Source organism: Colletotrichum siamense (assembly GCF_013390195.1).
Source record: "Colletotrichum siamense strain Cg363 chromosome Unknown KSG_Cg363_contig09, whole genome shotgun sequence".
NCBI lineage: Eukaryota > Fungi > Ascomycota > Sordariomycetes > Glomerellales > Glomerellaceae > Colletotrichum > Colletotrichum siamense.
This window is the reverse complement of record NW_023501022.1, coordinates 651-70,744: the sequence shown is the minus strand read 5'-3', so window position 1 is coordinate 70,744 and position 70,094 is coordinate 651. Positions and strand designations below refer to the sequence as shown.

The 70,094-nt window shown below is 47.9% G+C and overlaps 13 protein-coding genes across 13 annotated transcripts; 8 read left to right on the top strand and 5 right to left on the bottom strand.

Moving 5' to 3' along the window:
• Positions 1-464: 464 nt before the first annotated feature.
• On the bottom strand, positions 465-2,145 carry BCHE-0 (Cholinesterase; the record flags this gene model as incomplete). The annotated part of the gene is made up of 4 exons (XM_036644647.1): positions 465-1,553; positions 1,599-1,655; positions 1,747-1,949; positions 2,001-2,145. 4 exons carry the CDS (start codon positions 2,143-2,145, stop codon positions 465-467), a joined length of 1,494 nt encoding a protein of 497 aa, XP_036489738.1.
• A 2,552-nt stretch (positions 2,146-4,697) lies between these two features.
• On the top strand, positions 4,698-6,672 carry CES4A (Carboxylesterase 4A; the record flags this gene model as incomplete). Its single annotated transcript, XM_036644646.1, has 3 exons — positions 4,698-4,837; positions 4,900-5,529; positions 5,595-6,672. The coding sequence occupies 3 exons, from the start codon at positions 4,698-4,700 to the stop codon at positions 6,670-6,672; spliced, it is 1,848 nt and encodes a 615-aa protein (XP_036489475.1).
• A 391-nt stretch (positions 6,673-7,063) lies between these two features.
• Positions 7,064-8,509, bottom strand: CGCS363_v012796 (uncharacterized protein; the record flags this gene model as incomplete). Its single annotated transcript, XM_036644645.1, has 1 exon — positions 7,064-8,509. The coding sequence occupies one exon, from the start codon at positions 8,507-8,509 to the stop codon at positions 7,064-7,066; it is 1,446 nt and encodes a 481-aa protein (XP_036489476.1).
• Positions 8,510-12,934: 4,425 nt separating this feature from the next.
• On the top strand, positions 12,935-13,767 carry ustYa-3 (Oxidase ustYa; the record flags this gene model as incomplete). The annotated part of the gene is made up of 3 exons (XM_036644644.1): positions 12,935-13,160; positions 13,229-13,587; positions 13,654-13,767. The coding sequence occupies 3 exons, from the start codon at positions 12,935-12,937 to the stop codon at positions 13,765-13,767; spliced, it is 699 nt and encodes a 232-aa protein (XP_036489473.1).
• Positions 13,768-14,569: 802 nt separating this feature from the next.
• CGCS363_v012794 (uncharacterized protein) lies at positions 14,570-16,159 on the bottom strand (the record flags this gene model as incomplete). Its single annotated transcript, XM_036644643.1, has 1 exon — positions 14,570-16,159. One exon carries the CDS (start codon positions 16,157-16,159, stop codon positions 14,570-14,572), a length of 1,590 nt encoding a protein of 529 aa, XP_036489474.1.
• Positions 16,160-19,832: 3,673 nt separating this feature from the next.
• Positions 19,833-20,276, top strand: CGCS363_v012793 (uncharacterized protein; the record flags this gene model as incomplete). Its single annotated transcript, XM_036644642.1, has 2 exons — positions 19,833-19,923; positions 19,981-20,276. The coding sequence occupies 2 exons, from the start codon at positions 19,833-19,835 to the stop codon at positions 20,274-20,276; spliced, it is 387 nt and encodes a 128-aa protein (XP_036489471.1).
• A 2,465-nt stretch (positions 20,277-22,741) lies between these two features.
• On the top strand, positions 22,742-25,057 carry ustP-1 (Peptidase S41 family protein ustP; the record flags this gene model as incomplete). Its single annotated transcript, XM_036644641.1, has 2 exons — positions 22,742-23,185; positions 23,243-25,057. The coding sequence occupies 2 exons, from the start codon at positions 22,742-22,744 to the stop codon at positions 25,055-25,057; spliced, it is 2,259 nt and encodes a 752-aa protein (XP_036489472.1).
• A 6,534-nt stretch (positions 25,058-31,591) lies between these two features.
• CGCS363_v012791 (uncharacterized protein) lies at positions 31,592-33,633 on the top strand (the record flags this gene model as incomplete). Its single annotated transcript, XM_036644640.1, has 3 exons — positions 31,592-31,663; positions 31,715-32,011; positions 32,065-33,633. The coding sequence occupies 3 exons, from the start codon at positions 31,592-31,594 to the stop codon at positions 33,631-33,633; spliced, it is 1,938 nt and encodes a 645-aa protein (XP_036489747.1).
• Positions 33,634-36,790: 3,157 nt separating this feature from the next.
• CGCS363_v012790 (uncharacterized protein) lies at positions 36,791-37,322 on the bottom strand (the record flags this gene model as incomplete). Its single annotated transcript, XM_036644639.1, has 2 exons — positions 36,791-36,913; positions 37,068-37,322. 2 exons carry the CDS (start codon positions 37,320-37,322, stop codon positions 36,791-36,793), a joined length of 378 nt encoding a protein of 125 aa, XP_036489748.1.
• A 1,002-nt stretch (positions 37,323-38,324) lies between these two features.
• Positions 38,325-40,595, top strand: CGCS363_v012789 (uncharacterized protein; the record flags this gene model as incomplete). Its single annotated transcript, XM_036644638.1, has 2 exons — positions 38,325-38,679; positions 38,743-40,595. 2 exons carry the CDS (start codon positions 38,325-38,327, stop codon positions 40,593-40,595), a joined length of 2,208 nt encoding a protein of 735 aa, XP_036489176.1.
• Positions 40,596-40,881: 286 nt separating this feature from the next.
• Positions 40,882-41,442, bottom strand: rmt3-0 (Ribosomal protein arginine N-methyltransferase rmt3; the record flags this gene model as incomplete). Its single annotated transcript, XM_036644637.1, has 1 exon — positions 40,882-41,442. One exon carries the CDS (start codon positions 41,440-41,442, stop codon positions 40,882-40,884), a length of 561 nt encoding a protein of 186 aa, XP_036490055.1.
• Positions 41,443-47,675: 6,233 nt separating this feature from the next.
• Positions 47,676-49,249, top strand: CGCS363_v012787 (uncharacterized protein; the record flags this gene model as incomplete). The annotated part of the gene is made up of 9 exons (XM_036644636.1): positions 47,676-47,900; positions 47,960-48,123; positions 48,186-48,292; positions 48,343-48,407; positions 48,466-48,522; positions 48,585-48,671; positions 48,731-48,914; positions 48,973-49,055; positions 49,118-49,249. 9 exons carry the CDS (start codon positions 47,676-47,678, stop codon positions 49,247-49,249), a joined length of 1,104 nt encoding a protein of 367 aa, XP_036490054.1.
• A 13,076-nt stretch (positions 49,250-62,325) lies between these two features.
• Positions 62,326-67,336, top strand: CGCS363_v012786 (Bloom syndrome protein-like protein; the record flags this gene model as incomplete). The annotated part of the gene is made up of 2 exons (XM_036644635.1): positions 62,326-67,253; positions 67,330-67,336. The coding sequence occupies 2 exons, from the start codon at positions 62,326-62,328 to the stop codon at positions 67,334-67,336; spliced, it is 4,935 nt and encodes a 1,644-aa protein (XP_036490053.1).
• Positions 67,337-70,094: the final 2,758 nt, after the last annotated feature.

Genomic DNA, 70,094 nt, shown 5'->3' with positions numbered 1-70,094 from the left:
GGTCTGCTCAGTAGTCGCCGTGAGTGCGGTGTCTCATGCGCTAATTTCGAAGTAAATACCTCATCTACGTACTGGAAATTCGTAACACAAGCTGATACTCAGATGAATTATTTGAAAGTTTTTACTGACTCAAACCTCAAACCATACCCCCATCATGTCGTTCACATAATGCTAAAGATTATCACTCGCATTGTGTGCAGACAACTCCAGCTAGACTACCCTACGAGGTGGCCTTCTGCTTCTCTGATATTTATTCAGCGCCACGCCCTCGAACGTCGGATAAGTGTCATTTACAGACATTACAAACCCAGCCCCATAAGCGAGTTCGCGAAGTGATTGAACTGACGCGGGGGACTGTGCTACAGTCTATAGCTACAGTCCTAGCACAGTTTCGTATTGTAGGGATGTTCACTTAATGAAAGAAATAGTGCTTGAGACTCAAGCGGTTGATTGATTATAGAACTTCAAGACGGCGTCATGGCGGCAGCGTACGCCTTATCGAAGAGGTTACACCGACTATCAACTGTGCGCGGATCTACCATGGCCACCCCACTTCCAACAACTCCACCCAGATTAGCCAAGTCCATGGCTCCTGGCATACCAGTGTGTGGTGTCCAAGTTTGAACACCAGGCCCGTTGGCTGGATTCTTCGCAAAGCTAGCCCATGCTGTCTGCATGAATTTGCTGAGCGCAGCTGCCTGATCGGGCGTCGCTGGGGGTGGAGGTAAGTTTCCAAACACGAAGCTAATCTCGGAGCCGTGCACCGGGCGTGATAGAATGCCTCCGGGAGTTGGAGGGAAGGAGGTGGAGTTGAACAAGTATCTCCAGGTTGGAACGCCTGCCTGCGCGGATATACGGGCCTCATGGCTAATGCTGCAAGTCCAATCCAGGTCCGTAGCTATCTGAGTTATGGCATCCTTTTCCGTTGGGAATGGAGTACCTGCCCCGATGGGGTACGCAGAGACAACCGCCTGTTGCAATGCTGTATCGCCAGGAAATGTTGCTGCAACGAAGGCATTCACTGGCTGTGGCGGCCTCATCATGGTGAAGATGTCAGCCTCTCTCAGGTTGGTGCCAAGCATCAGTGGTATCTTGGGGACCCGACCGGCGGATCTTGTAGCGTCGGGAGAGTTAGGAACGTTCGTGTCACCGTCAGCAACCGGGGGGAAGTTGAATGGTCCGTTCGAGATCACGGAGGCAACAGCATCCACAGGTGCTGCCTTCACACAAGCGAGGGCTTGGCCTCCATTGCAGTTCAAAGCCTTGGCCAGAGTTTTGAAAGAGTTTCCTGGCATGCTCGCACCCGTATTGATGCCAGCCATCAACCCAACAATATCTCCACCGGCTTGTGGCGCTGTGACAAGGTACGAGGTTCCGGATTCCGTTATCGCCGCTCGGAAAGGAGGGTTCATGCCGCTGGTCAAGAGGAGCAGATCAACGGAGGCTCCACCGGCAGATTCACCAAAGATGGTGACCTTCTTGGGATCGCCTCCGAACGCTTTGATATTTCGTTGAACCCACTGAAGAGCAAGCTTCTGGTCCATGACGTTTCTCTTAGTTAGCAAATGCATTTGAGGAAAGGAGAGAAATAGACTCACGGCCAACATTACGTGCCTGAGGAGGGATTCCTTCAACGCTTCCCGGAAACCCAAAGACTGTTTAGAGAGAAAAGTCATTAGATATTTCACTTCAGGACGGACTCCTGGATACGAAGAACTAACCACTTGTCCGATAATTGGGAGTTACAACAATCACATCCTGGTTCTGGGCGAAGCTTGAACCGTCAAACATGGGAGTATTGGCGCTACCGAATTGGAAGCCTCCGCCGTAATACCACACCATTACAGTTCTTCCTTCGGGAGGCGGAGGAGACGACGGGGCGAAGACGTTCACAAACAAGCAATCTTCGCTTTGCGGACCCATGTTGCCCATCTGGGCGGCAATGGGAGCTATTTTAGAATTAGTAAAGTGCCGTGATCCCTTCCACATGGGCACCTTACCTGGAATAGCTTGTATACAAGAAGGAGCAAATTTGGTCGCGTCCTTCGCATCGCTATGGGGCGTCATAGATGCAGGAGCTGGAGGTGCGAATCGTTCAGGAGGGGCAGCATACCGAACCCCTAGAAACTTGTTGACCCCGGCCATTGTGACTCCAGAGTAAGGGCCATCGTCCAGCATTACTTGAACCGGCTGCTGAGCAGCCACGGCAGAAAGACAGGACATGACGACAAACGCGACCCGCGCGATGTCGGCCAAGGCAGCCGACTTTGGATGAAATGCCATGATAACCGTCCTCTAGCCAATGTTGTCGATGGTATGTAATGGTTAATTTTCCAAAGAGGCGTAGATGGTGCCTCCATAATATCATATACCAGTACAAAGCCGACAGGCGTCGGCAATCCCGAAATGCTTCACGCTATCGGTCCAATAAATGTTGTGGAATGACTTCTTGTTGTCCACCTTGGTGTGCCTCAAGTTAGGGATTTCCGGTTGTTTCCCGGCCTTGCCCAGGTGGACAAAACGTATTCACGATACCATAGGCGTTGCAGCAAGACTCATTTACGCAACGAATTTCTATGTTTGACTTTATGTCGCAAAACCTTCATTGGGATTGGTGGATGGAAACAGATCCGCGGGGTAGCGCCGGCGGGATAACCATTGACCACATGGCGATACTGGTGGACAAGTCCGAACGTCAACGTTGAGCAGCGCTGTGTTTCGGCGCCCCACATTGATCCTTTTACACCCGGAACACAGCGAAAGGATAGGAGTAGTCCGTCCCGGTTGACTTCGTCTGAAGTGTTCGTCTACAGGATGATTGAAAAGCATCATGTAAGCCACTAAAGATTGCTCACCAAGCTTAAATTTAGGCTTTTCCGATGGAGTGGATGCGATTGTTTCCTGGGCAGACACACGGACTGCGTTGACACTCGCCACAATTACCGTCTTGGTAACCATGTCTTGAATCTTGAATGATCGTCAATACCTACTTAACTTCGACCCAAGCAAGCTGTCTTTCTCCGCCACGAAGCAATCAATCATGATCTTTCTCATCTCGTGGATACTCAAATAATTCACGCCAGGCTACATGATCAACAACCGGAGCCTGTTGCGGATTTCGCAATTACATTTCGTTTTCAATTCTCCGTCACCCTCAACGGCTTCAAGGAATTCAAATTGTGGTTGTCAGAGACCACGGTACTATTGAGCGGATGTCATTCTGTTCTCGTTCTTTGCAGCACATTTAGTGGTGTTATCAGGCTTATGCGCTAGCATGACACTTGCAAATTCCTGCGACGCGTGCCTGTAGATACTGAGTAGTGGAGGTGGCCTTGACATCCGATTAAAACAGCTTTCTCTGTCGGCCCGTTGGCCAGTTATCGGTCGTGAAAAGCATAGTCATAACCGTGTGAAACTCGGCTGAGAAAGTCAGCATCGTCAATGTCTAGAGCACATACAATCACCAATCATTGCTTTGGGTCCTAATAATATTTGAACTGGACATCAAATTGTAAAGACCGACTCTGATTGCATCTGCATTTCTGAACCTAGCATATGGACGCGGCTTGCAGTATCACGACGAAGAGTTTATAGACCCCGAAACACCATGTTCACTCTCGCACGGAATTTATCAGTATCACGACAATGCTCATATTCTGGATTGAGGGTGTAATTCGTTCGGCAGTCTGTATGTCCCCCTGATCCACTTGCCGACACGTTGGTTTTTATCTCAGTCAGATGTTTCCCAGCCGCCTTTCACCCGACCAACTACGGCCTTCGCAGTAGAAGATAATCGCGGAGCGATTGATACATTACACTACCAAAAATCGATGTTTATATCTTCGTGTCGCTTTCCGATCGAGCGATTGGGGATCATACATGCGCCGGCTTTGAAGAATCAGCCGCGGGCTGTCCTTGCACACGATGAACCACACTAATTCAATCAAACACTCATCCCCAAGCCCAACGTCTTTCATTCCCTCCCAGTTGCCGTGTGTTTATTTGATTTTCGTTGCTTCTGGAATGTTTCATTAAATCTTTGTGTTTAATTCCCCCGTGAACGTCCGACCGAGACGTCCACAAGGGTTATCATCATTTCTTCGGCCTCCTCAAACTAGTCTTGCCGCGATGATAGTCGCTCGTCTTGTTCCAATGGGAGAGTATCGACTTACTACAGCTTTCAGCAGCGGACCGCTGTTACATAAGTCCGAGACTTCACCCGAGCCGACCGAAAGATGTGTTCCCAGACGATTTTGACTTTCGGTGTTAGCGTTGCGGTGTTTGTCACCGACCAATTGGCGATGTAACGACTGTCGGGATTATGGACCAAACGTAATTCCGCTTGACATATGCCGCGGAAAGTCTAACGTTCATCGCGCGAGTCGTGAGAAATGCACCTTGTGTTAGTGGGGTTAGGACGAGGTGGTAATTAAACTTAATTCGGTCAATTTACGCGTCAATCATGATCTACCCCATTCGAGTCCCAAAAGGAGGACATAACTGTTGTGAGTTCCAGTACTTTCTTCAATTTCAAGTCCATTACTTATTGGTCCGTAGTAATCCATGAGCGTCGCTGGTGTCTTCTCTGTTTGTTCCGTTTGTTTCTTGACTTACGCTTAGGCATACAAGACGCCTCACGTCCAGACAAGTTTCAACCCGACCTCTTGCAATTGAATTCTCTGGATATTCAAGAAATCATGAGGCTCTTTACGGGGCTGATCGCGCTTCTGCCGTTTGTGGCCGCAGCAGAAGATTTGAGCCGACCCACGGTTGATCTTTCCTACGCCCGATACCAGGGCACGCACAACTCGACCTTGAATCTCAACATCTTCCGAGGGTAAGTGCTACAGAAACCACATGGCAATATTTGATATCTGGACAGAATCTGACGTAATGTAGCATTCGATACGCGGCTGCTCCAACAGGTGCCCTTCGATGGCAACTACCTCAGGCACCAGAAAGCAGCAACAAGTCCGGCAACAATAGTGAGATCACGCCTGCTACGTCCGATCCGCCCCGTTGCCCATGGGCACGCCGTTCTCTGCAGTATCCCAAGACCGCATCCGAGGAAGTCTCTTTGAAATCGTTCAATTTTACAGGTGACGAGGACTGTCTCTTCCTGAACGTCTTTGCCCCTGCAGATGCTAAGAACCTGCCTGTTATCGTTTGGATCCACGGCGGCGGTTACAGCCTTGACTCGGCGGCTTCGTTTGATTTCTCTACTCAGATTGCGACCAACAACAACACCTACATCGCTGTCGTGATCCAATATCGACTGGGAGCATTTGGCTTTCTATCATCGGATGAAGTTGCGGCCAACGGCACTCCTAATGCCGGCTTGCATGACATGGTGTATGCGCTTCGTTGGGTCAAGAAAAACATCTGCAAGTTCGGCGGGGACTCAAGAAAAGTGACTGTAGCTGGACAATCCGCCGGAGCTGGAGCGATCCTAAATCTGGCTACGACGCATGAGGCAGATGGTCTCTTCAGAGGTGTGATTGCAAGCAGTCCATACATGGCAACTCAGCCGTAAGTATACTTTTACCTTTCAACTTTCGAGGCGTGGGACAACCTGTCTGAAGCAAGCATTGCAGTCAATTCGATGGCGCTCGGCCCAAAAAGCAATACCAAAGTCTGGCTGAGCGTGTTGGGTGCACAACCACGAAAGACTCCACTTCTATCTTCTCCTGCCTGCAAAACGTCGACTCAGTCACTCTTCAAAATGCGAGTGACTGGGTGAGTACACAGGGTCGCTACGGCCAGTGGGCATGGGGGCCAGTGATTGATGGGAAACTCGTTAAGGACATTCCTCCGAATCAACTCGCGAAGGCCAAGGCCCACGGCGTAAATCTGCTCACCAGCAATGTTGCGGACGAGGGTCCCTATTTCACCCCGCAGAACATTACATCCCAGGCAGGCTTTGTATCGTTCTTGCAGACAACCTATCCCAAGCTGGCGACAAGCAACATTACAGATATTCTTGCAACATACACTCAGAAACACGAAGAATTCCTGGCAGTGAATTCGAAGGACGCGAACAACACTGACCCGGGATTTCAAACCAGTGGCCTTGATTCGCCTTTCGCCACAACCGTATCCAACTATGCTACGGGTTGGCAGCAAGTAGCCAACAACTTTTACGCGGAAGCCACGTTCATGTGCCCATCGCACTGGCTTGCAGACGCATACGCATCTAAGCCTGGAGGTCAGGCATGGCGATACCAGTTTAGTGTACCACCTGCATATCATGGTCTAGACGTGGGCTCTGGAAGTACCACAGATGTGCTTCTCGCGGATGTAAACACACCTAACACATCTATCACGGCGCCCCTTCGACGGGGCTTGCAGGTCGCATGGGGCGACTTTATTGTCCACGGAGCTCCAACACTGCGCGGCGCTGAATCAAATATCACGAATTGGCCTCAATGGAAGAAGGATGGAGGTGGTGTTGCCCAGATGTTGAACACGAACACAACAGGGGGTGTGCCGATTGAAAAGCAGTCCTCCTTTGACGGCATGGTCACTTTACAAATCACCAGTTATGCACCTGGCAGCGACAACGATCCACCAATGAAGACCATGTTAGATATTGTGGATGGGAACAAATGGGAGGATGGTCGGGGAGAACGATGCCGCTTGCTGGCTGCCTTGGCTGATTGGCTAACTGAATAGGGGAGGAGCAAAGCGGGGTTACCACAAGTCATCGTGTGACAAATATTCTGTATATCACATGAGTGACTCCTGAGTACATGGCATAGAAACTGATACATATTATATGATGGATAGTTGTATGAGTACTGATTGCTTCAAGGACCCTAGAGGCGTAGGCGGTAGAGCCATGGGATGTCTTCATACCAGAGTTCGACAGCTTCAATAGCTACTATCAAGCTTTAGCTTTCAGTTGACTCTTTCTAGCAACCAATCCTATAATAGTTGATAATACCGGCCAGTGTGAGGAGACTGATTTTTTCCATCTAATTCACGCACCCCTCATCACATTTGCGCTGATGTTACGCCGCCATAATGTAACTTCTGATACTTTGAGATATCTAAGTAACCAGACCTAAGCCATGGCTTGAAAGAGATCTAGGGGTACCTCAGCAAGAACAGCGTCCAGTAGGCCATCGCGGCCGTCAGACCAGGCGACGTAAGCATACGCATCGGTGAGCGAGACAAAAGAAGCTCGATCGCCTGGCTGTCCATTTTGACCAACAGGTTGTGGCTGCGCCGTAACCCTGATTGGTGCGACAAAGTTGCGTCCGCCGTCAAAGGATACCGTCAAGTAAACGTCGAGGACACCCGACGAGTTAGTGCGCCACATCACGCCAAGTAGGCCATTTGGGCTGAAGTCGAAGGCAGGACGCTGCGCGTCAGGAGTTCGAATGACAGCCGGACCAGTGAAGTTTTGACCCGCGTTATCCGTGATATAAATCTCTAGCGTGAGGTCGCGGGGGACCATGAGCGCGAAACGGCCAATTGCAGTAGGGTCGGCCGACACCCATGGCGTCGGATCACTGGGGAGACCAATGCCAGAGACAGCCAGCATCGGGCCCGTGCCGTTCGCCACAAGGTTTCCTCGGCTATCAGTCAAGGGAGACGTCGTCCATGTCACGCCCTCATCACGGCTCACGTACAACTCTGGGTGGCCATTTGAGCCCGCAGCAGCCGAAGCCAGAATCCCATCGTGTACTGCAATCGATCTGCCGGGAAATCCACAGATGGGAGGCAGGTCTGGAATTTGATAGTCTAGGCAAACGTCGACGGGACCGGGGATCTGGTTGAAGGCGGCCCAAGTCTCGCCACCGTCAGAGCTGACAGACACAGCTGCTGGATACTCCCAAGACGAGGCGCCGTTTGCGTACACCTTTCCTGTAGCCACATCAACCCGCAGCTTTGTCGCACCTTGCATATGAAGCGGCGTCACAGATGGGACGCTCCACGTCTTGCCTCCATCGACGGACTTTGACAGTTGGGGATGGGCCGCCATGTTGTCTTCTAAGCCGGAGAAAACTTGGTTGTTCAGGAGGTAGAACGTTCCATTGGCGTCGGCAAAGACCTGTGGTTCGCCGCACTTTGGTGCGGTTCCCAAAGGGTAATTCGCCGTGATGTTATTCCAGGTAATTCCGCGGTCAAGCGTGTAGGCCAGGAAGCAGCCCCCCACGGGCTCAAGTTCGGGCAGAGGATGGAAACGTGTCGAGACGAAGACAATATTGTCTGGATTTGTGGGGTTGATGGCAACGACCGGTTGGCCCTCACGCGAGGCGATGCTGCTAGTCATGTTCATCTCGCGGATCGAAGACGCTCGAGATCCGATAAGTCGCAGGGTACTGCTGCCAAACGCCTTGTTGGCACCAAGCTTGTCAAAAGCAAAGGTCTGTAAAGGCGCAGATAAACCGATCAAAGCACCCGCTAACAGCTGGAAGGCTCCAGCGAAACGGTCGATTCGCCACCTTCGCAGCGTGCTAGTGCTAGGCCGATGACTGCATTTGGGAATGGTTGTGTGAGCCATAACGATGCGTAGAAGGGGTGGAAACGATGCCGATCAAAGTTCTGGTATGCAATTCGATACTAAAGCTTGCGAGCGAGTGTTGTAAGGGAACTTCAGAATATGGTTTACGAAAGACTAAGTTACCAAGCAGGAGAGGGTATTTGTACTAGATGAGTATATCCCAGTTTGATGGACGTCAATCTGCGTGGTGCTTGATATGGGTGTGTGCCTGCTACTGGACATCTTCACCCTCGCACTTCGCATTTCGCATCTCGCACTCCGCATTTCGCATTCCGGACCCCCTGCATAGCCAAGAGCGACCTTGCCGCGTTGGCCTCCCGTACGATGTAGCATACATAGGCCTACAGAAGCGATGCAACGCTGGTCAAGTAGTTATTAAGAAACTACGAGGATGATTCTCTAGACTAACTCGAAGGTAGGATAGTTCCTTAAGATGTCGTTGGCGTTTATCTCCCGGACCATGCCCAGACTTCCCGGTCGAACCTCGGCAAGTGGCCGGCCAGCTGATAAGTGTACTCGCTCTGGAAGACCGGACTTGGCGACCAAGTAATGATCGCAAAGGACCCAGAGATATGATCCATACCGGCCGCCTAGACACATTCTTTGTCGACTACGTCAGAGCAAGATGCTTCGCGACCAACCGTTGCGAATCGGATGGAAAGGCTCTGATGTTTTGTGGCTTTGACAGTGACAGAGCCAGCGCGGTGTAGATGAAGAAGGGTTGTCCGCACTGTCTTTGGTGTACCTAGCCTTTGAAACCTCCCTTTTAGTCGCCTACAACCGCCATCAATCGGAGGCATGCTGACCTTCTTTGCAACACCACATGTTCCCAGAATCTTCTAAGATGGTCTGCGTGGATCAAGACTCCATGAGCGGAAAATGGATTTGGCATACTTAATCCACTTTTGTACAGTTGAAGAGAATCTTCTCTGAGAGACGTACAACACAGCATTCTGTCAGTATCGACCACAACAGACCTCTCAACCATGGCTTGCCGAAGATCAGCCCGTTTGTTTCATCGAGAAGGTTTGCACCTAAATAATACACCAGGCAAAACGTCGCCAAAGTGTCTCCCTCTCGAGGTCGTCCTTCTCATTGCCCAGACCATGGTAGATGATGCCGAGATCTCTGCTCAGCCATTGACGTGGAATGCGACTTATGATTCCCGGAACGACACAAGCCCAAAGCTCAACCTCAGCCTCCGTCAAAGGCGTCTCGCATCGCTACGCTTCAAGATGATTCGAGACGTGTCCCAAATCAATCAGCTTTTCAGAAAGACTGTGCTGAAAGTCTTCCTACCAGACTTCAAAGTCTTTCACCGTGGCAAACCACTCGCTCTCGCCGTAGTGCTCCCAGATGTCGATACCTTTGACTCTTGTCACGTGGTTATCAACCATCGAACAGGACCAGGAGTTGTCCCTTTCGTTGCGCAATTAGCCTATCTACAGCCTGCATTCAACAACATCCACCTGAGAATGCGACCTCAGGCCTTCGTCTATGCTCTTTCTTGTGGACGCGACACCAAATACCGCAATCCAATGGCGGCAATTCTCGCTCTCAAAGAAATTATCCTTGACGAGGACTGCAGAGGCCCGAAATTACAGCGCCGCAACCGGACCAGTAACGCATTGAACCACCACATTCCAAGCAGCGCGAAGAGACTTCAGGCCATGGAGCAATCTCTGGGAACTCGATTCCATGCACTTTGGCAGCCGTACTCGCATAGGGTGCGCATGTTCGTCAAGTTTTGCGATACATCGGAAAAACAGTTCGAGCTGGTTTCTACCGTGAGAGGCTTACGAATTCGAATACTGTAGAGATGTCGGATGGAAAACCGAACACCGGGCTTTGCGTGGGGACAGAACCGTCAACCGGCTAGAGGTCAACTGTGATTCATGTATTTGGTACTTGCTGGCTGAGGAATGGGGGCCATTCTATCAGGACAAGTTCATTTCGAAGGTGTTGGCTCAGCTTGCGTAGAGCTAGGATGGGTAAAAGTCATCTTCATTGACTTCCTAGCATTGGTTACATCACACACAAAATCTAGCGTTTCTTTTCTTCAAGTACGCAAAGTGTGCTTTAACTGCTGGGAAGCCTCACAATTAAGTCGACCTCCCACTTCCCTGCACAATACTGTATCGAGCGTTGGATCTGAATTCTCGAACTCCCTCGAAAGCATCATTCGCTGAATATCTGGTTCGTACGGTACTCGTTGATTATTCAGTGAAGAGTAATTGTGCTCTTGACATTTCGGAACCGATGATGGTGGCAGTCTGGGTCAGTATCCGCCGAAGGACCGCATAGTAGTGTTGCTTTTCATTTAACCCGTTGAAAATGACCACCTTTCGGGTACTTTACGAGGAAGGCCAGCTCCGCACTGAGTCGTTCACGGCGGCAAACATCAAGGCACCGTCAACGGGTACATGCAGATGCGACGGAAATCGAACCACAAGCGAACGAATGAAAAGGGCCAGGGATTAATTCTGCGACCATTCCATCGCAAATCTACTCAAAGTGGTTCCTTCGAAATTTTTGATTCCATGGAAATGGGTTAACTACCTGATGGAACGGTTCCACTATCGATCTATGAAACAACATCGTCTGTCCTTCAGTCTTTCAACACCTACTCAACCTAATCCATGACTTGAATGCCATTCATAGCGAACTTCGTCACTAAGTTTTCGTTCATTGTGACTGGATCCTTGGGTGTCTGATTGTCGTGGCTTAGGCCCGTGTCAAACACTCTGTCTCATCTCAGACAATGAACACCAAGACATGTGGGCATACTCCGGCAAATGTCCAACTCACCGCTCTTCTGGTGATGCGTAATGATGGTGGATCAGCAATATTCATGTTACCCCCCCAGGAAGCTCATAAACGCCTGTCTTTCTTCATTCGGTCGCCCAATCCTCATACCATCTTGGCGGCTTCACCCTCCCAAACAAATCCCGTTGCAATGCCCCAACGACCCTCGTCCCAGCAGAATCGACTCCCACAATCGCGTCTGCGAACCCGCCAAACACTCTCCTCCCCGTCGTCACGCACAAACAGACCGAACGGACGGGTCGGGGTAATTGAGCTCTCCACGGATAGTGAAGACGGATCAATCCGGCCGGGTCCCAGGCGTAGCCAGACTACCGCGGCCAATGCTCTCGTAACGACCACTTTCCGGGGCGGACCAATCCGCTTTGCATCGCCTAAGATCCAGGAGCGATCAGCACTCAGATCACCCGCGGCCACGATCTCTGGACTTACGCCTCATACACGCGTGGCACTCGGACGCTCGGCCGGATCTTCCATTGGACAGCGGGGTGCTATTGGGCTCGCAAACATGCTGCCCGTACCTCGAGCTGGGCCCCTTGCCCATACGGTTTCGTCGTTTGTGGCGTGTTATCAGCTATCGTTGTGGTTCATCACTGTGGTCGCCTATATGTGTAGACACAGAGCGGAGGAAGGTGGAGGAGAATTGTTTTCGTTCGTGGCTGGAATCATGGGTGACGTGGTTGAGAACCCCACCGTGTTTGCGATGGGAATGCTCTGGGCCAAGGTGTTGCTGTGATACGATAGAGGAACCAGGGGAACAAGAGAAAGTTGCATGAAACAAATGACCGTGACCTCGACATCATGGACAGAAGCCCTTTGCCAATCGTTTCGTCTTCCCGCCCATGGTTCCGGATAAGCGACCGCGGCCGCTGACATGGGCCATGCCCGGCTTGCCGTCAAACAAGAGATTTGCGGGAAATTGACGGCCGGGCCGAGCGATCAAATTGGAAGTTCCACATCCGGGGGCGGTCGTGACACTGGCTCAGCCCCGCTTATGTGCCCGGTCCCGCTGAAGCTTCCGAAAGGTGCGAGCGTTAGAATTGCGACGCATCACGTCCATGTGGTCATTGGAACCACACACCATGATGCGACGAACTGATCGATCCACTAAACTCTATGAACATGGAATCAATGATCCCGCGGACAACCTGACCCATCGTTTTGACATTATGGGTACGGATGATCGGCATGCTCACCTACCCCACGTTCGGAGCCCAATCCTTGCGACTGTATGATCGACAGGAAGCTTCACCACCCGAAAATGACGGAACGTGGAAAGCTTGGCTGTGTTAGCCACCGAATCCATGAGTGTGCACTTATCACTAAATTATGCCGTGGAATTTGGTGCAAATATAATAAACCGATTCCAAACATGGTCTGCATGGTCTGTTCGCATCTTCGAAGATCATGCTTCACTAGACAAATTCTCGCCTCCAACTCTACGCATTGAGTTTCCGACTACATCTCCTTCCCCTCACCTGCCACGGTGCAAGTTAAAGTCCGCAGAACTTTCGGGTAGATTGTTTTTCTGTCGTCTGTCGCAATTACCCGAAGCCTGTCTGCTTCCCTCTATCTGTTCTTGGACGTTCTGGAAGCACCACGATGGCGTCTTGGCTTGATTCTCATCAATATTCAAAGATTGCACAAGAAGAGACACAGGGCCAACACCATGAACGACATTGGGTCAAGCGGTATTGGGATCGTGGAAAGGTGCACATCATTTACACTCTGCTCCTTGTCTTTGTCGCCGTAGTCAGCAATAACGCCTCTCGGCTCAACAGCGGCAGTGCGTTATACGGCGAAGAGCCCCTACGAGGGGAGATGCGTTGTGGGTCAATGAGATACTGCTGAAAGCAATAGCAGTATGTCGACATGTTAAAACTGACAACACGGCAGTGAAAACCGCCCCTCGAACCTTCCTCCTCGATCTAAATTATGCGATGCCTCCATCGCCAAAGGTCGACAAGGCTTGGTCATCCCTCCTCCCCGAACGAGGCGGCTTCTTTATACACCCGAAGATTGCACCGAAAGAGAGCTGTCTGGCTGTATTTCATCAAATCCACTGCCTGGACATGCTTCGTCGGGCGCTCTACGAAACGCGTCCAGATATCATGAACCAAGGCGAGAACAAGTCGAGCACGGCATCATCAAACCACGGGAAACGGGATAAGACGACAGGAATCAATGAAGCACACGACATGTATCACCTGGGACACTGTTTTGATCTTTTGCGCCAGGCCATCATGTGCAAGCCGGTAGGTTTCCGTCATAGACGACAGTCCTTATCCAAATGGGAGAATTCTGGCTGACGCCTTTGATAGGATTTGACGATTGAAATTGCGAACACAACGCTCAATGGTGTCACCGGCTTTGGCACAGAGCATCAATGCATAAATTGGGAAGAGTTGATGAATTGGATGAAGGTGTTTGAGTGAGCAGCAGTCTCAGGCACGGACAAATAGGTAGTCACATGTGAATAATTAATTGAGTCTTGCGACGAATGTTGCTGGGAGCCAAGGCACCGTAAACCAATGTTGGTAGCCCCAGGTTGGCAGGCTCTGGCGTGGATCGCATGGGATGCAACAGCAGCATAGCCCAACAGCCTTTCGCAGAGCATCTTTCGAAAGAATACGCCTAACGATCTTCTAAAGAAGAGTGCGAGACTCGGGCTTCTACCTCAGTGTAGAGTTCAGAAGGAAACTTAGCAGGTGGGCAATGTCATGTCTAAAAAGCTCCGCCAGTGACGGAGGGATGTGATCGGCCGTACATTCGTCAAATATTGAGATGAACGGGGTGCCCATTCGTGAGTGGCTGACATGGGTACACGGCATCGGAAAAGGGCTTTGTTTACTGGCCAAACATCTGGAAACGTGGTGCTACTGGGAGTTGAATTAATAAACCCCAGACTCTGCACTGGTTATATTGCCTGAGCTTGGCTGCGACTGCTTTCTCCATCAAGTTTCACAATTATCTGAAGCGATCCACTAGCAAGCCAGCAAAAGCTTAATCTGTTCTCTTCACATCTTGTTGGTTATTCTTTTCAGCAGCCAATCTCTTTTTTTGTCTGTGTTGACCCCCCTTCTCCCTTCTCAACTCAAACTCACACATTGTCGGAGTTCAGAATACCTTGTAATGCTAACGAGTGAAGCCTCGACTCTGGTATTCCTTTGCGATTTAATTCGTGTCCTTCTCCGCCCCCGTAGTATTAATTCTGGGGCTCCACCAACTTCAATGCCCTCATTGAAGCTTGAAGGTTTTCTCACTCCATCCATACGTCCGATTCAACCGCCGTGCAAGGATGAGCAGTCTGTATCCCTCAATTTGCGATTGATGCGGGCGATGGATGGTCAAAGGCCTTTCGACTTTGAACTGCATCGGGGGCCGGAAGGTGTAGACGGACCCGTACCGAGGGTAGACAGAGAAGCCAAGCTCTGCCATGGCGGTCTCGAACGATATCCAAGTTGTCGATCTCCGTGCTTGAGACTTTGAGAACAAGTTGGCAAAGAAGTCAGCAGTTGACGCGCTGACCTGAATGGTATCCGATGATGCGCTAAGCCGTGGTTGCTCTGCGGCCACAGAATGTCGGGGGCTCAGCTCGTGAGTAGATGCTTGGGACGGTCGCGTCTTCAGCTTTTCCTTCCGACGAGTAATCATGGCCTCTTTGGGTTCACCGACGGCCCAATCGATGCAAGCTGCGGGTAATGTGTTCTTTGCCTTGTCGATCTTCATTTGCTCATATCGACTCTCGAGGTCAGCGAAGCACTCTGTGATGAGATCTTGGTAGAGAATACCGATCTTTGTACCGGCGTTAGCCACCACGAACTCCTCAAGGGATGCGAGAGCTCCCTCGGCCATCCCGGGTTCCAAGAGATTGCCGATGGGCACGGCGTAGTCACGCAGGTCGATTTCGGTTTTCAAAGCCGTCAGCTCTGCCTCCAACTCTCGCGATCTTTTGACGAACGCTCGTCCCTTTTTGTTTGAACAGGATGGAAGGGTAACAGCAGATGAAAGATCCTGAACGAACCCAACGATGACGGCCAGGTCGAAGAGCGCGTCAGCTTGGCGTTCCTCCAGCCTTTCACGCTCCGTTGGATGGGCCGTGTACAGATCGCCCAGCCTTTTCATCCAGTCCGTAGCATTGGAGGGTGCGGTGCTAGGCTGACAGAGGCGAAGAAGGTAGCTGAACAAGGGGTCGCTTCTCGTCAGGTCTTCGGGCTTGCCCTTCATGGCGAGACGCGCGTTGCTTGCGTTGTCGTAGGCATTGGAGATGCGTTTGAATCGTTTGGGGCCAGCGCCGGTGGCGACATGACGCCGGAACAGAGCCTGTGTGCGTTCGTACTCCAACTGACACACGTTTGAAAGCTCCTGAAGAATGAGGGCGCGGTACGTCTTGTCGCGGTCCGACACCTCGAGGGCTTCGACAAGGCGGGTAATGTAAGCCCAGATTGCCGCGGCTTGGATCTCGCCATGGACGGCTTCGAAAACGGCGCCGCTGATGTGCTTGTCGGTGTGTACAGGAAGACTGCGGCCCTTTTCATCAGGGACAAGACCTGTGCGGCTGAAGAAAGCCATGTTCGTGGCATGAGCGAGGACAACGGGCTCTGCTGACAACATCTCTACCCGTTCTAGGAGTGTTGCGCTCCGGTCGCGGGCGTCTGCGGCGATATCTGGCATTGCAACTTTGGTGGGTACATCTTGCACAGACAATTTGGCGAGGTTGCTGAGTGTTACGTCGTCACTGCTTTTCTTTGGTCGCTGGCTCTGATTCCGGGTTCGAGAGTCAACTTCTAGAACATCTTCGACCACGATGTTCAGGCACTGCATCATGTACAATTGCCTCTGCAAGATGTCACCGTTTGCTGCTCCAGCTTTCAAGCATCGTGTTCGCTGCGATTTGTCGAAAGAACGCCATGCCATCTCGAGCTTGGCGGCGTGGGTTCTGTATTTGCGCGCCAGGTCGGCATGGAGTTCCTCGACGAAGCCCGGGTCAACAGTCTCCATCATGCACTCATCCACGAGGGAAGTTTCGTTGTCGATGGATTGACGTCTCGTCGGTCGGTAGAAGTCAGGAGGTGTTGCTTGTTGAACACCTACCTACTAGGTAGGGAGGAGAGATGGAAGTGTTGAGGGAGTCACCAACGACCCGCCGCAGAGTCCCAGTGCCCCCGCGCGATGGAACGACACTGGACGCAGACCGAAATTTACCCCACATTTCACATTGCATTACTTAAATACATGTGAACAAAAACCTTCAACGCTCGGCTGGAGATACCTGCGATTTTCACACATAGAACCGACTCATTCTGCAGGTATACAATCACTTATTCCTACCTAACACGATATGTATACTTCCAGAGACACTGAAGTCTGCGAAATGCGGAATCTTGCGACTGGTAAAAGCCCCCGCCCCCTGTGCCTTCCTTTTTGGCACCTACCTACCTAGTAACACAAACTCTTCTCTACGGCAAGCAGGTGCCTTCCTCTCAGCAAGCCAGCACCTTCTTTGCCAGTCTGAAGATCAAGGTGCTCTTTCCCAGCAGCCGCAACTTCTCCCACACCGGCGATATCTCTCGCTAGATACCTACCTCACGCAATCCCCATCGTCCATGAATCCAGTTACCGAGCCTCCCTTCATTCACACCAGGCAGTCTTCGAATTCCAGCCGAAGCTCGACACAAGGGCCTGCGATGCTCTTTCGAGCATGGCTAACCACGGATCCCAGCCGCCGCACGACACCATTTTTGTCGCCGCCGACCTCAAATGCGTGCTTCGCAAGCAGTCCCTAACACCCTGGACCACTTCGCCCAAGAGCATCACGCTTGTGGTGACGCAGCATGCTTCCGGTCACGTCGACACTGTGCGCACGCTGGAAGACGCCGGGTATCATGCCGTCGATTGGAACGTCTGCCGGCAGATGCCCTCGCTCCTAGAAGGCCAAGCCGGGACTTGTGTGGTACTCTCTCCTTCAACTATACCCGACCCTTCTTTCCTTGACTTTGTTCGGAGCTGGCTTGTCAACGCCATCATCGTCGAAAACTCAGAGCTCTCCTACCCGACGTTTGACTGTCATTACGGTCAATCCGAGTATGGTCAATTCGGATTGATAGCCGCCCTTGAGTTTTACCTTGAGCGCCGCTGCCGACTGACAAGAGTCCTCATTACACGCCTTCTGCCCCCATCAGCAGTCGTTGAGTTCTGCAGACAATACGATGTCAAAGCCGACCATGACTGCATTCGTCTTCCAACAAACAACTCGAAGACGGTTTACAGCGCGGTGGAGAGCCGAAGCCTTTTTCTGATGCGACAATGCCTTTCAACCGCTCTCAATCACTTTCACGCGGCAATCGATGCTGCAGCCAAATCCTCCGCTACGAGAGAAGCTCACGGGAGGCAGCTTGCTGTCGTTCTGACCGCAAGTCATTCTCAGGCCATCGCCTTGGCTGCTGAATACGGGTGTCATTATTTTGACTCGGCAGACCCTCTAGAAGAACGACGCCGCAGACTCCATGCATGGCGCACTTCCCAAAAGCAGACCATTTTCGCTTCTTCACAACAAATGACGGCACTTGACCTTCAAGGCGTGTCGCTCGTCATCAACTACGACAATCCTGAGTGCGCGATACCCTTGACACTGCAGATTGAGCCTGATGGCCCAGCACGTATCACGAGCATCCATCTGTCAGACAGTGTGGGTAGAATGGCAACATCTCACCCAGCATTGTTCAATTTCTTTCGAGGCAGTTGCCGACGCAAGGACCTGACCAAATATCTCATTGGCATCGAAGTTCCAACTTGTCTCGAGCAATACGGACCTGCACTTTGCGACCTTTGCATGCAAAAGCACTGCCAAACTTTCAACTTGACTATCCGAAACAATCTGCCTCCCGAAAACATGGAAAACGGAGGGTCCTCGGTCACAGAATACCGAACACTCCAAGCAAGTGCTAGTGCACCGTCCCTGACACCTCAATCTTGTCGAAAGCGAGCAAGGCCTGACTCTGGTACTGACGGCAACCACACACATTCGATCTTGAATAGTGTAACGCTGGAAGACGCCTTGGATGTTTTTAACCACGCTTGTTTCCTATTCAACCCGGAGAAAGCCCGACCAAGATGTCTGTACTGCTACACATCTTCGCGAACCGATCCCAACATCCCTCTCAGCTGCGCCGAGCACCCAAAGGCGGGATGCCCACTGGCAAAAGGATCCGAGTCGGTCGAACGCTTACGTGGTCTCCTGAAAGACAGGTTCTGCTTTCCGCCACGAGTTGGTTGTTATACATGCTGGGCTCCGACAGGGCTGCCTTTCTGCTCACGCGACCTCAGCAACGGAGGGCGCATGGAACGTCTACAGGAGGGCCAGAAGCATGGATGCCAGGCCGGACGTCTTGTCACTTCTCTTGTAGCATACTTTATGCTCCATGAACCTGGGCTTTTTAACGATGCGGTGCGGAGGCTGGGCGGTCCGCGTCAATATCTGCCCCGCGTTGAGAGTGGTGACGATGTTCGGGAGGTATTTGAGGCATTTCTGTTTGGGAATGGTTGTGGTTCGGCGGTTGATTCTCTTGTCGACTGGCTCGTAAAAGAGAGGACAATATGGAGCGAAAGCGAGGGACAAATTACCACGACGAATGTATTCGCGACACTTGCTATGGCGCATAGCATGCTACAGAGAGGGCATAGGATGTAAATGTAGTTAATTCGAATGACTTCCTTCGATAACAATTTCCACTGTCTGCACCCAGTTCGAGAATTGTTGTTCGGCCACGGCGAAGCGGCTTCTTGGCCAGCACTCGTTCTTGAAAATGACTGCTGGCTCGATGGCACTGCACCTGTTATGATTCAGTGAGATCTGGAAGACCCAGAAAAGCCTTCATCCAACTGACAATGGGGTCGGGCCAGGGAAATGGCTGTGACGAAAACCAATGCAGGCTGTCCCGATGAAAGACTCTAAGAATGAGGCCACAGTCGAGCGCGACGGCGCGAAGTCACACAGGCAAGCCGTGATACGAAGGTAAATGTAATTGATGAGTGCACCAGAGGTCGCCCATGCGATGAGAACTTTCAGAAGTAATGATGGCGTTGGCAAGAGCTATCTGGGACGGACTGGCTCCTTCCCACAATGCATTTTCCCTCGAGGTACACCGAAAAAGTGCCTGCCTAACCTTCGGCTTCTTTTGCAGAAGCTGTGTCTCTCTCCAGGAGCACCTTCCCAGTGTCCTCGAACGTGATCAGCGACCGTACATCCCTCTCAACCTCGCCCATCCCAATGGAAATCCTTTTCCTTCCCAACTCCTTCTCCTCCAGTCAACCCCCCCTCACCATCTGCCACTCGAAACCGACCGTTTTTCCACCCTCGGACGCGCTCTTCTGTCCGCACGCATCCTCTCTAACGCTCCCAATTCTACTGCGAGCCTTCTCCTTCAGCTTCCAACGATCTTCCCTGGCCAGTCTAACCCATCCAAACGTCTACCAAGATCGTCCGAATCACGCCGAGATCATGGCTCCCACTCTGGATTCCGCGCCGATTGCCGCAGGCAACACGGCCGTCAATGCCTGCTCCACGCCCAAAGCTATCAAGTCCGAGATCGGTCAGTCTTGTCTCTGATTTTCCATCCCGAGCTACCCTCACTGACACCACATACCAGACGCTGAGCCCGACATCACACCCATCCGCACAAACATTGCATCTCCCGAAGACTCCGAAAGCAAGGTCCCCGCCTTTGACTCCGAACAACCCGACTCCGACAAACCAAAGATTAATGCTCAGCCTGCTTACGAACAGGAGGCATTCACTTGGCTCTCGTTTACTATCAGCTGCGACAATGGGCTTTCATTTGTAAAGGTCAAAGACTTGGAGGACAGCCTTCTTCGAACCTTTCCTGACGCACGCATCAGCTGCCAGAAAGACGATCCAGAAGGAGAACAAGAAAAGACGTCTTGATTAAGCGGCGGCTTCGGATCAATCAGACTTTGAGCGTCGTGTTTTAACCCGGAAGGCGGGTTAGGCAAGATATGTGTTTTAAAAGGGAGAAATGGGGGCGAGAACTTTGGCGCTGAGGATCTTGACGAGCCCATTTGCTCATTAACTTCAATGGCAGAAAACAAACATCTTTCTTCGTCTACTTGAATCTTCCGGCAGTGACGTCGAGGGTCCTGGACAATCCATCAGCCAAAGCATAGCATAGCATATCCAAACTGCAGGCAGTAAAATTGATAGAGACACATTCCGATTTCAGCAGATTTACCAAAAATGTTACAGCCTGGCCCAGCTCCTGACATTGAGTCGAAGTTGGCAAGTCGAGGTGTTGATAGCTAGGACTTAGCCACGTCCGATTTTCGTCTGATTCAGATTTAGAGTTTAAAGATAAAGCAGCTCATATTACAGGAATGGTTCACCTGGCGCAATTGATATCCTGGGATGAGGCCGCTAAGCTTGAGGAGCCCGTCATCTGGGTGCTATCGCGTACGAGATCTCATTTCACGCATATCATAAGAGTGAACCTAGGGTTATCTCCCGCCACATACGACCATACCCACTAGAAAACTCGGGATCCCGTCCGCTCTCCCATAGATAAGCCAGTGAGGGCTGGAGTAGTAGTCGGGTCGGTGACGACCGGCGAATGCCCGGTGTTGTATGTTTTTCTTCTTTTTGCATCCTGAAGTGTCTCACCGTCCGGGGCCCTAGCTAGGTCGGATTTCAAAGTTTATCACGTAATGTTCGTTGATATTCTAAATTGCACGTGGTACACAAACATGAGTAGCAGATGGTTCCATTTGTTAAGAACTGATCACATTGGATTTGGCTCCTTCGTAGGGAAGATTCTAAAAAATGAGGTGATCAAGCGTTCAGCCGGTCAATGTCTCATATGCCCGGAGCATATCCGTAGTTCCCGTCTGCCTGGCGCCATTTACGTCAATTGCATCTTCTTAGTCTGCAGCTTTACCGCATTAGGGGCATTCCGCGAGCCTCTCCACAGTTGCAAGGCTCAATAGCCAGCAGGCACTCAGGTACAAGAGTATTTGGGAATCGAAACGCGAAACGTAGTTCTTGGCGGGAGGCGCTGTAAGCCACCGCCACCAATGGTTGGTGAGTTGTCGCATCGGCAGCCGGCCAGTGCCAGCTCAGAATATCCGGGGCGCGAGTCGTTCGATGAAGCGATTGCGGGATGGGCCAACGCTAAATCCTAGCGTTTTAGCATCAATGGAGCCCGCCGAGGAGCTTGCCCGCTGTCACGTCGACTTTGGAGCGATGTTGGGGCTGTCTGACGTCAACGATCAGTTCAAAATAAGCGCTTTGCTGGACGACAACTCGCGAGCTACCAGGTTATCAAGGATTTTCCGAGATCCAATTAGAATTTCGAGATCACAATCTCACAGTTCCACCAACACGGAGGTGGAGGTGATATCTATGGACGGACGGTGGTAAGTAGATTGCCATACAAGGCTTTTGCGGGTGCGCCTATGGGTCAAGTAAATCCAACGCCCAGTGCAACTCCGGCCTTCTTCTACACCTCTTCATCCGTTCAACAATGTTGAGACTGGCATTTTTCCATTTTCGGGGTGCCTAGTACTGTTTCGTCGGTCTTGCGTGAATGCCATGGCCAGTGGACCGCATTCCTCAGTGCTTTGCTCCCCCTGCCAATGAAACAAGCATTTTAAGCATTCCCATGTCGTGTCAAGAGTAACCTTCGTACGCTACGTGCGGTAGGTTAAGCGAAGTCATTCCAGCGAATTTGGTTTTGAATTACTTTCCAGTTCTCCCCGACACGCACTTCCGGATATGCCTACCTCGCAACCCACAAGCCTGTCTATTTCGTGCTTTGGGCCTAGGAGAGCATTCTTCTGTCATCGCCTTCGGGCGGATTCTTACCGACATAAGCTCTTCGCCCTGAACGTGCCTACCCAAATAGCCTCCGCGCCATCCTTTGAAGGATTGAGAAAGACCCCATCGGTATTTCAAGTGCTGATGCTGTTTGCCTACTGGAGCTTATGATGTCGTGGTGGGCCCTTTCATGAACATTAACGGCAACGCCGTCTGTGTACTAAAGCCAGTAGCGAAGACTCGAGCCACGCTTACCCGAATTCAGTCCTTTGTGCGATGATACCCCGGATGCCCACCGCGCACCGGATGCCAGGCTCTCTGTGTGGGTTTTGTTCCCTAAGCGTGGTTAGGTGTGGAGTCAATCCAAGCAGAGCGCCGAATTCGTGGAGTGGGACATTTCTCGGCCGATTGACAGTCTGTATAAGAGCTGCGGGAAATCCTCTCTCAATCTGAATAATTAATACCAACAAACTCAGTTCAGAAGTCACTCGCGACCCAGCAATTACCACCGTCTTAGTTCTTTGACTTTTTGTTGATACACATCTCTCATATTGAAGCCCAGACACTGGCTTCTGACACCCACCATGCGTTCACTCATCTGGGCCTTGGGCCTTTCTGGCACCGCTGCCGCAGCAGCTGTCAGTACCACAGTTGCCAACGACCACCACGCCACAACGACGGCGCCACAGCCGCATTCCACAGAGGATACGCCTTGTGCCATTGCAAAATCACGGGCTGAGGCTTTCATGTCGGCGGAGCCCGAGGCGACAAGGGCTTTTGTGCTTCCGTCGATAGCCTACAACTGTCTCAAGTCGATTCCAGTGGACAAGGAAAACGATATGGGCCTCCTCAACTATCTGGAACCCTACGTTCAATTCCAAAGTACACTGGAGCCTCTCGCGGCCCCCCCTGACTTTTATCTCATCCCCGGTGTGGATGTTTTGTCTGGATTCGGCCAGATCCGAGCGAAGCTCACCAACGACGAATATGATAGTCAAGTGGATTTTGCACTTGAGCTGTCTTACTTGGTAAGTTCACATCACTTGCCTCTGCTGGACAGGTGAGAGGTGCTAATATTCAAGTAGTTCATCCAAGCCTCAGATGGTCATTTCGTGTACAAACCCGCTATCCTGGACGTTTTCCAGTTCGGCAGCCTTTCATCCGTTGTGTCTGTGGCCGACAACGCCACTGCTCTTCCTAGAGTCTACCTTCGGAGTGATTTTGAGCAGTATGTCGCCAATGACACTGATGTGTACGACATCGAAAGTATCGATGGCGTCCCAATCGTGGAATTCCTCGAGGCGCAGGCATGGCGCGCGCTCAGCCAAGATCCCGACGCCCAGTACAACTCATTATTCGTCAACCCCGCGCAGCTCGCAATGGGATCTGGGGATGGATTCAGCCCTAGATTTCCTGGCCAGTCCCCCGACGTCCAGGTGATCAAATTCACCAACGGCACGACCTTTAACGACACTCTTGTTGCCTCGATCTCGGTGGAGGCTGTCGACTATATCGGCTCTGCTGGGGTGATCCATGAATATTTTGAGCTGCCTGTCACAGCGACCCCTACCTCATCATCTTCGTTGAGCTCTACAGCGTCGTCTACATCATCAGCGACGCCGACAAGCACCCAGTTGAGAGGCTACCCTGTACCCGTTGTCAAGCACGCTCATGACTGGATCTCTGGATACTTCATGAACGGCAGTGAATACGAAGACATTGCCGTGCTTTCCATCCCCGCCTTTTCTCCGTGGACAATTCCCGAGACAAAGATCAACGGTACTTTCGAGACGCTTGAGGCCGAGTCAGTGGTGTCGGAGTTCTTGCAAAAGGCTAAGGACGCTGGCAAGACAAAGTTGATCATCGACATGCAAGCAAATCCCGGTGGCCTCATCTTTGCCGGATACCAGCTCTACAACCAACTGTTTCCCAAAGCTGATATCTGGGACGGAAACCGCCTTCGCGCCCACGCCGCTCTGGATGCTCTCGGTACCACAGCTGAGAAGGTTGCTCCAGAGATTCTTTCAGACGCAGTCACCTCTGTCTACAACGAGAATCATGAGGCATACGATTCTTGGGCTGACCTTTATGGACCGCAATTCATTGGAGAACAAAATGTGACCCATTTGCTGAGATACAATCTCAGTGAAGAATTCGACTTCAGCACGCAGGAGCAAGTATTCGATCCTGAAAATATTGTCGTCGTTACAGATGGCCAATGCGCGTCGACCTGCACAATCTTCACTGGCCTGCTGGTTCGCGAGCAGGGAGTCCGATCCATCACCCTTGGCGGCCGCCCCATGGAGTCGGCAATGCAGGTTATTGGTGGTGTAGAGGGCGCTCAAGTGCTCAACTTCATCAACCTGCAGCAGTTCGTTGCGCAGGTTGGACTCAACGCTTCTCAGAGTAACTTTACAGAGTACCTCGAGGCTGCTTTCGATGTGCTTCCCAGTATTGAAGAGCCACCGTTATTGCCTGCTCTCGCAGATGCCGGATCTTTCAACTACCGTAACGCGTACGCACGCGACGATTTCAACGGCTATCCGGAACAGTTCAAGTACGAGGCATCAAACTGCCGTCTGTTTTACACGGCGGAGATGATTGTCGACCCGGTTGCTATCTGGAATACTACGGCGCAAACTGCATGGGGAGGCGGCCAATGTGTGAACGGGTCGACTGCCAATGCCAACAATACTATCAGTAGTGATGTTGTTGGTTTTGACAAGAAGGTTTTGAGTACTGTTAAAGCCTACGACGGGCCTGGCAGTCTATCTTTCAAGGGTGACTACGAGGGACCTCAGCCGTACACCCAGAAGTCCAGCAAGCGGTCCATTATGGATCACTTGACGCCCGCTGAGGACTTTGTCTATGAGGTGAAGCCCAAGATGGCCTCGGGTTGAGACAATCAAGAGTGCTTGTGCAAAGTCTGAAGTTTGACATGGTTATAGTTGCATAGACAGTATATATAATAAGAAGAGCATGTGCAATACAAGTAAATGTTTAATCAGCAAGGCCATGAAATAAATAATCAACGTGTTGTTGCAATACATCACTGGCACCGCTGTGGTTAAGATGCGGGGCTACATCTAGAGGGATGAGTATCTAACGAAATCAACCTCGAGTGACTGGGCAAAGGCGAACATTGGCCTCCATCACATGGCCAATGTGATTGCAATGTCATATCATGTAATCTACCGGTAATCAATAATATGGCTTCAAAGTTGTTGCTGCCGTTTGTTCACGATTTAAGACATGTATTTATGTATCCAAGCCCCTGCCTCTTCAAGACCAACTTTGGCATAGTGCGACTCAAAGAGGCCTGGTCTCTTCTCACGCGGGTATTCGCAGTGCAAGGACGTAACTAAAAATCACTTTGGGTAGATTTATGTCCCGGGTAAGTTAAAGACACATCAAAATACGCAACACGTCAGATTTGAAAGTTGGAATACTCCGAGGCACACAATGTTAGTCAACAGGCAGAACAATGACGTCGGACTCGCCACCATGCAATACGAGATATTTGAGTTTCCGTCTCGGCGGAGGTTGAAGGTTTGTTCTTCAAATTGAAGTAATGTCCAAAGGAGTTCACTCGGCCAGTCAATTACCGCATTTGGTGATTGCGGGCCGAAGGCTCCAGACTGCGGCTTCCAGCTCACCGCTTCATCAACACAAAACCCGACCCAAATTTAATCGAGTTTACCATGAGAATTCAGTAATGCTTGCCAGGTACTTCTGGGCAAGGCTTCTGGCATGGCCCTGCTAGCAGAGGGTCCATAGCATCCCTCCGAATCCCGGGGTTTTCTTACCCAATCCGTACATTTCGCTGAGCAGCGGCCCACATTGAACGGCTGACTACCGGATCTTCCGGATGAATCAGGTCCAGATTCAAGCTCTAGTGAAGAGGATGTTCTTTGAGACTCAGTTACGGTTGAGTATTTATACCCTTTCGCCCATGCCGACAAAGATTGTGAGAATTATCAGCCACCAACTTTGCTACTTATCATTCCCCAACCTAAACGTGCGCCAAGTCAATATGAAGATTCATTCCGTAGCGTTCCTGCTCTCTAGCGTGGCTACTGTCGTTCAGAGCCAGAATGTGAAGTACTGTAACTACGGTACTAGCGATTCAGCACTTGAATGCAGCAATGTGAGCTTATATCCAAAACATCATTGAGTAACGGCTGCTGATCAGTCCACCTCGGACTAGTTTGTATACTGCGTAGGTGTTTCTTCCGACTTCTCCAATTACATGTTCTTACCACCCAATAGTGCATCCCACTTCTCAACGTACAGGAAGATTCGTCACTTAAGCAGGGCTTCCCCGTGCGCCGCTCCTGCGGCGGAGAGGGTATTCAGTGTTCTGTCAAAAACGATGCGGGAAATAACCTGTACGGCGTAAGTGCATCCCTTGCTTGTGAATGAGATTCGGTTTGGACTGTGCTAATGGTTTGAGAAGCGTGCTTCTTGTGTAGGATCCAGCAAGCATTCATTCTAGGATTCAACTAACTTCAATGTGACAGTGCTGAACATGCATCGGGTTCTGGCGATTGGATCGTCGGGATCGCGTCTGCAATTGCCTTCGAGGTTGTGATGAACGTAACGGGTAGCTGGATGCAGTTTTGGAAGAGCCTGAAAACTAGGCTAAACATGAAAATCTTTCCACAAGTCTTACGCCCGGTCACCAAGCCTAATAACAGCCTTAGCATCCGAGGCTTCAAATGTGAAGAGAACTTCCGATTGCAGTTCTCACGACGGTCATGATGCTTAACTCCGACATGCAGCGCCCGTCCATAGCTAGCAATAGGATTGACTTTAGGTTGGAATCTGTAGCAATATTAGCACGAGCGTATAGCGAACGCAGCGTTGGTTTGAGGGAAGAAAATGATTAAAATATACGTCGTTTAAACGTCTCCGTTGAAAGCGATTTTTCCTAAAGCGATTTTCCCTAAACACCCACTTTCCTTGAAAAGTATCCTAACATCGAGAAGAGGCGATTTGAGTTCGGGCTTCTCGCGCCACGTTTCCTGGGTTATGGTGCCGCATGTTGATGCAAGAGTCTTTAGCAAAGGTTCTGTTCAACTTGCTAGGCAATGCTTCGTTGCTACACACTGAATGTGTCTGGAGATTTCAGACTTTCGCAGTTACCTGTTAGAAGGCCCTGGCAAGTATGATTCAGTTCCTCTACTAGAATAACAAACTGTTCAGTGCTAGATCATGTATGATCAGCCATGACTGTGTTTCGACAGCATGAGGAAGTCACCCCTGACCCCTCATTCCCAAACTCTACAGCCCCTCACGCGCACCCACTTTCCATTGCCGCAATCTTAACAGTGACCCACATAAGCATGACATAATCCCTTATCGGCGTTATCAGCGCGTTCGCGCGTCCGCGTTTCATCGCATCGAACATCCCAACGACAACTCACACTCACTGAATTCAATCCACCAACCCACTCAGCCATTCACACCCTTCACATCCCCCCCTCAAGGATATCAGATCACAGCAAATATGGCCAAGACACCCACAAAGACCGCCGAACCTAGCCGTTTGACGCAGAGCCGGGTGGCCAACATGACGGCTGGCCGAGCCAAGAAGCAGGCCAAGAAGGAGAAGCTCAAGGCGGCGCTGCAGGCGCGTGCCGCCCACGCACGCGCCGCGAGGAAGGCGATTCGTGAGAGTGCGCTCTACCTATACTCACCACCTGCTCCTTCCCTCTTCCTCGTTTCCTCGCTTCCTCGCCGGTAACTTGCTTGCTGACTGTGTCACAGAAGCCAATTGATTTCGATAAGCATTCTGGGTTGACCCTCCAGGCAACGGGGCTTTGGTCGGGTGGGGAATGCCGGTCCGTGTGTGACGCGTGAAGGTCGATGAGAGGAGAGATATGACAAGGGATACGGGGCGTGACCGTCCAAGATGCGTTTTTTTCGGATGATTTTAGACACCTCAAGTCAATAACGAGTGAAATATTCACGGATCAACATCATACGCGTGATTGAAGACCCGGTCCGCCAGGCGCCAGGGGACCAGTGGCCACCCGACTGCCTGCAAATACAGCCGTTGCCTTCTTAAACCCTCTCCTCGGCCCCATCACGCATCAGGACAACCCCAGTTAGTTTCCTTTTTCGAGGCGCCAACCCCACCAAACGGGTATCCTGAGGCCCAGGGACCTGCTTCTTTTGGAAGATGTTTGTGGTTTCATTGGTAGCTGGTGATCGGAGATTAATATCGTCCGTGTCTCACCATACTCACTGCGCATCTTCACAAAGGATTTCAATGCACATGCATCTACATTTTGTGCGTCGTGAGTGTGCTTCCATGATTCCGATCGGTAGAAATGATTTTTCATGACCCCCCCAACCGCCACGCTAAGACCACGGCATGATTGACCGACCATTATTGCCAGGCATACTCCAAGACAGCGCATCCGATAATACCCGAAAATAATCAAAAGTCTGAATAATAGAAAGCTTCCTATGTTGCTATCCCATATTGCAGTCGACGCGGCACCGTCCACAGTCAGTTCCGTGTCAGATTCCTTTAATACATGCATGGCCTCAGAGCTTTTTCTTTGCACCTTGAACAACAATAGAGTAATAAAATATTGGGCCACGCATTATAAGGAACCCATACTTTCTCGAATTGGGGAGAAGAAGAAGAAGAAGAAGAAGAAGAGAAACATAATTGTTATTAAATCAAGATTCGATATGGTAGAAATCCGGTTGTAACGCTTACCAGTCAAGGCTGACCAGGCAGGACACAATTTCATGGACTTCGGCTTTACGTTGGTGGGAGGGTTGAACCACAGCGATCTTTACCCTTCCAGAGACTTCTATAATTCTCGGTCGACACTGCTCTGCTGTTCAAATAGCCGTGCAAGATCATTGGCAACCTCCGTGGACTTCACATCGTCATTTGCAGACTACAGCTGCTAAAGGCTTTGAGACGAGGAATGCCAAACGGCGACGTACCTTTGTTGTAGGTGTTTGTAATACTGATGAGATGTTCCAAATGATTATCGGGGTTCTATATCCGCCTCATTGTTTTATTTTGGAGTGCAAGCTTCTGTTTAGCTTGTTTGTTCAACAGTTGCTGTTTGACAATGTCAATAGTATGATGACAACTGCCTACGACCGTTCCAAACCCGTTCATTAGTTCTTCCCTGACAGTTGACATTGTGGTTCGGCTTGCAGAAACTGTAGCGTGTGATGCCATAAAAAAGTCCGGCAACTTTCCAACCCGCGTGCAACAAAGGACAACTGATACGTCACGCATTGGCCGAGATTTTGCGCCGCCCATGTGAGCAAATGCTCGTATGCTGGAATAAGATGGTTTGCTGATGAGTCAGGATCTCTTAAACGTCCCGCCGAAAATAACGCGGTCTTCGGAGTGATCGTCGACTCCGAGCCTGCAAATTCCGTGGGACCCGTGGATAATTGCGGACTTTTCTGAAAGGCTCGGCGGAGGCTCGAACATGATATTAACTGTACTAACTGCGACATCAGTCACGGATTTCCGTTTACTTCAATGACATTCTCAGGTCTATAGAAAACACTCACGCGTTGTGGCAAATGGCACGAGTCCAATGATGAAGGTGTCAACTCGATTGGTAACCTACATTACAAAACACCCGCACCTGACTTATTAGACTACGCCTTATTTTCAGTGATCCAAGAGTTGTGAATAGTTACTCTCTGATATTCGCTTTCTGAATTCCTGATGCGCTCGGGATAAGATCTTCGTAGGAGACCCGACTGTCCGGTGAAAGAGCCCCTCTTACCGAAGGCTCCACGGATTCCGCGCATGCGTTGGGGTGGTCAACTCCGGCAACCTCAAAACCTCGGAGTTTCGGGGGACGCATTGCCCAGTCCCCGCGGAACCTGGAAGGTGATCTCGGTGATGTTGTACAATTCATGACTTTTCGTTTGGCGGGGGAATGCTTGTTTCGACTATTCGCGTTAACAATCAGAAGTCTATAAATACCCTGCCTCAGTTGCGATATGAGCGTTCATCCCAATCAACTTCTCATTCCTTTCAATTAGCTTACAACCTCTTTTATCACAGTTAGAGAAACTCAAAATGAACCCCAAGACCTTTCTTGCCATCATTTTCGCCTCCACGGCGCTGGCAGTACCCGGCCGGAACCAGGCCGATGTCCAGCCCCGAGAGGCACTTCCTCAGAGAGGTGGTGGCGGAGCGCCGTCTCCAAACTGTTGCGGAATCATTCCCCGCCCTGTCGGTTGTCAATGTTAAATTGTAAGTGACGATATTCAACAATCTAGATCCCGAAAGGCGGATGGCTCTGCCTCAATCCGAATCCTAATGCTCACCTTACCTCTTGATTAGGAGCATTGTGGCATATTGTTGCTATCATACGTCAGAGAGTGCGGCACCTGTCGGCGTCTAGCTGTTACGTTGCTGGATGCTTGCCAGGGTACAAATATTAGAGCAACCGTTGAAAGGATTTGGGCGGAGGGCTTTTCAAAACATTATAGGGAGGCCATGAGAGACGTCCAAATTGACTCTCGATGTTTGTCCCGTAATCAGTCTTATCTCTGGTGATACAACAACCCTAAAGCCATCACGCAAATCCTATTTTCTTCTGTTACTCAGTGAGGACGACATTAACGCGGTACACGTCCCCTAACAAATGATCACTACAGGAGCGTGACTGCAAACCATTGGTTGACCTATGAATAATATTGCGGATGTTTGGCCTTGTGACTCTTGCTATTCATTGATTTGGACCTGAAGTAGACATGCGCGCGATCGACAACTTGGACAGGCAGCTGAAACTACCGAAGATGATGCCTATGGACAATCTCGCGAATTCGGGCGGTTTTTGGCATGCATATGCATCGACGCAAGAAAGCGCCAATGCTCATGCACTCAAAGTAGACTTCAGCATCTGGACGAGAATCGAGGAAGGATTTGCGTTGCTGTGTATTTATCAACCCGGCGCTGAATCATTATAACACTATCGACACATGCTATGCAAGAAAATCTTTACTGATTATAGCGAATTTTCAATCCATTTCACACGAAAGTGCTGTCACCCCGACTATGATGCCTAAATCAATGTCGTTGGTACGTCGAGGGATTTGACTTCGACACTAAAGGTTCAGCCCCGAACGCCAAACCGAGTCGGTCACACTAGCGCGTGTGCAGACTGCGTGAAAATATACAAAAGAACGGGGTTTCTCAGACTTTTTAACACAGATTTGCTGGGTACAGCAAGACCCCAAGGCATCTAAGGTCTGCCAAGCTCCGTAAATGCCCCACCTTGCTGCCTGTCATGAACTTGTAACACCATGGGACTTCAGCGAAAATATGAGCGGCGAGTGTGTATTTAATCTGTCTTCAGCCTCCAACAAACAACAAAACTGATAGCTTAGATCATCATCTTTTTCCATACCACGGCTCTCATTGCACTACCATGTCTCACGAACTCGTCATGCGATCCAACACCCTTGATTCCGAGGAAAACAAGGCGAAGGAAAATGAGCTAGTGAGTTATCAATAAGGTCGCTATCTCTCCCAAACTCTGACTTTGAGAAAGGACTGGATCTTACGCAAGCCCGGCTTTGGTCTGCCCCTTGGCCACATGCCCGATGCCGAAAACCGGTTCCCGTTGTTGTACATGGACGACCGGTGGGGCGGAGGATGGCGCGCCGCCACGCTGCTCATCCGCGAGTGCTGCATGATGAAGTTTATCAACGCGCTATCCGACAAGCCGGAGTGCTGGCGCAAGGTACAAGATGACGAGATTGCCGGAAAGTGGAAGAAAGAGGCCTTGAGCATGGACTGGACGCTGTATCTGAAGCACGCCGATTTCACTCCCGCGATGGCCGACGCCGTAAGTCATGCGACCGATCATTTGATGCGGACGGATTGTTGACAGCGTTCAAGTGCATCAGCGAATTGAAAAAGAAGGCAGTTTTATACGAACAGGCCGGCTTGATGCCTGTACTTGACTACTCCATCGCCGTCATCAAATCCGACGCCATCATGACACCCGATATGGCTGAGTCTCTTCGGAAATGTGTCAAACCGCTGGAAGAAGTCCCTGCAGAGGACAAAGACTGGCACCCCAACAGCAATGAACAAGTTTTGGATCTTGTACACCCTTCTCTTTGGCCACTGATGTACGGCCGCTCTAGGGTCCTCCGAGATCGCGTTATCGGCCTGGATGACGCTCTCGAGCATTGCGGCATGGGGACGGTTCTACCGAAGCGGAAGCAAAAGGAGACGGAGTTTCTCATAAAAGCGGGCAGTTTCTGCGAGGAAAGCATCACCATTCTTTCGGACCTGTTCCAGTGGCTCCCCTGTGATGTCAAAATCGATTCAACGACTGGAAAAGCCAAGATTGCAAGCTACATCAACAACCTGCACCCGAAGGAACACAGCGATCTGTATGCTGTAATTGAAAGATTTATTGAAAAGTCTCTGCCGGCGTGGGACACCATCTACAACTGGGAAAAAGACTTCTCAGTCCAACGTCTTCGCACAGACGAGGCCGGGTTCGGGGATTGTCCTTGCCCTGAACTGTGCCAGTTGGACGACATGGATTGTTCATGTGAGCCATGGAAACGTCCCGTCGGAGAGGACGAAGAGCCCAGGGACCCAGATGACGAAGAGCAGTACGACGACGAGTACAAAGACTCTGATCGGAAGAAGCTGGATGATGCTTGGTTCTTTGCGACACATGCCCTCAAACTCCCCGACGCCGATCCTCTGGCGGAAAAGTACGTCCGCATTGACAGCTCGCATGTCAAGACGCATGGCTTCTTCAACAATAAGTCCCAGGTCCAGGTTATTGTCAAGCTCGCAAACATTCACCTCACCCCCGACAAGCCCTCGTACGCGGGTGGGTCATGGCATACTGAGGGCCAGCTCAACGAGCACATCGTCAGCACCGCCTTGTTCTACTACGACTCTAAAAACATCACCGAGTGCACCCTCAACTTTCGCACGTCCGCCAATGGCGATGAACTCGACGAAGGTGCACTTTCGTACGAACAATATGACCACCGCAGCATCGAGCGCACATTCGCTGTTCAGCAGTACCAAAGCATATTCCAGGACATTGGTTCAGTGGTGACAAAGTCGGGACGGGCGCTGTTCTTCCCGAACTTGTTGCAGCATCACGTTTCGTCATTTAGGTTGGCAGATCCGACGAAGGAGGGGCATCGGAAAATCTTGGCGTTATTTCTGGTGGATCCCGCGATTGAGATTGTGAGTACCTCAAACGTGCCACCACAGCAGAAACATTGGTGGCTTGGGACGACGGGGTTGGACGGCGGGAAGGGAGTCTTACCAGCTGAGCTCGGCGAGTTGGTTGCCGATGAGGTGGAGTGGCCAATGGGGCTGGCAGAGGCAAAGGAGGTGAGGTTGAAGGTGATGAGGGAAAGGACTTGGCTTAAGGAGGAGGAGGAGAAGAGGTTGAAGGATGTGACGTGGAACTTTTGCGAGCACTGAAGCTACTCTGGGCTGGTGCATTGGACGTTTGCTGGATTTGAAAAGCAACGGGAAGATTGAAACGCTTGCGATGTTGGCGGATGAGCAATTTATTCTCAGTCCGAGTGATGCTTGCGAATAATTGAATCTTGTATGATCTCTCCAGTTCACTTTTAGTATAGGAAACACACCTTCAGATCGTTGAGATGCTGCTGTGAGTAAAGCAGAGCACTTGAATGGTGTCGCATTTTCGTTGGGACTTTTGTACCCTTGTTGGTCGTGATGCTGCAGCATTCAGCTTGGCGAGCCAAGCAGATGGCTGCCTTTGGTCATGGGGCCGGGACCCCGTCCAATCGCAGAACCCAAGCCGAAGTACTTTGGTTCAATTTTCACTCATCTTTCACAGAATTGCAGTGAAAAATCCAAGATAAGATCACGCCATTGGCGGTTATCACACATCTCGCACACTCTTCGCGCTTAGAACCCACTCTAGGCACCCGTGGCTGACCCCTGCACCGACAGGCCTTCAATCCCACAGCCTTCTGGAGCTGCGTCAATGAGCGCTCGTGATACGTCAATTTCACTCTTCCGCACCCAGAAAAGGGTCTCACTGCGTCTATCCCGGCATCGGATGACATGGACTTGGTTGACGTCGCAGCCTCGTGGAGCAGCTGAACAAAAAGTTTTACGACTGCCTACATTCAGCAGGCTGACGAAACCAACGAGCGTTTTTTTGGTGGTTGGCAGATTACGTATCCCTCATCACATATGAAAACTACAAGTAGTCATCATTCTCGCTGCTGCTGACAATTATCAACGGAAATGGTTGAAGCACCACCGGTTACATGCCAAAATGGACTCGCTTACATGGGCTAGATTCACTACCCCATTCCAGCATATACGCACATCCATCTTCCTAATCCTGACTTGGATTATAACAAGTGCATTAGCCCAGGACGACAATTATACCTCACCATGTCTCTCTGACAACTTCAAAGACCCAACAATCCAGCACCCAGGCGGCCTTTTCTCAAGCGACGTCTGGCTCCGCCGCGGCCAATGCATTCGCAACACTGATACCTATGCCGTCTGTCGGAGCAATCTCATCGCGGTCCTTGATGACCTTTCTGCCCTCCAGCAGACCGAGTATGGCGCCTCGGCGGGCGTCTTGACGCTCCTTCCCACTGCTGGCGCTCTCTTCGGGAGCCCTACGGCAGAATTGTGGGCGCTGCTGAGAATGTCTCCGATAGCTGGCTTTCTGGCACAGTGTCTGACCTTTGGCGCAACCATGGTGCCTTCTGAGACGGAGGATTATCTAAAGGTCTCTAAAGCCCAGGGATGCATGGCGATGCGTGTCCCGCGGGCGACGGAAAAGGGAGATGAAGACGAAGGAGCGACTTACGAACAAACTGCGAATGAGGTCCAGCAGCGTATCCGATATGCGATGGATCAGGAGCAGCAGGGATCGCTGGGATACGCAGGACTCTCCGCGAAATGGTTCTTCATCGTTGGATGTCTTGTCCTGGCAGTATTCGTAGGGGCTTCGCAGGCTTCCTTGGCTGTCATTGAGCAAGGTGCAGTGTATGCCAATTGGTGTACTCTCACTTCGTGGGCTCACATTTGGTACCTCGTCGGTATGTCAACCTGGACACCGTTGCCGGGCACTGCTAACGCGTTGGAATAGTAACATTCGTTGCCATCGTGGACGGATATATCAACATTCCCTTCCACGAGCACTGGAAGGTATACATCACTCGCTAAGATGTGACGCTCAACGGAAGCGACACATCGGCCCCCGAGGAGGGAAACTTTCTGCTCGACGGCTTTAAAGACAAAATGATGAAGGAGAGCATTAAGACTGCTGAACCAAAGTGGAACGTGGTAGACAGGCATAACTACGGCTCGTCTCGACCAAGTCGGCAGATGCTAGTTGTTATCTCCGTCTCTTAAGACGATAAGCGCCCACCGTACTGGTTGTCTGGTCTCCGACTCTTCTTCCGCGCCGGTGGTCTTACTTGCTATGTATTCGCCACGTCAGTATTCGCGGCGGTGACTTTGCTGGCTATGCCAATGGCATAGATGGTTCTCATGGTGATTGTGGGATTGGGATTCTTTAGTTGTGCAGTTGTGCAGAAGATGGTGAAGATGATGTACCAGGAGAAGCCCGTGATGCATCTGATCGCCGCGGATGAGCAGACAGCTGATCGCATGTTGACTGACATCATGCAAATGAAGGGGGACACGGCAAGGTCTTCGTCTTCGTATGTTTTTGAGGTCGACGGAAAGCTGTGGATCCAGCAGGTTTGCGTTGGTTTGGGGCGTCTATGGAAGAGAAGGCTATTTGGGTTGCTAGCAGAAATGCCCACGGTGCAGGTTACTGGTGCAACTGTGTGAGAGCCGAGCGTGTACTTCAGCCTATGGGAACAAGGCCTACCTAGCGCTCGCTTTCGAAGTTGCATATTCAATGTCGACTTCATATAGCAGTTTTTGCTAATTTATTTCAAACAAACTCTTTCCAGTGTTTGAACTTCTGACTGCTATGAGTTGCTATTTTTTAACTTGAAACTCGCATTTGGCCGGCTCTTCTTGTTGAGTGCTGTGGACTCTAATCTCCATGTGCCACTCTGTCAGGATGCTTAGCTATTAATTTCATTCCATGATTGATGTTATTAACAATCTCCCTGTCAACTCGGTCACCCAAAGGATGTAGTTGAAGCCTCTCGCTATGTTTTTATTGGACATTGTATCTGCTCTTATTGTATGCGAGACAAGCAAGTTGAAAATGCTCGAACTTTTTGCAGTATTCAATCAGGCAACGATGATGACCCTGCCTTACTACCCCTGTCCAACCTGTCGCGTCGTACGCGTGGAGGATAGTTGATCCTTTTGCTTCCCCGAGGATCAATTGACTCTTCCAGCTTCTGGCGAGCGGACTCCAGTCTAGCCAGCAGATTCGCCTCCTCTGTCTCGCTCCCCGTAACATCAGCCCCCGTGGTGAGAGACGATTCCATCAAACCTCTGTAACAGTCACTGAGCGTCAAAGAGGCCTCTTTGATCGTCTCGCGTATCCTCTTGCGTCTCTGCCACTGTTTCCGCCATGTCAAGATGCCTCCCGAGTCGAGTCCGTCCCCCATGGGAAAGTCATGCCTTGTGCCATCGGTCTGTCCTAAGGTATACTCTAGTTCGGCTTGTTCCGAATGGACTTGCATAACAAGACTCTCATAAAGATGCTGCAAACTTGCTTGGTCATAAGCCGTGCGCCGTTGGCTAGAAAGATTCTTGAAATTGAGGGTGATAGTTTCTAGCTGGCTTAGTCGTTCTCGGACGTAGGGGAACCACCCTTCAACACCTCCGGAATCAAAACTCAGAGCAGACTTTGCGTTGGGCATCCACCGTTAACACAAGTTCGTAGGTATCTTTTACCAATTTCTTTCTTTCTCCATGGGAAGGCTTACCGGTGCGCGGGCATCGTGCTCAAAATCATCGTCGTTGCCGGTCATCTCTCTTGGCACGGGAGCTTTTCTCGCCCGCGTGCCGGGTTCGGTGTCGATGTCGTGGAAGCGGAAATCCAGATCTTCCGTCGCGTCGGCCATTTCATCATCTTCAGGGACCTCGATGCAGGCACGCTCCTCGTGGCGTGGCGACGGCAGTTCTGGCCGTTGGCGCTTCGCCACGGAGGCCGGATTTAGCGCGGAATTGAACGGAAACATGTTGAATAACGGCGGGAAGGACCCAATCAGAAAGTCATGAGTCGCTCGCAAGGTAACCGGAACGTTTGAGGGACGGCCGCTTCATTTGACTAACCATGATGGAATAGGGTTTCCCCCCTTTTTATCGTTCATTTTGGTTGGATTGATTTATGCAGCATATTTGGCCGATTCCACGCACTGATTGGTCTGTCATTGCAAGGAATGAGACACACTCTGCATATCTCGCCAACAAGCCAATCATTCGGAGCCTTTTGCTGCCCAAGACCCATAGTTTCCGCACGCGTTAGGATTACTGCAGGCTCGGCGAGCTCAACCGAGCCAGTCACGTTTGGCATGGGGAAGCGGGTTGGCAGGAAGGCTGCCAGCTCAAGCAGTGATTGATGGCTGACAACGCTACGTACGTCAATTCGTATCACCTGATATTCCCCACCTCATCGCAGAGCCCAAAAAGCTCCAGACGACTCCTTGCCGACGCCAATCTGTTCGCAGCCTATCGCACTACAGGCGACAGCGTCCATGCTGACTGAACCAAAAGTCCAAGGGGCGGGGGACTGGGTATGAACAGCACTACTCTGTAAACTACACGTGTACTTAACGGTGTTGCGGGGGTTCCTAGTTCACCACATGGAGGAGGAAACGGGTCGGGCCGCTTCCCCCAGGCCAGCCACTGCAGTGGGTGCCCCGAGGACTGAAGCTCACCATTCCTTGCGTCCAGAATCGATCGAGCAGGGGACCGACCAGGACCCAGTATCCGTATGGCCTGGAGTCGACCCGTCGCGTGAAGGAACAAACGTCCATCTTCTCCGGAGAGACACTGAAGTGGATTGACGTGCGATCGGGCTGTGGACCGTGCCGTGCGCCGCGTTCATTGCTACCTTTTATCTTATCAAAGATGCACCCCGGTCGCTCCCTGCAGTATGTCACGTGCTTGACACAACATCCATGCTTCGAGCTCCACCATGACTCTTCTCGGAGATTTGGTGCTCAATAGCTGGTTCAACCATGTCACTCTGCAGCATCTGCAACAGTCTTCAAGTCGATGCTACGACAAACGAATCACCTGATGAAACGAATTGGCCCGGCTCTGATCGATTCAAGACGTTTGAATTGTATGTTCCCATGCAAGAATGGCGTGAGTCGGCCGACGGAGGATGCCCAACTTGCCGCTTGGTTTGGGACGCCTTACTCTACTTCCACGGCGAATTGGCCTCGGAGCTTGCAGGGACGACCGTTGATGAGGACGAACCCGTGAATATCAGCCTCAGCGGTATCCTCGGAGAGACGTTGCTGCTGTCATTATACCCGCTCCCCAAGGAGACGCACTTCCCAGGATTAGAGTTCTTCACGTATTACAACAGTAGGTCCAGTATCTGGATGTTGTCAAAATGCGACAGTGTTTAACAAGTCCGCTTGAGTACAGGTCAGGCAACATCTTGGCCGATTATCGGTCCGGCGGGAGACATTGCGCCGTCTCTTAACCTCGAGCGCTGCCTCGAGCTTTGCAAACGCTGGATTACTGCATGCGAACAGGAGCATCCTCAATGCCAGTCAGACCGCGTCCAACCCCTTCCAACGCGAGTTCTGGACCTCGGCCAACCTGGCTTACCTGTCAATGTACGTCTGTACGAGCCTCTTCCGAGCTCAAAGGCGTGTTACACAGCTCTCAGCTACTGTTGGGGCAAAGTTCTCAATCTGACAACCACAAGTTCAAATTTGGCGCAGCGGAAAGCTGGCATCTCTTGGGACGGCCTCTCGGAATCGTTCCGACATGCCATTCTGATATGTCGTAGTCTCGGGGTGCGCTACATGTGGATCGACGCCCTTTGCATTATCCAGGACTCGCCGTCAGACTGGGAGAAGGAGGCGGCGCGCATGGCCGATGTATATGAGAATGCCTTCTTGACCATCGCCACCGATGCGGCTCGGGACCCAACCTGGGGCATCCTTACCCCTCGGCATCTGGAAATGATCTCTGTGCAAGACGCTATCGCCAAACCGGACAAGCCTCCAGGGAAGCGCAACTATGATGTGCTGAGTGTGCCAATCAAAGACGACACGGGAGCGGAATGTATCATCCAAGTACGAGAGCCGTTGTTACATTCCGACATTGTCTTTCCCCGGACCTATCACGACGTTAGCTATCCGCTTCTCACCAGAGCCTGGACGCTGCAAGAACGCTTGCTCGCGCGCCGTACGCTGCACTTCACGGCCTTTGAACTAATCTGGGAGTGCAAGCAGACGCTCTTCTGCGAATGCGATTGCATTGCGCGCGAGTTTCATGGACTAGATGGGCATAATGGTCCCAAAGTCTCGTATGAGAGAGCAATGATTCGGCAACGACAAGAGCGCGAGGTCATGTCTAGACGAGAGGACAGCGACCGCGATCTCGGCCTAGCCAACCGCCCACGGATGCTGGAAACGATCAAGACTTGGACGTTGATCATTGGTGGGTACACCGGGCGTAACCTGACGTTCGTCACAGACAAACTACCCGCCATCGCAGGCCTGGCGCGGCGGTATGCGGCGCAAGTTCAAGGACCCAGCACCCCACAGCCGCCCGCCACCCACCAGATTTATCTCGCCGGCCTGTGGCTAACTGATCTTCCATGGCTGCTTTGCTGGCGCGCATTCCAACGGCGCTTCGCGCAGCGCCCGGCCGAGTACTGCGCGCCGACGTGGTCGTGGGCGTCTCTTGCCACGCCTGTAATCTGGGACTATAGCCTCTACGACGCAGCCGCCCAGGTGGAGGTCCTCAACGCAACGACGATCCCCCAGGGTCTGGACGGCTTTGGAAGGGTGAAAGGAGGCAGCCTCACGTTGACCGGATACGTGAAGCGAGCAACACTGGACTTTAACGCCTGCCCCAACACTGTCGTCGGCCTGAACAACGAAAACGGTGACCGAATCTTCTTTGTGCCGGACCAGAATCCGCCCGACACCAACACGGGTGCCGATGGCCACGATGTGTCGAGCGATCCCGTGTCCAAGTCCGCTCAGCGAAGTGTATCCTCCATGAGCCACGGCGACGCCGTCGCGTGTCTGTGGGTGCTCCACAACGTGGTGACGGGGGCCGTTAATGGACTCGTGCTTGCGGCGCCGGGGAAGACGTCCATCGAGCGCTCATTGCGCGATCATGCGGCGTCGGGGGCGGAGTTGGCTGCATTCGAGCGGATCGGCCTGATTACCACCATGTCCCGGAAGTATCAAAAAGACGAGATATCGGCATTGTCGTGGTTTTCGGGAGCGGAGAAGCAAGCCGTAACCATTCTCTAAGTGACGTGGCGGAGCAAGAAAGCTGCTCGCGAACGTTGACACGATGGCTCCGGATCCGCTCGCATGTATTCAGATCTCAAGACAGAAAGAGACTGGGTGCGGTTGAGCTTGCTTGCTGATTACGCTGGCCTCGCGGAGCTTCGAACAGTGATATCGGTCGATGCAGCCTTGTGTCTGTTGGATATTGGATTGGACGTGTCTGGAGATCATTATTTTCCAGAGCATCTGGATCCATGCTCGGCGGATGTTCCACGGCGTTGCCCGTATGCCACGCCTGCTCACCCGTCTACGCAGCGTCTCGGATCGTCCAGCTAACCGTCATCTCCACATCGCGAGGCGATCCGCGATGTTCCCCAAACTTGACCGTGCTCGTGATGGAATCTCCCAGTGCTAGCAGGACCGCTGGTGCCTGTGTTGGTGTTCGAACGACGGGGAGATGCCCAGCGCCCCAATGTGCCACTTTGCCATGCGGACCAGTCGCAACGATAACCCCATCAACGCAATCCTGTTTAAGATCCCGGTGGCCTTTAGCGCTCTGAGCGAGATTTGTGCCCGGCGCCGTGAGGAAAAATGTATCGTACCAAATCATCCACGCATCAAGACTGTCCGGCTTAGTCTCAACATCCATCCAAAACGGCGCGTCAAAAACCACGTTCTCCGCCTTCATGCGATGCAAATCAAACGCCTTGAACCGATGCCCGCGCGTAGCCAGATGGTTCGGCTGGGGCTTGTTGATGTAAATCTTGCGCTGCTCGGTGCCGCTGGACATGTTGGATAGGTTGAAGCTGCAGACATTACCCCAGTACCCGATTCCCCATCTGCTAAACGCGTCGGCCATGGAGTGCATGTCGTCGGCAAAGAGGCTCTTGACCTGGACCTTGTCTTCGTCGTCGGATTGGTTTACGTCCTCTTAGCCCTCGACGTAGCGCGGGTCGAGGATGTCCACCTCGGACGAAGCGTCAAGAGGCGACGTCGGCGGCGGCGGGCTCGGCCATGTTCCTTTTGTGAAACGTTCAAAAGTGGCCTGTCTTGTATCGCAGGGATTTGGCGGACGAAACGGATTCCGGAGGTTTCGACTTGCGGCCCCGCTGCGGGAAACAATTTTCATGGGGCAAATCTTGACCGAGAGCCTCCTCATGCGAGCATCATCCTATCACATCACGGGTTGAAAAGCTAGTGTATCGACTCCAAGTCTTCATCCTCCGCAGAGACCTCATCCACACCGGTACCACCAGACGTCTGTCAGGTTGATAGGCGCCTCGAGACGACTGACCTGCGAATTCCAATACTATATACATGGCTCTTGCATCTCATGCATCTCAGGCAGGTTGGTTATGACAGGCCAAGAGGTCGTCACAAGCAAAAAGCAAATTCAAAGGACATACAACAACAGGCATTCACCGGTCGTCACCGACCCGATTACTACTCTATCCCTCATTGGTTTATCTATGGGAGTGCGGACGGGATCCCGAGTTTTCCAATGGGTATGGTCGTATGTGGAAGGTGGGTTTGCCGAATCTCACTATACGCTCTAAGACCCACCCCCAAGTAACGAAATCCCCCCATAACGAAATGCTGAATTTAGGTGGGCCACCACCAAAAACCCTACTATTCCTAATATAGATATCTAAGCGAATAATTATACTAAAATTATATAAAAATTGAATTTATATAATACTTTACTATTTTTATAGAAAAATAATATTATATAAATTAAATATAGCTTAAATAGAGATTATATAGCTTTATTAGTAGAAAGTTCTGAAATGTTAAGGATTTACTACTAAATACTAGTAAATTGTTAATATTTTATTTTATTATATATTAATTTAATTATAGATATAAGATATATATTTAATATATAGATCTTTATAGTTTATACTCCTAATATATAATATATAGTATTTCTTATATAATTTATAGTTATATACTTCTATATAAGAAGTACTAAATTTACTAGTAAAATAGAAGAAATTTTATTAGAGAGAAATTTATATAACTAATAAATCTATATATACTATATATATATTGAAAAAACCTTTTATTATATAATATTTAATATAAAGTTACTTATTATATATTTTAGTATATTTTAATTTTCTTATATTTAGTATAAAAAAGGATTATATAATCTCAATTTTAGGTGGTGTTTGCATTTCGTTATGGGGGGATTTCGTTACTTGGGGGTGGGTCTTATCCCCAATCCCAGCCACTGGCAGCTGGTCGCAGTGGAGACTTTCTGCAACATCCATGCGGTGCATGCCGGCTCCCTGAACCTGACAACGCTGTCTCAAAACACTGTCGACCGGTTCCCCTTGTATAGGATATTTTTTTGAGCGAGCTATTACTTAATAAGCAGCCCTTGCGCGGCGTATCACTTCGTTTTTGATCTCATGAGGCTTATTTGAGATTGCGTTTCGGGCCACTAAATGCCAACCTCTGTTGATAATAGATTGTCTTCGTGGGCTGGTAACGACACATTAAAGACAGACCGCGGTGCTGTCCCAGGCACACTAGGTCGGGAGAAGATTTAAGTGTAAGGCGGAAAAGGAGAAGACGACATATGCAGACCGTAAATAATTTGAAGGATCGACAATGTCTCCAGCCAAATTGACGATGAACGTCTGGAAGAGTTAATCAACATTGACCTGTCACCTGTCTGAATCGTCGAACATCTGGTCTAGAACTCTCCGCAGACGCTTCCTATATGTCCAGTCCAAAGGCATTTAATCTATTGAACTGCTAGTATCTGAATCTGCACACGCTTGGTGATGTCTTTGTGATCTGCTGCTTGTTAAGTTGTTTGTGATATGGCAGTTGAGGGTCGCTCATTCGGCCCACTTCTGATCAGAAATCCCTATCATCGCCATCTCATGCTTAAAATAACTACAGAAGTGCCGATAAAAGTATAAAGCATTCGCTAAAAAATCACATACTATTGTTGTTTTATGACCTGGTTATTCGGTGTTGCCCAAATGAGCGCCCGAGCACGACCATAAATCTTGGCTTCCGAACTTATTGCCATTCTCAGAAACTCCGGCCGAATTGCCGTCAACCGAGTCGGGCTACCGGCTTGGGTAAAGCCGAGTCGGAGCACAGTGCTCCGATTATGAAACTGGAAACCTGTTAAGCGACATCCACGTTTCGACATCACCTGAATGCGGGTTGAAAGTTGGGGCATTTCAGAAAAGCCGCTGGACGAGATTCTCTCTAGGCTCAGTCGGGAAAATCAAGCATTGCTACTTTCCGATCACCCCGGACGACGTGAGTTGAAATTCAAAGTCCAAGACCAGGTATGTGCAGATTTTGGAAGTTCCGGAAACTTTACAACCAAAAACTGCTGAAAACCAGTTCAGCCTAATTCAAAGGAAACAACATGAGCTGTAAAGATGCTGCCCTGGGCATCAAGCAGCTATGGCCTGTACTTTAAGAGATAAGTGGTGTGAGACTGGGTTGTATAGCTTGTACGATGGTTTTAATCAGACATAAACAATTCTGTATCAAGTTGGAAGGTTTTGCAATGCCACATCGAAGCCGACCGGGTTTCCAACTTCCAGATATGCCCACGACATATCGTCCATATCGCTAAAGATATCAAACATAGCAGGTACAGGCCCCCACGGTTCCCTGCATGCAGCCGATTGATTGGTATCTGAGTCGACTTCATCGTGCAGCTGTTGCTGTGTTACAGCGATATTTGCATGTTCATCGGTTCTTGCTTCAGGCCCCTGTTGTCTCCGATATTGTGCGACATTAGCAGACTCGCAGTTTATACGCCCACGGGAGACATGAAGGACGTCTAGATTGCATAGAGTAGCCAGTCCTGTAGAGATTCGGCGGGAGAGAGCTGCAACAACGTCTGCAGATGCCCACTTTTGCCGCAGAATTTGGAGAATGCCACACGCAGCGTCAAAGTCCTCGCGGGCATCTTCCCGTTCAGAAGGCAAACGGCTGAACCTGAGTTGCTGATACGAGACCGAGAGCGCGAGGGACACAGCGTAAACAACAGTGGGAAAAGGGTGCAGGGCATTCAGACGTTGTGAATCTCGCATGTGTCTAATAACCTGTATTGCAGACAGCTGCTGTCTAAGGCGTGAGGGCGTTGGAGCCCGTAGTATAGTGACCGATTTGAGTCGGTGAGATAGAATGGCTGTCGTCAGCCAAAAGATATGAAGGGTGGCTAAATAATGTGGTGAAGAAAGTTAGTAAGTCCCCTGTGAAGCCAGCTTTAATATGTAAAATGCAAAGAAACAAAAGCGAGAAGAAACAAAAACACACGCGACTTGGCCATGATTTATTTCGCATGCCGATTTCCCCCATGTCTTTGATCCTGAGGCTTTTTTGGGGGACAGAAATCGCCCCGCCGTGGCAGTAATCTAAGAAAAAGAACCTACCCAGAGTCGATGGCGAAATTTTCCAGCCTTCCGACTCGTCGACAATCTGTTCGAAGCCGGAATAATCGGAATCAAGGCCATTGATGGAGAGGGGATTCGTCGGGCGGTAAAGTGCAATGGCTTTGGACAGAGTTGTTACTATCTTGAACAAGATATCAAAGGCCACCGATCCGGACTGCTCTGGAGTAAGTGGCTTGATGGCTATATCCATGTCAGCCAGGAAGCAAGGCCTCGAATGCATAGAGGAGTTTAATCTATCTAGTATCCATAGACACCAGAAGACACGCCTCATTTCGTAACCATCATCAACCGGGCGACAGAGATGTAACGCAATGCTTTGCGCCGAATGGATGGCTCGTGCGACGAACCCAGATGCCTGTTCAGCGCCATCAGCTCCTTCGTGATGAAGCGACAAGAGAGCCATAATCCTGATAACCGTGATCTTCCGTAAATGCTTTGTATTGTGAAGAGTAGAGATGAGAGAGGCGTGTAAGTGGCTGCAAAATTGCCTCGTTGATACCGGTATATTACCGGCGTGGCGAAGCCTCAGATGTCGCTCGGCAGCTGCAGCCTTTGCAGCTACGAGGCATACAGCATGCGCTAGTGTAACGGGCAATGTTGCCTTTGCCAGACATTGGCGATAATCTTGTTCATTCAACAAGGGTAATATGGGTTGGATATTGTCGAAGTAAATGTCAGAAAGCTTCACGATGGTATCGAAAGCTAAGACGTCGGAGTCAGCGGCACCTCCGACCTCACTCGATGTATGGTTTCTCCAGGAAGAATCTTGTTGAAAGTCGTTCTGAACGGATCCAAGCCCAGGTTGTGGTTGCACCCAAATGCCCACGATCTCGGGCGACAGGTTCTGTGGTTGCTCACAGTAACTCTCTGCATCCAAAAGTTTTGCTTCTGGGTTAAGATCACTGACAAAGCGTGGCGTGCTTGAGCCCGCATCGACTAACGGTGATGCAGACGTGAAAGTTGGGCGTATAGGATGTATTGGAGGGGGATGCACAGAAGATTGAATGCTGGCGGTCTCGGGAACAGAAGAAACGTCCAAGGCGGAGCCAGAAGTTGGCCCAGGACCAGAGTCGGGCGTATGATGGGGTAGTTCATCATCGCCTTTTGACTTTTCTGACCGCTGGGTTACAGTAGTCGCTTGTTCTTCTGCCGGGCCAACTTCAATATCATCATCTATTTCGCAAACGTCCTGAGTGATACCGAGAGCACTCGTCGGAATATGTTTCGGGATGACGGCGGGCTTGATGGTCGAAGAGGCCTCTCGGTGCTGGTGATCGCACCGTCTCTGGACAACAGATTATACGGTCAGACATGTGTTTACGGACCACCTTCATGAAACAAGCCTGGCACTCTTCATCACTTAGAGCTGACGCACCTTCTTGTTGCGACACGGTTCGCAAGCAACTCGAGAACGGATATGCTTTCGTCCATCCAAGTTCAACTTTGACTGCGGTACAAAGACGTACTTGGACGACATTTTGTTTTGGCAAGATTTTAGAGCATCTTAGGGGAATAGGATTAATGGGATAAGGGTGTACAGAGTCATCTAGATTAACGGGGGCAATGACAATGAGAGTTTCTTGTCCACGCCGGTGACATCATCTCAGCAGAGCCGCCGATACTAGGCTTCAGCCACGTCATTACCTCTGGTTTTGGACGTTGATACGAGGCTGATGTGGTATGCAATAATGAAGCTCCGCCGTGGGAATGTGACAATTTACGGATCGCAAACCCTTGGCGGGAATCTGATAGCGTCTGGGGAAGCGGAGTAAACTGCCTAATGGGGTAATTCTAGAACCTGGGCTGGATGATCCATTGCCTTAGATGGAAAATCCGGGGAAGGCCAGGAGAAGACGAGCCCTACCGGGAATTGTCAACGTGTGAAATGTGGGTTTGCGGCAATAAACCCTATGGTTGCAGCGAGACTGTTCCACCTCTAGACAAACGCTTGGAGAGAATGCAGAAATCGTAGGTGTACGTGTGAAAATTGGCCGCGTGATATAACAGCCGCGTGGCCGGATAAGAAATTATCCGTTCACTTGGAAACCGCTCGGCCTTTGGTTCCTGGGTATGTCGCTGATTCGAGTTTCCGCCCGCTAGAGTTTATGTTGGCAGGGTGAATGATGTGTGCTTGAAATTCATGTGGTACTCACAGCAATTATTCGCATGTCACAATCAGCAGAAGGATGCAGCCCAAGTAAGGTGTCCTTCTAAAACCCTCTGTGAAGGCCGACCTGGAACGATAGTAACACGAAAACCGCAACGTAGCTGCTCTAGTCTAAGACAGCACCTGAAAGGTTTTAATTTCCCACTCATGCGAATGGCTTTGTAATTCAAGATGTAACACTCCACCATGTGGCCCCCATCACACCCCCTTGGCTCTCTCTCCACCATGGAGTGCGGGGCCCCGCATCGGTCGAAATTTCCCGTAAAAGCATGCCGACTCAAGAGGCAATGTAGTATGATCTAACCACGGCGTCGTCGGGGAGGAAGTATCTAAAAAGGTTGCTGAAGGATGAGTCCTTAGGGTTATAATACAAGTCACGCCAGCTGTAGCAAAATAAAGGAGTGCCAAAAATATTCAAACTTGCCGGCGATCTGCTTTTCACTTATTCCGGTGGTCTATGAATTTTGTGCTAAATTGCCCTTCTTCTATTCCCACATCATGTTGCTCAACAACCTGTGCCGTCGCGGAACCCCGTCGTTTTGCAAGCTTCGATCCACCCAAGCCGTTATCCGGGCACAGCCCAAACGGACCATCATCACTTGGTTGGAACAAGATAACTGGGAAGACCCGAAAGGTCCGCTGGGCATCAATCGACCGAGTCCAAAGCTCGCTCCTCTCACACCCGAAAGCCCACAGTGGCTTCACGACCTGCACAAGAGGGGTGTTCGTCATTCTTCAAGTTTACTAAGTAGAAGGCCGGGTTATGCTGACAAGCGCACCAGTGGGCACTAGTCAAAGGAGCTGTACCGAAGCAAAGAGCTCTCACGTACGCTGAGAAGGGTGAGGAGTGGCTTGAAGGATTCAAACTGGGATACAAGCGTGATGATCCGTCGACGTGGAGGTCAACGAACATTCCCCGACACCGTTATGGGGGTCTTTTTGACCAGTAGGTCTTGCTTGATGCACTCCTTTCACGTTGTCAGGGATGATTGATTCAAATTGGGCCAGTTTCTCATTTGCCCACGCTCAGTTTGTCTGGGATTGCAAGTCCGAACCCAACGTCCGCCAGATATTTGCAACGATTTGGGGAACCGATAAGCTCACCGTGTCCTTTGGTAACAGATGATTGCCCACTGTTAGACGACGTGAACTAAAATCTTTTCAGACGGGGGCACTTTGGCCTTTCCCACACCGGACGAGCCTGACCACGGCAGAGCACCTTGGCCGCACGTACGTACTACAGCAGTCATCCATGTCCGCTCGTGTGTAATGCTGACCTGAGAACTAGTCCGATCAGAGCGCCTACCGCCCTCATCCTCATTGCATTCAGGGGCTTCTGAACCTAGTATGTATTGTCAAGATTCATGCTAGAAAGTCCAACAAAGCACACTGACTCTGCTTCCGTAGCTTCCCAACGGACCAGAAGATGGCGGTCTGGCTGTCATGGATGGCTCAGCCCCGCTGTTTGAGCAGTACTTCAAAGAACATACACCAGTAAATCTCACACCCAACGTTGTTCTAAGTTGATCCACTGATAACATGAATATCTGCAGCCCGAAGGTGGTTGGATCAAGCGCGATCTTTTCAATTGGGATGACCAAACACTGAAGTGGTTCGAAGAGCGTGGATGCCGGTGGTTGAAGCCTACTATGGATCCTGGGGACTTCATTCTCTGGGACTCCCGCGCAGTCCATTATGGCGCCGCCCCTATCAATGACAACAAGCGCATGGCTGTTTGTAAGAATAACCGCTGGTTCGCACAATCTTGATATTGCAAAGCTTACCAGCTGTCCAGATACCTGCTACAAGCCCATTGAGTTTCTGTCTGAAGAACAGAGACAGCGCAAAGTGGAGGCTTTCAAGCGTGGCTATATGACTGTAAGCAAAGAAATTCCCAAGAAATTAGGTCATAAATGGACAATTATTGACATCAATATCAGTCTCATGATCCCACCGACTTTGTTCTCAAAGAACATCAGATGGCGGAATGGAACATACTCCATCCCTACGGTCCGCCGACTGTCAATAAAACTACACAACAGGCTATTGGAATTATCCCATATGATTCCTAGATTAGCGATCGCATTCAATTGTGTCATTGCAAGCAAGCGGCTGCGCACTGAAATTGCAACAGTGATGCAAATCGTGGGCATATCGTTTGGGTTTCCTCCACTTGTTGATGGATTGCATATGAATGATTAGGGGTATTTTTGACCAACTTATGGGACCACAAAAATCGGCACATCTGTGATTCTCACCAATGATCGCTTCCAGATCACGGTTGGACACGTCGTATAAGTTCAAAGAACAGCAAACAGGCAGCTACTATATGAACTCTGCCCGACCTTGATTTCCTGTGTCTCCGAGAACAAACCATGAAGTGGATGAATGCGCTCGGTGATCGGGTATCAAATGAAAGCTGATGTGTCACATCGTGACCCCAATCAATCATCACGGAATTCTTATGGTAATCTCCTGATGACACAAGAGTGGATGTTCACTATAGCAGTGATTGCGTTAACATCAGCATGCATTATGTCTCGGCGGCCATTGAGATTTCTATAGATGCCTTGATATCCTCAGCAGCTGAATGAGAATCAATTGAAGAAAGCCATAAGAGATAGTTCTCATGACCAAGCTTTGTGTGTTGTCTGATGCTGTCTCATGTCATCTGTAGTGATACACGACGTGTGTATGAGATACATAACCCATCATCCCCTATTTCCAAGCCTCTATGAATTGAACTGCATGTTGAGTAATAAAACCCAGACCGTGCCGTCTGTGTTAAAAATGTAGACCGATACTTACGGAGCGGCTGTAGTAGCGTTTACCCCATTTGGTAATCTGCGTGTGTTCTCCACCCCGCAAATCTGCAATGGGGTTGCCGAGCAAGAAGCGTGGAGCACTGAGCGCTCTTGCTTGTAGGTGCTTTTCTTTGGACTTGTGCGTGTTCAATCAATCTAACGTGAGTAGGAAATGACCCAATAAGGTCTGGGAGGGACATGACGAACTGTGCGGATATGCTCCATAAGCACTTTGATCGGCAGATTCTTCTTTCATATTCCGCAAAATGTCTTGCGAGCAGCAGGTACACTCGACAACGTCGCGTTTTTATTATCATCTTCATCAGTATAGGTGCGCCCAGTCTAGGATGGTCAACGAGGTATCAAGCTGGTGCCTTGATCCTCAGAACAGGCGAGGACTTTGAGGAGGTTGCTAGTCACAGCGGTTGATTTCCGCGCCGTCATATCGTCGTGCTACGGTGTCGTGACAAGCTCTTGCGGTCAACTCCCCATCATCTTCTCACATCTCGACGCCATTGGATTGAGGTACGGTGCATTTGCCTCCAATCTTTGACATGTGCATCAATTCATAAGATGTAAATCTGTTCGTGCTAGCCTATGAGGCGAAAGTCATGATGACAGATGCTGCGCTGGGCTCACCTGGCCGTTATTATCCTCTGGAATATGTAAAAGCTGTAGACCAGCAGTTGGTGTGGTAATAACGTCAGCAAACCACAGCTAGAGACACTGAGAGTTACCTTTTGTGACAGCTGGACAAAAGTATTGCTGTAGTATCGCGCAAAGGGGAGGCATTGTAGGAGACGCCCCTGTGACTGAGGCCTAAAAATCCATACTGAGAACGATGGAGGGTGGGACGGCCTACCTACTTGTGACCCACCTTTACCCCAAGAGGAAAACAATTCCGGATGCAACCATTGCTATCACGCTTCCCGGAATAAGGTGACGTGATTTACACTTTCATCTGCTCTAATGAGCAGTCTCGCAGCGGGTATCCATGTTGCAAACCTGAGTTCATACTTGTTTTCATTTTACTTGAGTGATACATATATCTAGACTGTAGCGTTTGGGTGATTCGATCGTGAAAGCATAATGCTGTCTGAAGTATTCGTCCCTAATAATTTCCATGCAAGCAGTATCAGATGGGTTTGAGGAAGAATTTAGTTAGGTGGCCATCATATTATACGTAGAACGTCTTCCCTTATTTCCCCTTAATATCAAGAAAAAGCAGACACCCTTAATTTATATAACTTCCCACATATATTATAAATACTCTTCGCTATACCTATACACTAGGCACTTTTCAGGTCAAGGATTCTGTTCATACGCACCATCATCAGTTACAAAAGCATCAAGAATCCGTTTTAGGAAGCTACAATAATATGGTTCTATTCCGCCTCTTATGTTTATAGTCTAAACTATTTTCCTAGGGAAGATAATCTCTTCTGATAGGTTTTTAGCCCTAACATACTAGCAACAACAGCTTCAAGTAGAAGCCGTTAAAATCCTCACTAAAAATTAAGTAGGTCCGTGCAGACAGGGAGTAGAAGCTATTATTTTCCAGTAGTAAAGAAGCTATTAAGATTTCCCGCAGTAAAATACACAAAAGTAGGATGCAATTAAAGCTTAAATAAAGGCAATTATAACGATCTAATTCTTAGTTTGATACTCAGCAAAGTAAGTCTAGAAATCAATAAATAGCATAGTTAATATTTTCATAATACAGTCCCAAACCCCATATTAACTAGCCAATCACATAACAGGGATATTAGCCAGGCCTAACATACTAGCAACAACAGCTTCAAGTAGAAGCTGTTAAAATCCTCACTAAAAATTAAGTAGGTCTATATAAACAGGAGGTAGAAGCTATTATTTTCTAATAGTAAAGAAGCTATTAAGATTTCCTACAGTAAAATATATAAAAATAGGATATAATTAAAGCTTAAATAAAAGCAATTATAATAATCTAGTTCTTAGTTTAATACTTAGCAAAATAAGTTTAGAAATTAATAAATAGCATAGTTAATATTTTCATAATATAGTCCTAAACCTCATATTAACTAGCTAATTATATAATAGGGATATTAGCTAAGCCTAAAAGCCTAACTAACTAATAGAATATAATTAGAGAGGAAAGTAAATTAAAGAGAAAATATATAGAATTAAAGGATAGAAAAGTAAGGTTATAAAGAGAAGAGAAGAAGAACTATTTAATAGTAATAAACCAAAATAAGCTATCTATATAAGTAAATATAAAGCTATTTATCTATAACATATAGTATTCTATTCTAATATATATATTATATTAATATATAGTAGTAGTAAATAAAATTATAGCATATCTATAGAACTACTATTAGTTAATCACTACTAAAGCTAGAGGAAAAATAGCTAAATTAGTTAGTAATATTCCTAGTATTATCTACAGCTAAGCTGATTTATAGTTATTCTAATACTTAAACCCTATAGTTAAGCTAATTACTAATATTATACTACCCCAGGTAGATAGTTTATATTACTATATATACTGTTATATTTACTACTATATATAAAATATATAGGAGCATTATTAAGTAGAGCATAAATAAGAGAATAATTAGTATAAGGGGGGTAATATTTATAAGAAAGCCACTATAGTTAGAGATTTATTATAGATAATAGAGGTGCTATACTAGCAGTTTTTCTTAATATAAGCTGTAAGCAGATAGTTTAAAATAGCCTAAAAACAGATAGCTAATAAGTCTTTATAAGGCGCTCTAAATAGAAGCCTAGCTTAATAAGCAGTAAACTGTATTTAAGATCTCTAGAAAATCTAAGCAGAATATATAAAGATAAGCTATAATAAGCTAATCTATATCACTAATAAAAAACTTAAGCCTAACCTATAGCTAGCCTATATAGAATAAGTAGTATACTTAAAAAGGCTTAATACTAGTATACTTTTTAACATAATAGCTCTTATTAATAAAGATAAAGTTATACTTCAGGCAATATAAGTAATAGTTAACTATATACTAAACTAAGCTTAAGTAATATCTGCTCTTAATATTATTAAGCTAGCTATACTATTTAAAGTATAGCATATAGAAGCGTATATCAAACTAAGGAGGCTATTTAATAACTATATAGAGGATAATATATAAGTAAGATATAAAGGTATATAGCTAAATCTATTATATATCTAATTCTATATATAAGAAATAGATAATAATAAGCAGCTGCTATATAAACTAACGCTATCATAAGGAGAAGTATAAGACTTATTTAAGCAGATAGTAGAAGCAGCTAGTATAAAGATAAGATATTAAACATAAGAGAAGCTAGAACATATAACACTTAATATACTTATTAGTATACTAAACTACTAGCTAAAAAGCAGAAACTATAGCAATACTCTTCTCAGCACTCTTATAGTAATAAGTATTACTAAAAATAGCAGCTAAATTTAAATCATAAACTACATAATAAAATACTTAGCTATTATTAAGATAGCATATATATTAGTAATCTATTAAGCTTATATTAAGCGCTATAATAAGGTTGCTAAGCTAAGAAAGTCTCTAAGTAATAATAAAGTAGAAGATATAGCATAGAGTTTATTCTAGCATATATAGGTGAAAATATAATAGTTCATAACACAAATAACAGGCAATAAAAATACAAAGCTAACACTAATAGACTAAATTCTTAAAACGCAGACGTACAAAATACATATTTAATATAATATAGCAGCAGCTAATATTATTAACTAAGTTAGCAATTATATATTATATAGGTAGGTATAGTTCATAATAAGGCAGCTATTAGACATACTATATAAGCTAGTCTAAAAGATATAAAAGCTGCTTATAAAGCTAATAATAATAGAGGATTTAGGTTTAGCAAATAGTCCTAAAAGCAATATTTAGTTATAACTACTAGCTATCCTATAATTATTAATTAAAAATAACTATAGTAAGATAAAGCCTAAATACTTATTTTTTACTAATAACTATAATAGCTAGGTTTCTACTAAAGATAAATAGCTATTTATACAGCTAGTATAATTACCTACTACTATAGAACGCTAAAGACTAAGTAGTAGTATAAATAATAGTTATAAAGTAATAGACTAACTATTCTAACTATCAGCTATATAAGAGTTTAGTAGGACATTTAAATAACTCTATAAGTAACTATAAATACTTCTATATATACTTAGCAGATAGCTAGCATAAGCAAGTAAGCTTATAGGTCTACAGATAGTTAATATAGTTAATAGAAGTATCTATAATATTATAATATATAATAAAATATTATACTTTATCATAGTATACTATAAAGGTTACTATATAACTAAGTAGGCAAAAGTAATCTATTAATATCTCCTAAAGGAGGTTAGCAAGCTTATTATATAGTATCTTTAGCTTATCTTACTATTCTAATAAGAGGTATAAAGCATTATATATAAAGCTAGCAGGTATAGCATATTTATATAGGCAGATAATATTATCTAATAGAGAGACTTAAAAGCTAACAGCATAGCAGTAAAATTAAAAAAGCAAAGTAGTAATAATATAGATATCAGGGATAGTAATAATCATAATATAAATAAAGATAAAGCTAGTAATAAGAGCATAAATATAGGCAACTAGATATAAAAAGAGGAGTAAACATAAATAATAGATAGAGCGCAGTAGATTATATAGCAGACCAGCATAAAACTACTAAGATACTAAGTTAATATAAGCATATAGCAGTATATTACTATTAGTATTACTAACTACTACTTAAATAAGTTATTCAGCTAGCTAAATAGAGATAACACTAATATAAAATTAAAAGAAGGAATAAATAAAGTTGAGAATAGCTTATAAGACTTATAGGTAGAGCATAGTATATAGATAGTAGGTATAATCTATACGTAAAAGCTTATGCAGTTTAACAGCAGTTTTATAATAAAGTAGTAATAGTTCCACTAAGTTAGCTATTAATAGCATAGGTTTCTAGGCTTCAGCACTAAGGATTTAAAGTTAAAATAAAGTTCCACAAGCTATAAAAAGAAAAAAATAGAGGTATATAAAAGGCTATAGTTTATAGCTAGGCTTTAATAATTTAAGAAGCTAAAGAAAATTAACTTAGAGAGCTAGCTGCAGTAAATAATAAGGGATAATTTAGCAATATTCTATAGAAACTAGAGAGAAGTAATGCTTACTATCACTAGTAAGTATACACTAATTATATAGGTAATAAGGATAAGTAGCAGTAAGAGTATCTTATTTATACTGCTAGTATTCTACTTACTAGATAGAGTAATAGTTATCATAACACTACTAATAGTACTACAGTTAGATCTATATAAGCAATATATTAAAATAGAGATTATATCCTATATATAGTAAAGCTATAAGAATAACTAAGTAGTATCTATTATCTTTATTACGCCTAAGTTAGCTATTATAAAGAGGTTTAAAGACTTTATTACATAGCTAAAAGAGAGGTAAGCATTAAACTATATCATTATAAATAAGTGTTATATTATACTTAAAAAATTATAAAGCTTTTAGCTGTAGCTTAGAGAGCTTAAAGAGGCAATCTACAAGTTTAGTATATAGATAATATACTTAATAGTAACACTTATACTAATAGATAAAGCAGTATTCTTCTATGCTATATAACTAAAAGCTAGCTATATAAAGATATTCTAAATAGTAATAATATATAAGAATATCTAATACTTTATTATTACAGTAAGCAAGAAGGCTAATATAGAGGGTATTAGTAGTATTAATAGCATAAAATAAGATAAAGATAACATAAAGCTAGCAAAACTTAATATAGTTAAAGCTAAAGTATACTAAGTAGCAGTCTAATAGGTAAATAAGCTTCTAGCTAGTAGCAAGTAAGATAAGGCTATTATATACACTATATTAATTAAGTAAGTAGAGCGTCTAAGGTTAACACTAAGGTACACCATACTCTTTAGTAATATTAACTTAACTAAGGGCAAAGCAGCCTAGCTTAAAGCATAGCGTCAAAATAATAAGGCTAAAGACGTTATAATTATAATAAACACACTAAGACTAAGTATTAACATCTTAGATATATAGCTTATAATTTACGCTAATATACTAATAAAACTCTAGTAATTCATATAGGAGAGCAGGTAGGTAAGTTGTAATAAGTAGCTAAACATATCAGTCGTTATATACTATAGTAGTAGTAGTAGCAGCAGCAGTCTATAATAAGAAGTAGCAATAAAAAAGTATCTCACTAATAATAAATATAAGTAGATTATTCTTAACTAAGTAATAAATAAGAGAAGTAACTACTCTAGTTATAAGGATAATAAAGAAGTCTATAATATCTACTATAAATACAGAAAAAAGCTAAAGCTAGGGTTTATTCTCAACTATATTAGTAAGGATAGCAAAGCAAGCTAAATAGAGTTTTTAAGGCTAAACAGGCATATAAAGCTAGACTAATAGAAGGTTAAGATAGAAAAGATAGGTAAGGCTAGCGAAATAGAAGTATTTCTCACACAGCTTCACTAGTAATATAAGAAGTACATATTATATTTTAAAGCAAAGGATAATAATAAGTATAAGTTTCCTAGGTACTTAAAGAAGGAGGAAATAGAATAGATATAAGTATAGCAAAATATAAGGACTATAGAGTAAGAGATCTTTAATAGGAGATATCTTAAATAGTTCTCTAGCTACTTTAACTATAAGCTTCTATAGGAGTTTTATAAGTAATAAGAAGGTGAGGCAGAAAATAATAAGTAGTTCTACTAAGTAGAGGGATAAGCATACTAACTAGGAAGCATACTAATTAAGGTGTTTACAGCTAGTATAGTAAGGCTTCTAGAGGTAATATAAAGCAGTATATTTAAAAAGCAGATAGCTACTAAAAGAGTATAAATTATAAAAGAAAAAAGAAATAGTTAAGATATTTTTTATATATAGCTAAGAGGGTGAATTTTATAAGGAGGAGTTAAGAGTAGCTGTTTATATAAAGTAACTTAGCTTTTAATATAGCAGATTAAAAAAGAGGATAAGAAGTAGCTATTTTAAGTAATAAAGGAGTCTATATATTTTAAGGTTACTTAAAGAGTTTATAATAGAGTTTAAGGTTAGAAAGAAAGTTTAAAGGTAGATAGATTATAAAATATAAAATAAGTTAAGAGTTAGTTCTAAATTATTAATATATATCTTAAAAAGAGAAGAGTAAGTATTAGGTATAAAGGAAGATAGTAATTTAAAGTTAGTTAAACTAAACTAAGAGATTATATATAGAGGATAGAGATATATTAACTATATTTTAATATTAAGGTTTAATATATATAGAAAGTAGAACTTAAACTAAATAGATATAAGTTAAGGTTTAGAAATAAATATAAAAGTTTGAATAATAAAGAAAGTAAGTAGAGTTATATAAAGGAAATTAAATATAGAGAAGAATTATAAAGCAATAATATATTTATATTATATATATCAGACGTTAAAGTTATATAAAGTTTAATAGAAGTTAAATATTTAAGAGTTAAGTAAACTAAAATAAGAAAATTTAAACTGAGAATATAGTACTATAATATAGTATAATATATTTAGATAAATAAACTAAATAGAACTAGTATAATAGTAAGGGTTAACAAAAAGATAATAGATAAAAACTATAATATATAAATAGTAATAATTATTAAATATAAATATATTTAGAGTTAGCTATATATTATAAAAAGAGGTTAGAGATATAGTGCTTTAGTAAAGTAAGATCTATGCTAAAAAGAAACAGTATAATAAACTTATAGTTAGGGTTAAAACTAAGTTATAAAAAAAAGAAAAAGTTATAGTCATTTTTAGAAGAAGAAAAAGGGGATAGAGGAAAAAAAAAGAAAAGTTAGGGTTATATAGAATAAGGTTAAAGAGTTAAAGTAAAAAGAAAAAAAGGTTAGGGTTATTTAGAATAAGGTTAAGTTAAAATTAAGGTAAGCAAAATAAAAAAGTTAAAGTTATTTTAAACAGAGAGGAAAAAACTAATACTAAGGTAAGTAGAAAAAATAAATAGAAAACAGAATAAGAAGTAAATACAAAGTGAGATAGAAACTATAAAGTAAATAATTATAGAGGGTATAAAGTAGAATTAAGTAGTAGTATTAAAAGAAAGATAGATAAGTATGCATAAAGTTTAAATATATAGTAAAACTATAATAAAAACTAAAATATACTTAAAATAAGAAAAGATAACAAAAGATAATAATATTAAAATATAATAAAAACTATATTATTACTAGAAGTAAATAAATATTATAAAAGAGGTTTTAAGTTTAATAATATAGAAAAAGGTAGATTTAGAGGAAGAGAGAGTTAAAGTTAATAAAGAATACTATATTAAAGTTATTTTTTAGAATAAGAGTGCAAGATAATATATAATAAAGAAAGGTTTATTATTATAAAAGATATAGATAAGAAGTTTATAAGAAAGTACATAAAAATATAACTAAAATAAGAGTTCAAACTAATATAGATAGATAATTAGAACTATTAAGAAGAACTAAATTTAAAAGCTTTAAGTTAAAATAAAAATATAAGAAAGTAAGTCTAAGTATAAGGAACTAATTAAAAATATAGAGAGTAGTATAAGTAACCTATTTAATATATAAAGAAAAGTATAAGTAACCAGTTAAAAATATAAAGAAGAGTGTAAGCAACCTATTAAATATATGAAGATAAGTATAAGTAACCCATCCAAAATATAAAGGAAAATATAGACAACCTATCTAAAATATAAAGGAGAATATAGACAACCTATTAAATATATAAAGATAAGTATAAATAACCTATCCAAAATATAAAGAAAAATATAGATAACCTATCTAAAATATAAAGAAGAGTATAGATAACCCATTAAATATATAAAGATAAGTATAGGTAACCTATCTAAAATATAAAGGAAAATATAGATAACCTATTAAAAATATAAAGGAGAATATAGACAACCTATTAAATATATAAAGATAAGTATATATAACCCATCCAAAATATAAAGGAAAATATAGACAACCTATCTAAAATATAAAGAAGAGTGTAAATAACCCATCCAAAATATAAAAAAAAATATAGATAACCTATCCAAAATATAAAGACAAGTATAGACAACCTATCCAAAATATAAAGAAGAGTATAAGCAACCTATTAAATATATAAAAATAAGTATAGATAACTAGTCAAAAATATAAAGAAAAGTATAAGCAACCCATTAAATATATAAAGATAAATATAAATAACCTATCCAAAATATAAAAAAAAATATAAATAACCTATCTAAAATATAAAAGAGAATATAGATAACCTATTAAAAATATAAAAAAGAATATAGATAACCTATTAAATATATAAAGATAAGTATAAATAACCTATCTAAAATATAAAAGAAAATATAGATAACCTATCTAAAATATAAAGAAGAGTATAGATAACCTATTAAAAATATAAAGATAAGTATAAATAACTAGTTAAAAATATAAAAAAGAGTGTAGATAACTTATCTAAAATATAAAGAAGAGTGTGGATAACCTATCTAAAATATAAAGAAGAGTGTAGATAACCCATTAAAAATGTGAAGAAGAGTGTGGGCAACCTAACATACTGGCAACGACGGCTTCAAGTAGAAGCCGTTGAAATCCTCACCAAAAAATAAGTGGGTCCGTGCAGACAGGGGGTAGAAGCCGTTGTTTTCCAGTAGTGAAGAAGCCGTTGAGATTTCCCGCAGTAAAATACACAAAAGTAGGATGCAATGAAAGCTTGAATGAAGGCAATTATAACCATCTAGTTCTCAGTTCGATAATCAGCAAGGTGAGTCTAGAAATCGATGAATAGCGTAGTTGATGTTTTCGTGATGCGGTCCCAAACCCCACATTAACTAGCCAATCACATAACAGGGATATCAGCCAGGCCAGAAAGCCCGACCGACTGATGGAACGCAGTCAGGGAGGAAAGTAGATCAAGGAGAAAGTATACGGAATTAAGGGGCAGGAAGGTAAGGTTATAAAGAGAGGACAGGAGGAATCATTTAATAGTAGTAGACCAAAGCAAGCCATCCGTATAGGTAAACATGGAGCCATTCGTCCACAACGCGCAGTATTCCATTCTGATATGCACATCATGTCAGTATGCAGTAGTAGCGAACGAAGTCACAGCACATCTGCGGAACCACCATCGGTCAATCACCGCCAAGGCCAGGGGAAAAGTGGCTAAATCGGTCAGCAACATTCCCAGCATCATCCGCAGCCAGGCCGATTTGCAGTCGTTCCAATACCCAGACCCCACGGTTGAGCCAATTGCTGATATTGCACCACCCCGGGCGGACGGTTTACGTTGCCACGCGTGCCGTTATATTTGCCGCCGCGTGCGAAATATGCAGGAGCATTGTCGGGTAGAACACAGATGGGAGAATGATTGGCACAAGGGGGGTGATGTTCGCAAGAAAGCCACCGCAGTCAGGGATTTGCCGTGGACGACAGGGGTGCCGTGCCAGCGGTTTTTCTTAACACGGGCCGCGAGCGGATGGTTCGAGGTGGCCCAGGGACAGATAGCCGACGAGTCTCTGCAAGGCGCTCCGAGTAGAAGCCCGGCTCAACAGGCGGTGGACCGCGTTCGAGATCTCCGGAAAGTCCAAGCAGAACGTGTGAAGACGAGTCACGATGAGCTAACATACTGGCAACGACGGCTTCAAGTAGAAGCCGTTGAAATCCTCACCAAAAAATAAGTGGGTCCGTGCAGACAGGGGGTAGAAGCCGTTGTTTTCCAGTAGTGAAGAAGCCGTTGAGATTTCCCGCAGTAAAATACACAAAAGTAGGATGCAATGAAAGCTTGAATGAAGGCAATTATAACCATCTAGTTCTCAGTTCGATAATCAGCAAGGTGAGTCTAGAAATCGATGAATAGCGTAGTTGATGTTTTCGTGATGCGGTCCCAAACCCCACATTAACTAGCCAATCACATAACAGGGATATCAGCCAGGCCAGAAAGCCCGACCGACTGATGGAACGCAGTCAGGGAGGAAAGTAGATCAAGGAGAAAGTATACGGAATTAAGGGGCAGGAAGGTAAGGTTATAAAGAGAGGACAGGAGGAATCATTTAATAGTAGTAGACCAAAGCAAGCCATCCGTATAGGTAAACATGGAGCCATTCGTCCACAACGCGCAGTATTCCATTCTGATATGCACATCATGTCAGTATGCAGTAGTAGCGAACGAAGTCACAGCACATCTGCGGAACCACCATCGGTCAATCACCGCCAAGGCCAGGGGAAAAGTGGCTAAATCGGTCAGCAACATTCCCAGCATCATCCGCAGCCAGGCCGATTTGCAGTCGTTCCAATACCCAGACCCCACGGTTGAGCCAATTGCTGATATTGCACCACCCCGGGCGGACGGTTTACGTTGCCACGCGTGCCGTTATATTTGCCGCCGCGTGCGAAATATGCAGGAGCATTGTCGGGTAGAACACAGATGGGAGAATGATTGGCACAAGGGGGGTGATGTTCGCAAGAAAGCCACCGCAGTCAGGGATTTGCCGTGGACGACAGGGGTGCCGTGCCAGCGGTTTTTCTTAACACGGGCCGCGAGCGGATGGTTCGAGGTGGCCCAGGGACAGATAGCCGACGAGTCTCTGCAAGGCGCTCCGAGTAGAAGCCCGGCTCAACAGGCGGTGGACCGCGTTCGAGATCTCCGGAAAGTCCAAGCAGAACGTGTGAAGACGAGTCACGATGAGCTGATCCGCGTCGCCAACGAAAGACTCGAGCCCAGCCCGTGGCTGGCCCGTGTAGGATGGGCGGTGCACTTAAAAGGGCTCAGTGCCAGCGCACTCTAACATCACGTCCACGATGGCTAACATCACGTCCACGATGGCTGACGTCGGAAGCCATTGAACGCCCCACCATGGAATTAGGTGGGTCCGTTGAGACAAGGGCGGAAACCGTTGTTCACAGCAAGGTGGAAGCCGTTGAGATTTTCCGTAGTAAAATAGGTAAAAGTAGCATGCAATTAAAGCCACAATCGGTATAATTATAGGAACCCAGTTCTCAGTGTTTTATTCCGTGATATGAGTCCAGAAATAGGTGAATAGGGTAGTAGATGTTTTTGTGATGTCGTCCGAATCCCCGCATTAACCAGCCAATTATATAACAGGACCATCAGCCAGGCCAGAAAGCCCGACCGAGCGATGGAACGTAGGCAGGGAGGAAAGTAGATCAAGGAGAAAGTATATGGAATTAAGGGGCAGGAAGGTGAGTTTATAAAGAGAGGACAGGAGGAACCAGTCATAAACAGTAGATAGAAGAAAGTAACCAATACATGCCAAAGATGGAGCCATTCGTCCACAACACGCAGTATTCCATTTTGATATGCACATTATGTCAGTACGCCGTATTAGCCAACGAAGCCACGGCGCATTTGCGGAATAACCATCGGTCAATCCCCACCGAGGCCAGGAGCAAGGTCGCCGGATTAGTCGGCGATATTCCCGGCATCATCCGCAGCCAGGCCGATTTGCAGTCGTTTCAATACCCAGACCCCACGGTCGAGCCAGTTGCCCATATCGCACCGCCCCGGGCGGACGGTTTGCGTTGCCACGCATGCCGTTATGTGTGCCGCCGCGTGCGAAACATGCAGGAGCATTGCCGGGCAGAACACCGGTGGGCGAATGATTGGCAGAAGGGGGGCAATGTGCGCAAGAAAGCCACGGCAGTCAGAGATTTGCCGTGGACAACAGGCGTGCCATGCCAGCGTTTTTTTTTAACACGGGCCGCAAGCGGATGGTTCGAGGTCGGGCGGGGGTTAGGGGTGGCCGTTCAAAGCGAGCCATCGGGGCCGGGGACGGACGACACGGCGTGGTTCGTCACGTTGCACGAGAACCAAGAGAAGCGGTTCGAGGCCGACGCGCGCGAGGAGGTCAGTACAGTGGACGAAAAGTTGGAGCCGAACGGGTGGTTGTACCGCGTCGGGTGGACGAGGGATTTGGAAGGGTTGAACAAGACGCAGTTACAGGAGGCCACGCGACCAATTGAGGATGGCGAGGAGACGTTAGAGGCCATATGGGCCGTGTTCAACAGCGTCGCCGACAAGGCATGCGCAACAGCAGCACCGCACAAGGTCGGGCACGACGTGTTGTTCGAGGCGGAGCGGAAGGAGATCGGCCAGAAGCCGGTGCGGCCATTCGACAACCGCATGGAGGACGACACGTGGCAGCGGTACAAGGAGGTTTGGCGTAAGATGGTGAGCATATGGTTCCGCATGGACGAGTGGCCGGAGCGCGAGCGGCCGCCGTATCGGTTCACCATGCGTCAGGGGTCGTTGTGGGATGCGTTCACCAGCCGTGTCGAGGCGGATGTCGGCAGCAGGCAGGCCGCGCAGGCGGAGGAGGTCGAGAGGATGTGTTTGGACGCCATCATCGCCATCATCGAGGACCCGTACAAGCAGAGCCAAAAGGAGAGCGCGATGATCGGCGCGTTGGCGGTGTTGGGCATCCGCGAGGACGGCGGGTGGCACCAGGCGACGGAGTACACGACGAATTATTCAGCCGTGATCAAGGTGGCCAAGATGTTCGTCGTGTACCAGGCGTGGTTGGAGCGGAAGGACGAGGTGGTGGCGTTGACGGCGACCAAAGGGGCCGAGGCGGCGTACGAAGAGGCCAGCAGCGTGTTCCATTTGGTGCGCGACAAGGTGCGGCGGTTCATGACGCGGATGCCCGGGCGGCCGGACGACGAGCCCAGGGCGATGAATTGGATTTACGACGCGCGCACGTACGGGATGCATATCCGGTTTAACACGGTGGCGCCGGGGATGGTGGATTGGAGCGGCGACCGGATATCGTTCCGGCGGGTGCGGGTGCGGGTGTGCGAGTTGGCCGAGATGTTCCACGGGGTAGCGCAGGAGGCGCGGACGTTGTTGGCGCAGTTGGCGGTGGTGGACGGGGATGGGGATAGGGATAATGATCCCGACAGGGACGGGCACGGCGATGGGTACGGAGGCCGATCAGCGTTAGCAGCAGCGTTGCCCGCCATCAGGTGGGACAGCATGCACGACGACCACAGCCAGGACCGGCCGGGGTATTCGTTTTTACACGACGACCGCAACGAGGCGTGGGTGGGCAAGGGGAAGGGGTGGATCGCACGGCGCATCGCAGAGTCGGAGGCACGGCGGCGGGCGTGGTTAGACCCAACGCGAGGGGCGGCGGCGGCGGCAGTGGCAGCAGCAGCAGCAGCAGCAGCAGGACAGGCGGAGGAGGTCACGTCCAACCGCAGCGATAGCCACCACCCATACCGCGAGAGGACGGTGCAGGCATACAGACAGGCGTTGGAATCGTTCCGGGAGCGGTTGTGGATGTTGATGCACATGGTGGCAGGGCAGCCGGCGCGGGCGCCCGAGTTAGCAGGCATCAGACACAGCAACACGGCCAACGGCGGGGTCAGGAACGTGTTCGCACACGACGGCATGATATGTTTCGTCACGTCGTACCACAAGAATTACCGCCAGACGGGGACGGCCAAGGTGATACACCGGTATTTGCCGCGCGAGGTCGGCGAGTTGTTGGTGTGGTATTTATGGTTAGTGTTGCCGTTTTGGCAGCAGGTAGGAGGCATCATCCATCAGACGGACCGGAAGAGCGCATTTTTATGGGCGGACGACGTGGTTGTAAGGGGCAGGGCGGCGGGCGAGGCGAGCCGTGATAACACCAGGGGCGACGAGCGCCGCAATAACACCAAGGACAACGACGCCCGTGACAACACCGAGGACGACGACGCCCGTGACAACACCATCACAGACGAGAGCGCCAACGCCACCCCCGGCCGGGCGCCGTGGACGGACGAACGGTTGTGGACGTCAGACAAGGCAAGGCGGATCATGCAGCAGCACAGCGAGCGGTTGGTCGGCAGCAAGATCAACATCAGCGGGTGGCGGCACATGGCCGTCGCCATCGCCAACCGGTATTTGAACGAGGCGTTCGGACGGGCAGACGACAAAAACAACGACAACGACGACAACGACGACGACATAGGCGTCGAGGACAGCGCATTGGATTTGCAGGCCGGGCACGGCACGCACGTGGCGGGGATGATATACGGGCGGTTGTACCAGGAGGCACCGTTCGGCACGGCGGCGTTGCGGGACAGGTTCCGGGCCGTCAGCCGGCAGTGGCACCGGTTGTTGGGGTTCGGGGCGGAGGACCGGGGCGGCGGGGCACCCACCAAGCGGCGGCGGACGGCGACGACGGCGGCGGACGAGGAGTTCGAAGGGCAGCGGCGGCGGCGGTTCACGCGGTTGCAGTTAGCCAACGCCGGCGGGCAGTTGCGGCAGATGATGGGGGACCCGCGGGCGGCGTTCCGCGGCCAGCAGGAGCGGGTCATCCGGTCGATCATGCGCGGGGACGACCCGATCGTGCAGGTGACGGGCACGGGCGGCGGCAAGAGTTTGTCGTTCATGTTGCCGGCGTATTGCGCACCGGACGGGGTGACGATCGTCGTGACGCCGTTGGTGGCGTTGCGCACCGACATGGACGCGCGGTGTTCGAGGTCGGGGTTGGCGTCGACAACGTGGCGCGGCGGCGGGCGGGCCAACACGGCCGCAGCAACGGTGGTGTTCGTGACGCCCGAGTCGGCCGTCACGCAGGGATTCCGGGATTTCGTCGGGCGGTTGCAGCGGCGGCAGCAGTTGGACCGGGTGGTGTTGGACGAGTGCCACGTCGTGTTGGATGGGTCGAGGGGGTTCCGGCCGGCGTTGCGGGCGTTGGGGCGGACGGTGCAGGAGTTCGGGGCGCAGTTGGTGTGTTTGACGGCGACGTTGCCGCCGGCGGAGGAGCGGGAGTTTTTCGCCGTGACGGGGATCCGGCAGGAGCGGGTGCGGGTGTTCCGCGAGGCGACGACGCGGAGGAATATCGAGTATGGGGTTGTTGTCGTTGCGTTAGGGTCAGGGGGTGGGGGTCGTGGTCGTGGTCGTGGTGCGGCAAGCCACAGGCGCCGGGCAGAGTCAGGGTTAGGGTTAGGGTCAGGTCGGGAGGGTGAGGACGGCGAGTTGAGCGCCGTCGAGGAGCGCGGTTGCCAGGAGGTCAGGGATTGGTTGCGGCAGCAGCCACGCGGCAAGGCGGTGGTGTACAGCAGCACGATCGAGGGCGTCGAGCGGATGGCCGAGGCGTTGGGGTGCGCAGCGTTCCACAGCAGCATCGGCAGCACGGAGGACAAGGCGTCGAGGTTGGAGGCGTGGAGGATGGGCGACGGCGCCGATGGGGGCGTCATCGTGGCGACGAACGCGTTGGGGTTAGGCATCGACGTGCCGGACGTGCGGTTGGTGGTCCACGCGGGCATGCCGCGGCGGTTGCGGGATTTCGTCCAGGAGAGCGGGCGTGCCGGGCGAGACGGCCAGCCAAGCCGGTCGGTTGTTATATGCAGTAGGGCAGCCGTGGAGGAGAAGGAGAAGGAGAAGCAGAAGGAGAAGGAGGCAGGGGAGGCAGAGAAAGATGGGAGGGCAGCCGGAGGGGGATGGGAGGTGTCAACAAGGACATACATCAGGGGAGAGGTATGCCGGCGGATTGTGTTAGACGAGGTCATGGACGGGCGGGTGGACCGTCCAGGGTGCGAGGAGGGCGAAGAGGCATGCGACATATGCCGGCAGAGGGCGTCGGAGGTGATGTGGGTAGACGACGGGGATGGAGATATGGATAGGGACAAGGACGGGGATAGAGAGGGACATGGAGCCAGAGAAGACGAAGAGATCAGGGCCGCGTTCGAGACCAGTCAGCAAGCCAGGCAGTTCCGCCAGTGGCAGGCCAGGGCAGAGCGTTCAGGGTTAGGGGAGGAGGGGGAGACGTTCAAGCAGCAGTTGGCGCGGTGGGCGGGACGGTGCACGTATTGCGGGATACGCCGGAGAGAGAGCGACGGGCACACGTTAGACGATTGCCCAGGCCGCGGGGAGCAGGCGTGGGGGTGGACGGCGCAGTACAGGAGGCAGATGGAAGAGGCCATGTTCGACGGACGGATGATGGAGAATTTCAGCAGTTGTTTCCATTGCGGATTGCCGCAGGGTTGGTGTCGGCGATGGGAGCCGTTGGGCGAGGACGGCGGGCGGTTCACGGAGGTCGAGGGCGGTTCATGCCAGTACCAAGGGTTGATGGTTACGATGTTCGCCGTCGCAACGATCGGTGTGGGGTCGAGGGTGTACGAGGAGACGGTGAGGGCGATGCGCAGAGCGGACGGGTTAGAGGAGTGGGCGTCGAGCGAGAAGGAGGTATATAAGTGGTTAGGGCAGATGATCCAATGGGGAGGGGTGCAGTCAAGCAAGTTGTGCCGGTTGACAAGCCAGTTGTGGCAGAAGGCAGTAGAGGGCGTAGCAGAGGGGTGATCAGGCAGGGCAAGGCGGGGCGAGTAGGGGCCGTACATAGGAGTACGACAGTTTAGGGTAGGGAGTAGGGAAGTATAGTAGTAAAGGATAATAGAAAACAGAGCATCAGATGTTTTTTCACACAGAAAGATTTAATAGCACAAGAGAGCAGGAGGTGGAAGATGACAAAGAGTAACAGAGGGGATGAATCATGAGCAAGGAGCAAGAAGGGGGGAATACAAGGAGCAGCAAAAGGTATAGGCAACAGTGGAAGGATGGAAAGAGCAGAGAAAGGGGCCGGAGAGAAGGGAAAAAAAAGAAGTAAAAAGGGGATGTAAGAGCGTGAATATAATACAGATGTAGTGTTAAAGATTTCAGGGCCAGTTTTAGGGTTAGATAGCATAGCAGAACAAAAGGGCAGAACAGTAAGAGGTTCGTTAACAAAGGCGAATTAGTAAGAGTATAGGAGTTATAATAAAGCAGATTCGGGGGCAAGCAGAGGGAAAGAGAATAGTATTAAGATAATAGGAAAGAGTAAAAGATTTGTTATAGAAAGAGAGCAGAGTACACCGAGAAAAATTACAGCCAAAAAGGGGTAGCAAGGTCAGCAAGAGAGGGGGAATTAAAGAATCACATACCAAAGATAGCAGATTTATACAGTAGACAGTAGTTAAAGATAAAGGGAGGTAGAAAGAAAGTAGACAGAGAGAAATAGAAATACAAACAGATAGAAGACCAAGGGGGGAAAAGTAAAAAAACGGATTTCAGTAAAAGAGAGGGAGGGAGATTCATTTAGCAGCCCATAGAGGTAGAGTATAGGGGAGCCAGGGTTAGTACACAGTAAAGGTCAGAGATAGGTTAAAGAGAAGGATTAAGGTCAGAGTAGGAATCAAAGTCAGGAATACAGCAAACAGAAGGGTCAAGAATAGGGCAGAAATAGAAGTCAGCAATAAAGCAAAGTTCAGGAGGGATAGAGTTAAGAAACAGATAATAGAGGGGACATACAATTAGCAAGCAACAAGAAAGGGGGGATCCAAGGAGCAGAGGAAAGTAGAGGCAAGAAGGGTAAAGTATAGAGAGGAGAGAAGGGATAGGGAAGACGGGAGGAATATAAAGAGCAGAGAAAGAGACAAAAGTAAAGAGGGCAAGGAGAGGAGCGAAAAGGGAACATAGGAATATAAGCATAATATAGACAGATACAGAGTTGAAGATAACAGGACCAGTTTTAGATTAGATAGCATAGTAGCATAGTATAACAAAAGGGCCGAGTAGTAAGGTGTTCGTCCGTAGAGGCGAGTTCGTAAGAGTATAGGAGTCGTTATAAAGAAGATTAGAGAGTAAATAGAGAGAGAGAGATAAGGGAGTAAGATAGTAAAAAAAGAGTTATAAGTTATTCACAAAACAAGGGTTATGTACCACGAGAAAGGTTATAAACCAAAAGGTTAGAAGAGTAAGTAAGAGAGGAGAAGTTAATAAGTAACAAACGAAAGATAGCAGATTCATAAGGTAGATAGTTAATATATATAATAGAGTAGGAAAGGGAAGAAAGGAGTTAGAGGGAGAAAGGAAACATACACAGACAGGATAACAAGGAGGAATAATAAGTAAACAGAGTTAGGTAAGAAAGAAGGAGGAAGGTTCATATAGCAACCCACAGATGGAGAGCATAAGCAAGTCAGAGATCGTACAAAGTTAAGGTTAGGGATATGTCAACAGGAAAGGGTTCGAGATAGAGCAGGATTAGAAGTTAGGATAGAGTAAAAGAAAAAGGGGGTGAGGGATAGAGCAGGAATAAGAGTTAGGGATAGAGCAGAAATAAAGGGCAGAATTAGAGCAGAGAAAAGGATAAAGGATAGGTTAAAGGAAAGGGGTTAGAAGTAAAGCAGAAATAAAAGTGAGGGTTAGAATGAAGGAAAAGGTAAGGGACAAGGCGAAAATAGAAAGTTAGAAATAGAGTAAAAATAAAAGTCAAGGATAGGGTAGAGAACAAGGTAGGGGATAAGTTAAAAGAGTAAGGTTAGGGTTAGAGCAGAAGTAAAGGTAAAGGTTAGAATAAGGAAGAGGGTTAGAGATAGGTTAAAAGAAAAGGGTTAAGGATAGGGTAGAAATAGAAAGTTAGAAACAGAGCAGAAATAAAAGTAAGAGTTAGAGTAGAGAAAAAGTTCAAAATAGAGTAGGGATAAAAGTTAAGGATAAAGTAAAGGAAAAACAAGAGGGGTGTTTATATTAATAAAGTAAGGTAGTTAGTATAAGCAGGCATAAATAAGAGAGAGAGAGAGATTCCAGTCCAAAGCCAGAGTCAAAAGTTCCCATTCAGATACAAGTGGATGGGCAGCATTATAGAGAATTCCAAGTTCATAATATATACAGATTATATAACACCAAGATATAGAGGAATAGTAAGCACCAGATAAATTAACACAGAACAAGCCGAATAAGGTTCCAAAGACAACCATTTTATCATAAGGTCAGGGGCATGGTAAGAAGGGGAAGCAGGACACATTTTACCAGTAGGCAGGAGTACAGGGGAATCAGTTTAGGATAGGGGAGGGGTTGATAATAAGTAGATAGAGGAGATATCAAAGTAAGGAGTTCATCGCAAGGAGAATATTTCAGTACATAAGGACAGAAGGGTTAGGGAAGAAAGGGAGTAAAAATAATCAACAAGTTCAAGTTTAAAAGAGGTAGATAAAAATATAGTAAGGTAAACCGTAAGTATAAGTTCAGGATAAGAGAAGGCGTGAAGATATAAAAGGGAA